General features: G+C 51.3%; 3 protein-coding genes across 6 annotated transcripts; 1 reads left to right on the top strand and 2 right to left on the bottom strand.

The window, feature by feature from the left end:
* Positions 1-15,739: 15,739 nt before the first annotated feature.
* Positions 15,740-21,632, top strand: SFRP5 (secreted frizzled related protein 5). Its single transcript, XM_047825370.1, has 3 exons — positions 15,740-16,262; positions 18,364-18,441; positions 20,152-21,632. Exons 1-3 carry the CDS (start codon positions 15,740-15,742, stop codon positions 20,496-20,498), a joined length of 948 nt encoding a protein of 315 aa, XP_047681326.1. The 3' UTR covers positions 20,499-21,632.
* ZFYVE27 (zinc finger FYVE-type containing 27) lies at positions 18,857-49,751 on the bottom strand. 2 transcript variants are annotated; one of them, XM_047825368.1, is made up of 12 exons: positions 49,554-49,751; positions 47,873-48,070; positions 43,583-43,653; positions 41,800-41,986; positions 38,623-38,718; positions 38,166-38,278; positions 37,293-37,432; positions 36,634-36,705; positions 34,697-34,841; positions 30,613-30,659; positions 30,224-30,305; positions 18,857-19,033 (listed from the first exon to the last, which is right to left on the bottom strand). In XM_047825368.1, the coding sequence occupies exons 2-12, from the start codon at positions 48,067-48,069 to the stop codon at positions 18,903-18,905; spliced, it is 1,281 nt and encodes a 426-aa protein (XP_047681324.1). In that variant the 5' UTR covers position 48,070; positions 49,554-49,751; the 3' UTR covers positions 18,857-18,902. The 2 variants fall into 2 exon arrangements, with proteins under 2 accessions (XP_047681324.1, XP_047681325.1); XM_047825369.1 differs by lacking the exon at positions 18,857-19,033 and adding an exon at positions 27,604-29,224 and having other exon boundaries at positions 49,554-49,750.
* An 11,068-nt stretch (positions 49,752-60,819) lies between these two features.
* On the bottom strand, positions 60,820-65,101 carry MARVELD1 (MARVEL domain containing 1). 3 transcript variants are annotated; one of them, XM_047826322.1, is made up of 2 exons: positions 63,048-65,101; positions 60,820-61,784 (listed from the first exon to the last, which is right to left on the bottom strand). In XM_047826322.1, exon 1 carries the CDS (start codon positions 65,088-65,090, stop codon positions 64,569-64,571), a length of 522 nt encoding a protein of 173 aa, XP_047682278.1. In that variant the 5' UTR covers positions 65,091-65,101; the 3' UTR covers positions 60,820-61,784; positions 63,048-64,568. The 3 variants fall into 3 exon arrangements, with proteins under 3 accessions (XP_047682278.1, XP_047682277.1, XP_047682279.1); XM_047826321.1 differs by having other exon boundaries at positions 60,820-61,419; XM_047826323.1 differs by having other exon boundaries at positions 60,820-61,419; positions 63,989-65,101.
* Between the last annotated feature and the right edge of the window lie 4,692 nt (positions 65,102-69,793).

Raw genomic sequence — 69,793 nt, 5'->3', positions numbered from 1 at the left:
CAAAGCCAAGGCTGACTGGGGTACGGCTGAAGCTGGGAAGGTGCCTGGGGTGGGGAACGGCCTGGTCCCAGGACCAGACAGCGCTACGGGCATCTCCTGGCTGGGTGACCTTGGGCAAATCACTTAACTTCTCTGAACCACTATATTCTCATCTGCAAAAGGAACCTAATTCCTGACTTAGAAAGCGGTTGTGGGGATTAGAGATCAAATGTGTCAAGTTCCCAGCACAGAGCACCTAGGCACAGAACACCTGTTCTCTTTTGTCGTTATTGTCATGTATGTGTCTGATACTCCCCCCTTCCCTTGAAGGCGTGCCAGGCTTAGTCACTTGCTGCTAATGAACAGGATCAAGTGGAAGAGATGCTGTGCGCTTCGGAGAGCAGGTAGTAAAAGGCGCATTCCCTCCATGCTTGCTTCTACTTCATTTGCTCCAGAGAAGCCAGCTGCCATGTTGTAAGGACACTCAGGCTGTCCACACGTCCAGCCCCAGCCAACACCTTGATCGTAACCTCATCAGAGATCCTGAGTCACGACTACCCATCCAAGCCACTGGTGAGTTCCTAACCCACAGAAGCCGTCTGTGGGGATTCATAAATGTTCGCCGTTCTAAGTGTGTTGTTTATTCGTTAAAAAGATACAAGCAATACACGCTAGAATCAGCATCCTTGGATAGCAATTGCTTTGGGGTCAAGCTGCCCCGGGCTCCTTCATAGCTGTGGTCACAGGAAACCTGCCCTGAAGAGGTTCCTAGCCGTGAACGAAAGAATGATAGCTCATATTTACCGAGCGCGTGCCATCTGCCAGGCCTGGAGCCAAGTACTTTCCATTTATCCTCCTAACAAAACCCCAAGAGGCAAATGCTATCACCCTCGTTGTACAGATGGGGAAACTGAGGTGCCAGAAGGTTGGGTAACCCACTTGAGATCGCACAGGGCAGGATTTGAATCAAACTCCAAGTGTTTAACCAGTATACTGTGTGGCCCCCCCGAAGGCCCATCCCCTGCTCCTGTCCCACCGCCCCCCTCCCCCAACCACTGCTCCCAGACACACGTGCTCTCTCCTGTGTGACTAACACAGGTTCTGGGACGAATCCCACCCAGCCTGCTGTCCCTTAGCCACGGCAGTGCTTCTGCCCTCTCCCCGCTATCAGGGGAACCCACCCCTCGCTCCGTGCTTGGTCACTGAGCATGCTCACGGCGAAAGAGCCCCCGCCACATCATCTCGTCCAGCGCCCCCTGCCCCTCCTCCAGACATAGAAACAGGCCCAGAGAGGTGCCGTGGCTTACCTAAGGAAACAGAGGCACTCGAGGAAGCAGTGAGCTGGAAGCCGGGTCTCCCAGCTCCTCTCAGTCCAGCCTGCACATAGGGGCTGCCTTTCCCAGTATCACCTACCCCAGTGCCCACTGTGCGCCCCGGCCACCCACCTGACACCTGGGGTTGGAACCACAGGCCAAACTTCCCAGCATCCTCCACTGCCCCGGCCCCTGAGGGAGCCAGGAGGAGGGGGCTTATCTCCACCTGTGAGGTGATGTTGTCTCACCCCACCCCCACCCTCCCTGCCAGGCTGCCTTGATTAATGGGCTGGTGCTATCTTATCTCCCAGCTGCAGCAGTTAGGGATTAATGGGTAGTGGCAGGGCCCCAGGAGGACAGATTCTGCCCCCCAGATCAACCTGAGAGGTCTGCAAGAGGGCGGGAAGCAGGAGGAGAGGGCACCAACGGGTCTGTTCTCCAGCTGCCATCTTGCTCTCCTACTTGAACTGGCTGAGTCACTGCAAAATGTGTAAAGCACTCAAAGCTGTGCCTAACACTTAATAGGAGTTCAATAAATGGTAACCATTATTCCATTCTCCTACTGTCAGCTCTTGGAGTCCTTGGACCTGTGCCTGCCCTGGGGCTGATCTGCCCCACTTTGCTAGTCAAAGTCTCCACCACTGAACAGCCCATGAGCGAACTTGGAAGTCATCCCCCACTCCAGCCTCAGGTGCCCCATCTATAAAATGGGCCTAGGTTTGGGGTTTGGGAACAGGGTTCTAGGTCTGATATTATTTTATTGAGTGACCTCAGAGTGGATTTAGGGATTTATTTATCCAGCTATAAGGCTTTAGAAAACCCCTTTACACTCAGCCTCAATTTCTTCATCTGTGAAAGCAATATTATAATCTCTGCATTGGCCTCCACACAACATTGCTGGGATGAAACTTCTGGAAAGCTGTTGGGACTATTCCATGTCATACTGGAATGTGGGCTTTGGGCTCCCAAAGGGGTTCAGATACCACACTCTGACCAAGGGGTTCAAGTTGACATATGTTGCTGCTCACAGAACCAATCCCCAAATCCAGGCTCTGCTCTCGAGGAGAAAGACCACCTGAGTCACAGACCCTCTCTGGCTAGGACTGAGGAGGAGGGACCAGATGCTCTGCTGTGCCCAGGGAAGTCTCAGGTTACTCCACTGCCTAGATGTGATTGCTAGTGGCACCCCCTTCACTCCCCAAGCTGTCCCCCCTTGGACAATCAGTTATGTGGTCCCTAGGCTGGAAGAATAAGGTTCTATCCTCCCAGAGGGACAGAGAGACTCCATCCAACCTTGAGCACATCTGAAGTCAGGCAGTTAACTCCACCAAGGCCATGCAGGGGTCTAGAGGCTCAGAGGACTCCCACCTACCTCTTCCCTGGCTGTCTCAAGAAACATATGGTCACTATGCAGGGGGGAGGAGGGATATGAGGATGAGGGAGGGGTGGGGGGGGAGGAGAGTGGAGTTTCAGATGAATAGATAGAATAAAGGGAAAATGAATGGAATGAGAAAGAGGGGAAAAAAACAGCTGGGTAAAAGCGGGGAGTGGACAAATAGAAGAAAGGAAGGATAGAAGGATGGAGGGACGAAGAGACACATGGATGGATAGATGGAGAGAGGGATGGATGGACAGATGGATGAGGGGTGGGATAAAGAGAGATGGATGTCAGAGTCTCACTGGTCCCCGTCCCCCATCGCTATGAAAGTACAGCAAACATGGAGCCCAGCAGAGGATTTCATTTCCAGAAGGACATACAGATGGACCCTCAGGGGCCCCAGAAACTCAGTCTTCCCTCCCCCACTGCAAAGACATTCTTAGGACCACTCCTTTCCCCTGAATGTCTGCCTCTTCCCATGCCCCTTCCCAAAGGGCAAAGGGCAGCACAGCCAAGGAAAGCTATCTACTATCAGCCCCATTTATCCCAGCCCTGTTTACTCTGGGTCTGCAATTAACAGAGTCTCTTTCCCAGATCAGTTCATAGTGGGGGGCCCAAAGAGGGCACTGGGAGCCCCGACAGGTCAGGCTACTCACGCACGAACAATGGGGAATTGATGGAGCCTACTCCCTAATCCTGTTCTGAGGTGTCCCATCAGCCACTCCTTCCTGACTCTCAAAGAGGCAGTTCTTAGCTCAGAAAAGCTGACATGGGATGGTGCTAGAAAGCCCTGCCTCAAGCTGTGCAGCTGCAGGTGGGGTCCTGGATCTGCCTTCATCTGGGCAGCTCCCAGGGTCAGGGTAAAAAGGCTGGACAGTCTCATGAAGATCATCGGCCTAGAAAGAGACCAGACCTGGGTTCATAGACCCATCTCTTCCCACTTAGCAGCTGTGTGACCTTGGGCAAGTGACTTAGTCACTCTGAGCCTCTGTCTTCCCCTCCCGGAAATGGGCATGATAGAAAGACAGAGCTCTATCAAGGGAGCTGCAAGGATGGAAAGAGTTAATGGAGCATGTCAGTCACTGGCCACAGCTTTGAGCTCCTTTAGGGAGCCTGGGGCACCCATCCCAGCCTGTGCATCCTCCCAGCTCCTTCTATGCTCCCCTGGGGTCCCTGCAGGTACCAGCAGACATTTGGAGGTTCTATCTCCTCCCTTGCCCAGAAGGATTCAAGAGGTTTCCTGGTTGTCCAGGGCAGTAGCCACCAGCCACATGTGGCTATTTAAATTTAGATGAACTAACATTAATGTTCCCCAGCCATTAGAAAGGACCGCAACACTGACGCATGATACAAGCTGAGCGCAAAAGGGCACGCACTGTATGATTTCATTTATGTGAAATGTCCAGAGTAGGCAAATCCACGGAGACAGAGAAAATGGAGAGTAGCGTGGTGGTTTCCAGGAGCTGCGGCAGGGGGAATGGGGAGAAACGGCCTAATGTGTGTACAGTGTCTCCTTTCGGAGAGACGAAAATGCTTCAGAACCCGAAGCGGCGGCTGCAGAATGCTGTGGATGGGCTGTGTGTGCCGCTGAATTGTTCACTTTAACAAAACGGCTGATTTCATGTTATGTGAATTTCATCGCACCAAAAATGTTAAATTAAATTAAAAACTCGGTTCCTCGGTAGCACTAGCCACATTTCAAGTGCCCAGCGGCCACATGTGGCTAGTGGCTACCGAACTGGAGAGCACAGATCCAGATCCAGAACATTTCCATCCAGGAAAAACTGCTGTTTTTTTAAACAATCTTGACCTTCAGGGAGTCAAATCAAGGTGATAACACCTCTTCACATCCCTTCTCTGATCCTGTCGCCAGGATGGCATTATTTCCATTAAGAGACGGGGCAACCCAGAGAGGGGCTGTGCGACCCCATGGCTGCACAGGAAGTGGCAGGCCAGGCACTTGCTCTGGGGTCTTCGGGCATCGGGTCTGGGATGCTCTCTGCCTCCCTCAGAGCTGGGCCCCGGAAGCAACAACTAAAGTGTCTGGCCGTCCGGCCGTCCTGCTCACACAGCAGCCTCAGCTTCCTCTCGATCTGCTTTCTCCCAAAGGGGCCCTGGCACCAGTTTCAAACGGGAAAGGGTGTGAAAGTGTGCAGTCTGGAAGATGAAGGGTGTTTGGTTCCTGTTTGCAAAAACTGTGGGGAAGAGGACTGACTTATTGCCAAGTGATTTGGAATTTTAACAAAAATTCCAGGAAGCCAGAGGCCGGGTAATGTGAGTGGAGGGAAAGAATGCACCTTTCCCTGACCCCAAGTTGCCTGGCCACAGAACTCGGTCAAGAGGGCAGACCTCTGTCTCTAGCGGACCCTGAGCTGTCTTCAGAGTCCCCCCGGGTGGGCTGGGGAGGGGCACATCTCAGGCTAAAAAGGCCTGAATGTTTTCCTGACCGTGGCACGGTCTGGACTCCTGGGGAGGCAGAAAGCTGGGAATGTAGGGAGAGTCAAGAGTTTTGTTCAATTCCAACTCCTCACTTTACTGCCTCAGTGACCTGGACTCAGTTTACTTACTCAGTTTACCTACTAACTTACTTACTTACTCAGTTTACTTCCCCTAACCTCTCTGCGCCTCAGTGTACTCATTGGCGAAATGGGGACTGATTGCTCATGTCTCCCTCAGTTGCTGCAAGGATGAAGCAAGATAAGAGACGTGACTCCCAGACACCCAGTAAAGACGAATTATCCCCACCAGGACCCCAGCTGTCCTCTACTACTGTTCCCATGAGGATCTCCCCTTAAGCACAAACCTCTGGAAAGTCGAAACCAAGTCGCTGCTGATAATAATACTAATAACAGCACCATGCCAGACTCACTGAAGGGTGATTATGAAATCCCAGACGGAGGGATAGGATGGCTGCCCCATCTGTATCAGAATGTATGTGGTGGAGTCCCATCCGTCTGGAAGATTCCCAGCTGTGTGACCTCAGGCAAGTTCCCCAGTCACCTTTGATTTCTCATCTGTAAACGACAGTGATAAGAACATCTGCCTCTTGGCATCATTGAGAGGTTTAAATGAGATGATAAAGCACTTAGCACAGCGCTGGCCGGCCGAGGAACCGTCTGCTGACGCTGTTATTAATCAGAGCATCAGAGCCCTGCGCTGCACGCTGGAGAAGGTAAGGTGGACAGGAACCCAACCCAAGTTCCTCCCCAGGCAGAGGAGGCAGGTTGTGTGAAGCTTCCAGATGGGAGAGTTTTCACATTTCCGCCTCAAGGGGGCCCATGAGCCTTGGAGCGAGGCTGCAACAAGCAGGGGGGGTGGGGGGATGGAAGAGGGGAGCAGGCACGGTCCCCTCTGAGCGTCCTCTTTGAGGCCAGCGTTTCTTATCATGGTCCCCAGGCCACTGCCTCAGAACCACCTGGGGTGGTCCAGTCGGTTTAGCGTCCAACTCTTGACTTCAGCTCAGGTCATGATCTCATGGTTCGTGGTTCACAAAGCCTGCGTGGGATTCTGTCTCCCTCTCTCTCTGCCCCTCCCTGCTTGCTCTCTATCTCTCTCTCAAAATAAATAAAAATAAACTTAAGAAAAAAAAAAAAAGGACCACCTGGGGTGATGTGTATTGAACTGAAATCTGTAGGTAACTCAGCAACAATCTGAACGTGTATTTTAACCAGCTTCCAAGGTGATTGCTTCCCACTGCAAATTTGGGAACCTCTCTCCTCTCCTGGCTGTGGGTATGCCCTGCGATGGCCCAAATAGGCCAGCCTAGTCCAGGTAGACCAAGGAAGCCAAGGACAATTTACAACCATAGGAAGTTAACCCCAAATCTCATTTGCCTGCCCACCGTACCTCTCTATCAATTAAACAAAATCAAACAAACCATGGTGCATATGCAGAGGTAAGGCATAATGACAGGCACAGTGCAGACACTGCCTGATCTTAGCAGATGTCCAATGGCTGAGAATAGATGCCCACCAATCAGTCAGAACACCCAGAGCAGCCAAATCGGGCCTAGCCTACAGCATGAGGCCCTGGAGAGAATTCACACTGGACAGGAGCCACTGTGGGGTCTGGGAATGCTCTGTGGGTAGGCTCTGGGCCCCGCCCCAGCCCTCATCTGTTTTATCTGCTGAGTTCCCACAAGCCACATCGTTTGAAAACAGAGTTGCCTTACTTTAAAAACACCAATGATGAAAAGCATTGATTTATGAGCACTTCTCAACAGGGTCTCTATCAGCCTTTGGGGCAGGACAACTCTTGGTCATGAAGGGCTGGGCTGGACACTGCAGGAGTTAGGCATCCCTGGCCCCTGCCCATTTAAATGCCCCGGGCATAATCAGCCCCGGGCTCCCTGATAACCAAACCCAGGCAGGGTGGGGCAGGTTCTCCACGCAGCTGAGTACTTTGAGCCTAATGCTCCCCAGCTTTATAGGTGAAACAATTGAGACCTGAGAAGTCAAGCAACCAGCCCAAGGCCACAGTGCAGCACACAAGTGGAGAACAGGAGAGCCACAAAACCTGGGCTGAGCCTCAGACCAAGCTAGTCAGGCCTCAGTTTTCCAGAAGTGGGCAGGAGGGAAGCAGGGGCCCTTTTTCAGAGAGCCTTGTACGAGCACCCACACCCTGAACCACCAGCTGGAAGCACTAGGACCAGGTAGCCTGAAGCTAAGCATTGAGCACAGAGGAGCCATTCTGAATCCAGGCAAAGAGGCTGGGACCACCTCAGTGGCCCTCAGGGCAAGCACCCAGCAGTTCCCAGGCCCAGGCCCCAGCTCCCTCCTAACAGAGGACAATCGCTCCATTGGCCAGGGTAGGGGATTGGAGATTCTCTGGCCCTGCTGGGCTCCTCCCCACCAACACCCTCTCCTTAATGAGGCCATTGTTTGCCCAGGGTGCCCCAACAGCTGGCCCCCACCCCTACCACTCCTGCCCTGGGTTTCCCCTCTGCCGTCCTGCCCTCCAGCACCTCCTGGGGGCTTCCTGACTTCCTCTCCTATACCCTGAGTACAAAGGCCCCTGGGGCCTCTCTGACCTACAGTTCCCCTTGCTTGGCCACTCACTTCCCTCACCCAGTCTCTGTTTTTTAAATTAATCAAAGATGCATGGACTGCCAATCTACTCCTGTTCAGCATGAGAAGGCCTTCCATCCTGAGAGCCTGTAATTCCAGCCCAAAGCAAAGCAATCCGCTGTTTTATTTACGGGCAAATGAGCCGTTCTGTGTTGATTTGGAGAAACGTGGAGAACAGTTTATGAACCTTCAGTAGTGCCTTCACAGACCCTGATGGTCAAGAACCACAGGAATAGTGAACAGCTTTCAACTGAAATGTTTTCTAAACCTGGGGTCCTGAGGGCCCGAAGAGCCATAGCTGGAACCGAGAGAGTGGGGGCCGTGCGCAGGCTCCCTCCCATGATTGCACAAACTCTGACCACTTGCACCCTGGCAGTTTTCAGCACCTTCAGGTACTTCTCATGTAATCTTACCACGCGTCTGCAGTAGAAAGTCCTTGTTTGCAGAGGGGGAAACTAAAGCACGGGTAGTTGTGTCTCACCCGAATCCCACAGTCCATAAATGGTAGAGGCAAAGCCTACTAATAGGTGCCTTTGACTCTGTGTCCAGTGCTCATTCTCCTTCCCACAAAGAGGAGGCTTTGGGGTACCTCTCTACATCCCAACCAAGAAGTCGCTGTAGTTGTGATTATAAACTATTCGTGAATTTTGTTCGTTGCCTGGCGGCCCCTCTAGATCTTGAGCTCCCCAAGGGCAGTGGCCTGGCCGAGCAGGGTCAAACCTACTGGCAGCCTCAGTTACCTGAGTCCCGTGGAAGTCTCGCTCTGGCCCTAGGGCCCTCCTCCTCTGCAAGACAGTTGGGGTCAGTGCTCAACAAGATGCAACTCCCCCCAGTCACTTCTCACATGCAGCCACAGAGGGAAGTCCAGGCTTCAAGTTTTGACTTCTTGGCTGTGTGATTGGAAGCAAGTTACTGAACCTCTCTGGGTCTCAGTTTTCTCATATTAATTGGGGGTAATAATACCTACCTCGCAGTGCATAATTAAATGAGATAATGTGTGGGAAAGCACAGAGCCTAATATCGGGCACCAAGATGCCCTAAACAAGTGTTCAGGAGAGGACAGGGGAAAAGGGAGGGAGGGAAGTCAACATGAGCGTAAGTGCTCGTCCATCACCCCCAATCCCTCAGCAAGCATGAAATACTTCTCAATTTACTCCACTCGTCCACAGTCACCCTATAGCCCTGCTGATCTTCCCTGAGCCACCCAAGAATTCTAACAGAGACCAAAACAGCTTAAAGGAAGCTGGCTCCAGCCTGAGCCCGGCTGGCTCCGAAGACTCCCTTCTTCAGCCACGTCCTCCCACCAAGTATTCATCCACCCGTTCAGTCATTCATTCATGCAACATTTACTGAGCACCTACTACATGACTGGCGGTGTACGAGGAACTAGAAAAATGGAGACGAACAAGATAAGCTCTTGCCCTTGTGCAGCACTCTGTCTCTGGGGATGCCAGAAATTGAGAAAATAAACCCAGTACTATGATGACCAGTGTGAGGAGGCCACCGGAGGAGGGAGGGCGGGGAGGGGGGGGTGGGGCTGGGGCGGCGGGGTTCAGGTTCTATGTGCAAGCCCAAGGAGGAGGCCTGGCCCACTAAAGTCTTGGGAAGAAGTTTATGCTAAAGGCAATTGGAGCAACTAAGGGTCCTGAGCATAAGGGAGAGGCCAGCAGGTTAGCAGTGTGAAATGGTCAGTTCTCTCCTGCAGCAAGGAAAACAACGGGACCAGAGGGCAGCCCTCAGCAGTGAGGGAAGACAAGCCAGGAGGAGGGAGAGCACAGGCGGATTTAAGAGAAATTGAGGAGCAAGGAGCCACATAATTTGGTGACAGCCTCTGAAGACCATTGTCATGTCAATGTTCAATAGTATTCGCTAGCAGCTATATAGACAGCTCTTCCGGTCTGCACTGCTGTGAGCAATTGTTAAATGAGTTCTAATCCTCTATGTACTCCAAAAAGGAATTATTGTTATTATCCTTACTTTACAGATGAGAAAGCTGAAGCCCAGAGAGGTTAAATAACCTGCCCAAGGTCAAGCAGCATTACTGAAATCAGAATCCAGTCTCATTCCAGAGTTCACGGTCTTAACCAGAACATCTGGCTGCCTCTCTAGCCAAGGTTACCCACTAGCCAGACCCTGGGGGTCCCAGGTGTGCTGGGAACCCAGGGAGAAAAGAAGAGCCTTCTCTCTGTCCCCAGCCCTGTCCTGAGAATATTAGCAAAGCCCACCTGCATGCTTTCTTTTGCATTTCAGGCATTCTTAGAGCCAGACATGCCCCAGGTCCAAGACGTGCTTGGTCTCTGCTTTTGTTCCCCCGAGGTCCAGGACAACCAGTGTGCCTGCCGGTGTCCAGGGTCATAGAAGGAAGGACTGCGACTTGTCTCCCTGGCCACTTGATTCAATGACAGCGGGCCCAGATCCAGCCCCTCTGCAACCAGGCCCCCACTGCTAGAAGGCACCCAGAGATCCCAGACAGGCCCTTCTGAACTGCTTCCCAGAGCATAGGTTGTGCAGCAGGAAGACTCTGCAGAGCTGGGACTCTGCAACAGATGTTGACTTTACAGTCAACAAAGCTAAATGATGGAAAGTAAAACAGTGTTATAGGTGTGGTAGGAAGAGCACTGGGCTGGGAGCCAGGAAGGCCAAGTTCTAGTTTCCTCTTCTAGGCAATGGGAGGGGAGGAGACGCTGGGGGACAACAACAATGGGTTCCTGCTAGCTGTGTCTCAACGCTTTGGGCATCCCAGCCCTCCTGGGAGGCAGGCAAGCCTGTGCCAGCAGGACCTCCTCACAGACCGGGACAGAAGAGGTCCTTGGCCTTGAGCCAAGGACACAGCCAGCCTCACCTCCATCATCATCTCAACTCTCTTCCTCTTCATTATCTCATTTGATCATCGAGATGGCCCCATGGAGAATGTAAAGCAGAGGTGATCCTCCCCATTTCCCAGATGAGGACACTGGGGGTCTCCCCAGATGAGACTCAGGGTGTGTGGGGGGAGGGGACTTCCTACTGAGTTGAAAACACACAACTGAATCTTCTGAATCCAAGCTTGGTGCACTCCCCACTGTCATGCACTGCCTCTCCCTGGGGGCCTTGTAAGAGACATGAGAGGGGCAGACCTCTCGCTCATGGCTCCATTATAGTACTGATCACAGAGCTACCAGATGCCAGGCACTATGCTGGGTGCTCCTCTCCTCCCTTCCCTCAGTATGTCTTCACTAACACCCAGGAAATAAACGTTCTCCACCTCATTCTACACGTGAAGAAATTAAGGTTCAAAGCTCAAGAGACGTATGCCCAAGGTCACACAGCTAGCAAGTGCTCAGAATTCACCACCAGTCAGTCTGACTCAAAGCCCAGATTCTTCCTGCCACACTACGTTGCCTTTGTGTGTCCACATTCTCCACATGGACAGGGACTGAGACTATTTCATGTATATGCCCAGCCCACAGCAGGCTCTAGTTAAATGTTGGTTCCTGGAATTATTATTCCCAAGACCAAAGCATTAAAAGGAATGAAGAAAGCTATCTCATACAGATGGAAATTATAATCCAACCAGAACATATAATTGTCATGAAACTTTATGCTCCTAACATAGCTTCAAAGTATATAAAGCAAAATTGATTAAAAAAAAAAAAAAAGGAAAACCCACAATCAAAGTAGATGTTATACACCTCTATCAGAAATGAATAGAATAGGAGTGCCCGGCTGGCTCAGTCAGTAGAGTATGCAACTCTTGAGCTCAGGGTTGTGGGTTCCAGTCCCACCCTGGGTGTAGGGATTATGAAAGAGAGAGAGGGAGGGAGGGAGAAAGGAAGGAAGAAGGAGGGAAAGGAAGGAAGGAAGGGAGGAAGGAAGGGAAGGAGGGAGAAAGGAAGGAAGGGAGGGAGGAAGGAAGGGAGGGAGGGAGGAAGGAAGGGAGGAAGGAGGGAAGGAGGAAGGAGAGAAAGGAAGGAAGGAAGGGAGGAAGGAAGGGAGGGAGGAAGGAAGGGAGGGAGGGAGGGGGGAAAGAAAGGAAGGAAGGAAGGGAGGGAGGGAGGAAGGATGGAAGGAAGGAAGGGAGGGGGGGAAGGAAGGGAGGAAGGAAGGGAGGGAGGAAGGAGGGAAGGGAGGGAGGGAGGAAGGAAGGGAGGGAGGGAGGGAGGAAGGGAGGAAGGAGGGAAGGAGGAAGGAGGGAAAGGAAGGAAGGAAGGGAGGAAGGAAGGGAGGGAGGGAGGGAGGGAGGGAGGGAGGAAGGGAGGGAGGAGGGAAGGAGGAAGGAGGGAAAGGAAAGAAGGAAGGGAGGGAGGGAAGAAGGAGGGAAGGAGGAAGGAAGGAAGGAAATATGTAAACTGGCAGTTCTTAAACTTTTTGGTCTTAGGAACCCTTTATACTCTTAAAAGTGATTGAGGTTTTTAGATTAATTAAAGACCTTTTGTTTATATGCTTTTATACCTACCAATATTTACACATTTAAAATTAAAACTGAGGGAAATTTTATTTATTATCCCATTTAAAATAACAAAAATAAACCTCTTATATGTTAACATAAATAACAAATTCTGTGGAAAATAATTATATTTCACAAAACAAAAAAAATAGTGAAAAGAGTGACATTGTCTTGATTTTTACAAATCTCTCTCATGTCTGGTTTAATAGATTTAGATTCTCATACCTCTTCTTGCATTCATTCTGTTGTTACGTGTTGTTTTGCTTGAAGCATATGAAGAAAATTTGGCCTCACATAGAAATGTAGCTGCAAAATAGAATATTTCAACAGCCTGTTCAGATATTGTACATATTCTTCTTTGATACTACTAAAAACCTGCCATGTGACAGTTCCTTAAATGTTGGTTGTAATGTAGAATCCGAATCCATATCAATAAACTTTTCTTACCCTGTTACCTTAAGATCCATTAGTCTATCTTGTTTAGAGTGAATCTCTGAATTGCATACAATTCTGACAGTTGTAGATTCCCTTAAAGGGACTTGGGGCCCCTCAGGAGAACTCTGACCACACTTGGAGAATCACTGAAGTAGGCAATAAAAAAGTAGAAAAACGTAGATTTGCTAACATAACTAACAAGTTTGATCTAACAGGCATCTATGTAGACCTTTGCTCACGACAAACCACAGATACGCTTTTTTTTTTTAACGAACGGTCCCTCAATCACTTCCGGGAAACGTGCACCTGGACAGACTGCAGAAGCTCCAAGATGGACAGATGCCCAGCACGCCAAGCGTTCCCCACAGCTGCCTAGGCCCTGGAACAGGCTCGTCAGGGAAACACATGACATCAGAGTGCAGCCTCCTCCCTGCCACAGAGCCAGGGTGACCCATTGACCTGGCTGGAGAGAGGGCTCTTCCTGACAGCCCCCACCTAGGCTTCATTCCTGCGAAGGCCTTCCCTCCTTAATCTCACATGTCAGGGAGTCTTGGGAGTCCCCAAGGCAGAGTTGTCGGGCAAAGACTGCCCATCTTCCCCTTCCAGGAGGCTCCCAGCTCGGCCCCTCTGCCCTTAGAAGCCCGTGAGCTGCTGGGTACAGACTCACCTGGCTCTTAGGCCTTGCACAGTTCTTACATAACCAGCAACAGGAACAGGCCGGGCACTGGGACTCCAAGAACAGCACAGGCGACCAGCTGCCCAGGGAGCCTGCACCTTGCACGACCACTTGGGAGGCGCCAACACTCCCTGCCAGTGCCCAGGACCACACCTCCCCGAAGTGCAGAAACCCTGCCAAGCCTGAATCAGGGATGAGAGCGAACTGGAGCACAGAGAACAGCATCACTGCTCAGAGCCCCAGACCAGAGCCAAGGCCAAGGAAGCTTTCAGAACACACATCACATTCTTACCCTAAAGTCATACATTTCTTAGAGATCTAACATTCCTAGGTGCCTATTATACGCTGGCATTATGCAGGGGGCTTTCTTTCCAGGCGTCATTTTGTTGGCCCCTCGCAATAAGTACTGAGAATGTTCCATTTACAAACAAGAAGATGGATGGTCAGAATGGCTAAGTCGTCGCCCAAGGTCACTCAGCAAAAGTGCGCTTGGACTTCAACCTGGCTCATTTTGTCTGCAAAGTCCTGGTTCTTGTACCATTACTACACTCTGCTGCCTGGGCCTGCAGGGAGAGGTTCTGTACCTTCTGGCTTTTCATCCACAGAACCTCTTCGTGCTGGGGGTTGGAAGAGGAAGAAAGGAGGGCAAAGGTCCTCTGCCTGTTTCACCTGAACCCAACTAGGTCATCCTGGACATCAAAAGCCATCATTTCCCACCCTGGGCTCTATCTGCTGAACTGCTTCTGTTTCTTCTGTCCTGCCTTTTGTCTTTTTTTCACAACTAGATTCAGATAAAGCATCCCATCTGTGGTGTGTACACCACACCCCAAGCCTTGCACATAGTAGGTGCTTCATGTGTGTCTGCTGAACATTAGGAAGAGTGGCCCCTCACCCCTCTCCACTACCACAGGAAGGACAGATCCATGGGAAGACAGGAGCCTTGGAAACATTCAGGAGGATGGGGGTAGGAGGTATAAGGGCAAGAGTGGAAGGGGCAAGCACAGACCCAAGCCCCAGACTTCCCCAAGCCTTCCTACGAGACACATTCCCAGGGGACCTCCCCACCAAAGACCGGGGAGGTCAGGTCTCAGGTCAGGCTCTCAAGAAGAAGCTTCCCCACCCCCAAGCCTCGGCCGTCCAAAGGCTCCTCCCACACGAAAGCCACTGGAAGGCAGGGGGCGAACATGGGGTTCCTGAATGCCTCCTCTCTGATGCCTCCCTGGATATCCTCAATTCCTTCCTCCTCCCACAGCCATTCCTGTCCTGGGTTGGAAATTACCTTTGGGCAGAGTACTTAAGCCCTGGCCTCTTTGGAGCCCAAGCCTGGATTCAAATTCTGGCTCCTTCACCTATTAGCTATGTGACTGAGGGCCAGTTACTTCACCCTAAGCACCCCATAGCCAGGAAGCCTGCAGACTCCGAATCCAGACTTCCTGGTTGTGCCCTGGCTCTGACTCTGGAACCAGACCACCAGGGTTCAAGTCCTGGCCCCTATCCTTACTTAACTTCTCTTTGCCTGGATACTTTTATCTGTAAAGTGGGGATAATAACTACCCACTCGCCTTATTATAGCATTGCTCTGAGAATTAAACAGGGTAACCTATGCGATGTGCTTAGAACAGACACAGTAAGGATCCAATAAGCATTAACTAGCAATGGAAATAGTAGGTGATAAAGCCGTGAAGTGCTGCGCCGTGTCTACGGCCCTGGGAGCTCCGTGAATGGCAGTTATGATTACCTGCGCCCCCACTAGGCTACGATGTCCCTGGAGGTGGGAAGTCCTGGGTCAGATCCATCTCTGCTTCCCCGGCAGCCAGCACAGTGCCGGGCACCAGGGGGAGTTCAGACAAATGCTCGAGATCGGACGGGTGAAGAACTGCCCTCCTGGAGCAGGAGGGTGTGGGCAGCCAGGAGCCTCCCGCCAGGAGAAGGGAGAACCGAGGTGTCAGGGAAGAGAAAACAGAGCGGAGGGGGAAAGGCCGAGACGGACAGATAAGCAAGTGAAGTGAGTGAGAAAAGGAACAGGAGAGGCTGTGGCGGAGGGAGATAAGGAGGAAGGATGGAGAACTCGACCTGCGACGTAATGCCCAGGGAGGCGAGGGACGTGAGGACGCCCCGGGAGCGGCGCGAGGCCGGCCCCGCGCTGAGGCCGGGGAGCCGGTGCGCGAGAGAGGGGAGCGCGAGCCGGCGCGGGGCGGGACGCACGGGAGCCGGCGGGAGGGGCCGAGGGGGCTCCACCTCGACTCCCCGCCGGGGCCGGGGGGCCGGGCGGCCGGAGATTGGCTGGGGCGCGCGGCGAGGCCGGGCCCGGAGCCCCGAGGTGGGAGGCGCCAGGATCACTCGGTGCGCCCGGGAGCCGAGCACTCGGGCCACCTCGGCGGCGGCTGCAGGGGAGCGGCAGGGCGGCGGGCGCGCGCCGGGGCAGCTGGGGGCGCCGCGCACCGAGAGGCCGGGGTGTGCGCAGCCATGCGGGCGGCGGCGGGGGGCGCGCGGGCGGCCGCGCTGGCGCTGCTGCTGGGGGCGCTTCACGGGGCGCCGGCGCGCGGCGAGGAGAACGACTACTACGGCTGGCAGGCCGAGCCCCTGCACGGGCGCTCGTACTCCAAGCCGCCGCAGTGCCTCGACATCCCCGCCGACCTGCCGCTCTGCCACACCGTGGGCTACAAGCGCATGCGGCTGCCCAACCTGCTGGAGCACGAGAGCCTGGCCGAGGTGAAGCAGCAGGCGAGCAGCTGGCTGCCGCTGCTGGCCAAGCGCTGCCACTCGGACACGCAGGTCTTCCTCTGCTCGCTCTTCGCGCCCGTCTGCCTCGACCGGCCCATCTACCCGTGCCGCTCGCTGTGCGAGGCCGTGCGCGCCGGCTGCGCGCCGCTCATGGAGGCCTACGGCTTCCCCTGGCCCGAGATGCTGCACTGCCACAAGTTCCCCCTGGACAACGACCTCTGCATCGCTGTGCAGTTCGGACACCTGCCTGCCACCGCGCCTCCAGGTAGCGCCGCCGCCGCCGCCACCCTTGCCCCCGCGCGCTCCTACAGCCCCGGGCGCCCGCGAGCTGGGCCCTTAGCCTCCCGCAGATGGCACCCCACCACACACACACACACGCACACACACACACACAGCGCCTTCGCTCAGCCCTGCGTACCCCGGGAACTGTCCCCCACAGCCTTCCAGCACCTCCCACACACTGCCAGACTAGTGCCTTCCCAGGCTCTGGACAAAGCTCGCGGGTTCTCCCCATTCCAACTCCGTTCCTGAAGACGCCCCTGGGGTCCCTGGCAGCGCCCACCTTCCTAAACCTCTGGAATCCCTGGGTAGCCCCAATGCTGTCCCCCCATCCTGGGGCATCCCCATAAAATGCCTTGTGGCCTAAGCCCAAGAATGCCCAGGGTCGCTAAACAATGCCCAAGCCCGTCCACCTCCTCCACAGCTCTGGACCCCAGGGCACCAAAACAAGCATCACTCCCATCCCGTGTTGGGACCTCGGGAGGGGAGAAGGGCGGAGGGAAGGGGTTTAGCGAAGACTGGGGTAAGCACACTCCTGGGCTATGGTTTCCACCCCCCAACACTCACACCCCCCATTTTTTGCACCTGGGAACCCCGAATTCTCCCACTCTCTTCCCCAATCCCCCAGGTTGGGAGGCCTTGGGGTAAAAGCTCAATGCAGGAAGAAAGAGCAGATTGCCAGCGTCTGCCACTGACAAGGAGCCCTTGGGAGAGCTGCTGAACTTGGAGCTTCGGTATTCCCATAAGTAATATAGGAAGCCAGCTCAGGTTCCAGAAACCCGTGAGATCCTACGTGCCACCTCCCAACCGCCCCCAGTCCCATTACCCCTAATCTCTCCCTGGCCTCAGCCTCCCTTCCCTGTGCGCCCCATGGCCCGCCCCAAACACCAAACTCCTTCCAAGCAGAGTAAGCCTGGGCTGGGCACCAGACCGGGGAATAAACAGCGGCATGAGCAGGAGAGCTGTGTCTGGGCAGTTTGTCAGGAGTCTAAGGAGCCCCTGATGCTGCAACTTCCCCAGGAGGCAGCACTGCTTTCCCCTTTTCTTGTCTGACCACCCTACCCACCCCCTCAGGGCTCGCCTCACCCACACAGCCCTTGGTCCTGCACCCCCACGTCCCCTCCTGAGAGGGGTCCTGTGACTGGGTGTGGAGAGTGTGGAGAGAAGGGAAATACCCTGTGCTGGGGTCAGGAAGCAGGGGAGAGACAGCCAGCTCAAGCAGAGACAGTGCAGTCCCTAACAGGGATCCTGGCATGATTCCTTTTTCTGGTTTCCTTGGAACCCCAATATTAACAGCCTGTAAGGCAGGGAAATCCCAGGCTCAGAACCCCACCTGGCCCCGCCCGCACAGTCCTGCCCTCTTTGAAGCCCACCTTCCCCTGTGATGGGGCACCTACCTGGAGGCAGAGACATGGGACAGAGGTCAGGTGCTGTGTGGTGGCCTGAGAACCAGAGGCGGCCCAAAGCGTGTGTGTGGCCAATAAAACAAAATATTTCATATAAAAATTAAGAGTTGTGGCTTCCCTGGAAAAATCAGAAGTTCTGGCCACGCTAAGCCACCCACCTTAGAGGGTAGTCCCCTCAGTTGACCACAGTCCCTGTCCTGGCAGTGTCACTTGTTCCCCACCTTCCTGGACCTGTGTTCCTAGAAAGCCCCTGCAGATTACCCCCACTGCAGCACTAGCCTGGGAGCCTCAAATCCTGAGTCCTACACTCACTTCTCAATAGTTTTGCAGAGTGGGTAGCCACTCTGGACCTCAGTTTTCTTTTCTTGAATAGTAATACTTCATAGTCTGAGGATTAAATGAAACAAAGTTTAGAAGACAGCCCACGTCATGGTTGCAGTTGCCAGGGCCATGGAGCAGTGGTGCCCACTGGGACAGTTTTGTCCCCATGCAACCTTATCTCTTTTGAACCTCACAACCCCCAGTGACCATCGGTACCGTCATTCCAGTTCCTGATGACAGAGTGGAGCCTTGGCAGGGGGAGGTGGCTCTTCAGTCATTAGCCTGGGCTCTAAGTGGTTTATTGAACTCTGATCCCTTCATGAGCCTCCCTCGCCTCCACCCCTGCTTCTCTCTTCACAGTGACCAAGATCTGTGCCCAGTGTGAAATGGAGCACAGTGCCGATGGCCTCATGGAACAGATGTGTTCCAGCGACTTCGGTGAGTGTGGAGCCCACATGGCCACTGCCCCAGTGCCTCTCCTTGACACACACACACACACACACACACACACACACACACACACACGTCCACAACCATCACACTGAATACTAACAGTTTCTGCATCATGGATTCCTCTTAGAATCTGATCAGGGCCATGAACCCTCTCCCCAGGGAAATGCAGCTCTTTTTGCAGGTTATCTCAGGGGCTTCAGAAGCCCCTCAAGGCCATGGTCCATGGGCCCAGAAACCATCCCTGGCCAGGGCTCCTCCAGTCCTCCCTTGGCACTGGCCCACAGAGGGGCCTCCAGGGCTGGATTCCCTTTAGGAGAAGCAGGCTAAGCCCAGAGATGGATGGGGGCACCCAGGGGAGAGATGGGCCCCAGGGTGGAAGTACAGCACCCTCGTCCCTGGGCACCTCAGCCTGGTACCCGATGCACCGCTGGCCAGGCAAGCTGCAGTCACTTGTCCCACGGCTTCGTCCTGGGGCCTCTCCACTCCTGGGACAGTGAGCCAAGTCTAGTCAGGCCCACACGACCCAGCATGTGGCCTTTGCCAAGTTGACTCCTGTTTTGTGTCTTAGCCTCCCTGTCTGTAAAAAAGAGATAGCAATGAAATCCTTACTTCAGCAAGTCTTTTATGTTGTTAGTCTGTTTGTAAAGAGATTACTATTATTGCAAGGTATGTGTGTATCCGAGAGAGGGAAAGAGAGGGGGTAAGGGGAGAAAGAGAGAGATAGAAAGGTTTTATAAGTTTCCTTCCCTGGGTGGACAGAATCATTCTCTGGCATCTCCCTGGCTGCTCACAGAGATGGGGGATCCAGATGTCTGTAGAAGGGGGAGACTAGCCCAAGTGACCCCCATGTTCCAGACTCCCAGTCCCCAACTGTATGAAACTCTCTGCAGCCACCCTGAATGTCCTGATCACCCCGATCACTCAGGCCTTCAACCACCTCCCCCACGCTCACCCCTACATTCACACTCCAGACACACCACAGAAATACTCTCATACATAAAATACACAGCACCACACATCACACTCTGAACCCATTCTACAGTCACACAGATTACAGTGGTGTGTTTGCACCAGCAAGAGCTGGTTGTGCATGCTTCCCAACCTAGTGCTCTGTGATGCGGTGGGCCATGGTGGAGGGATTTACCCCATGGGAACCAGCACATGCTACAGAGCGGGCCCCCTCCCTAGGGCCAGCTGTCAAACATTTATCAGCCCATCATTGCTCCAAACACACACACACACACACACACACACACACACACACACAGAGCCAGAAATTGCATTTCAAAGCACCCCCAGAGATCATGAAGTCCAGCCTCCCTCCGTCACAAGGACCCCACCCCCCACCAAACCTCCCCTTCCAGTTGGGCAGCTCCACCTGAGGTATTTCCTGGGGACCCCGACACCCTACTCCACTCCCCACCAGGAGCTGTCCACCCTGCACTTGGTGTCATGGAAAGGCAGGGGCTCTGGGGTTAACCTCATTCCCCCCCCCATACCTCAAGGCTGAAACATGATAGTGCCAGTGAAAGTCCAGCACATGATAGGAACTTCAAAAATGTACCCATATAAGCCCACCTTCCCAAGCCCCAGGCTTGGAACTTCAGGCTTGAGCACCAACTGTGGGGCCACCAGCAGCCGGAGCAAACCTGCCCATTCTCACACGGTCCCTCTGTCTACCCACCCCACACACAGTGGTTAAAATGCGCATCAAGGAGATCAAGATAGAGAATGGGGACCGGAAGCTGATTGGAGCCCAGAAAAAAAAGAAGCTGCTCAAGCCAGGCCCACTGAAGCGCAAGGACACCAAGAGACTGGTCCTGCACATGAAGAATGGTGCCAGCTGCCCCTGTCCACAGCTGGACAGCCTGGCCGGCAGCTTCCTGGTCATGGGCCGCAAGGTGGACGGACAGCTGCTGCTGATGGCCGTCTACCGCTGGGACAAGAAGAATAAGGAGATGAAATTCGCAGTCAAGTTCATGTTCTCCTACCCCTGTTCCCTCTACTACCCCTTCTTCTATGGGGCTGCTGAACCCCACTGAAGGACGCTCCTCCCTGCCCCATCCAGCCAGCTGTGCCTTGCTCTCTGTCCCCACCCCTGGGGCATTCTCTCTCTTCCTGCCCATCTGGCCTCACCTCTATTCCCAGGCTGACCCAGCCCTGACAGAGAGCGGTTCCATGCAGAGCAGAGCTCTTACCAGCACAGGCCCTAAGGAATGGGCATGGAACCCAAGCTGTCCTTGACTGAGGGGTTCTGGGGACTTCTCTTAGGAGCAGAGCTTTCTCATTTGAAAGCTCAGGGTTTCAGAAAGTAGGTGGTGGGAGGAGAGAGCAAGGGAAGCATGGAGGGGGTCTGAGCAGCCTCACGAGGTGGTTTCCAGAACAGACCATGCTGTCAGCTCCACTCTGTTGGTGGGGAGGCCTCGCCTCGGAAAGTCTCACTATTAGGCTGAGCTACTTGGGGGCCAGTCCCCCACCCCCACTGCTCCCTCGTGTCATCATAGTCCCCCCAAAGGAGGGGCATTAGGGTCGTAGCACCTTCCAGCTACAGTTCCCCACCTTCCCCATCTCTTCCCCTCTCTCTTCCTGCTAGACTGGAGAAGCCCAGCCCAGACCCCCTCCCACAGGCTGCTTTTTGGGATTCATCCCTCAGCCTCCGCATGTCCCTTTTACCCTGATGATGAGTAAATTATTGCTACGCAGCAAGGCCATAGGTACTAGATTAGTTGCAGGCAAGGTTTGGTTTTTAATTTTTTTTTTAAGTTTTTAATTAAATCAAAGAAAAATAAGTTGGTTTTGACTAGGTTATTTCTTTGTCAGCTGGTCCCCAGAGGTGGAGAGAGGGAGGGTCAGAAGGGACTTTTAGGAAGAGGCCCTTGTCATAACCCATGGCCTGTCCACACAGGCATACTTGGAACGCCTAACAGCAATGCCCATGTTCTTGTAAGATCCCTTGAGAGCACCCTTCTCATCCCCATCACTAAGTGAGGGATGGAGATTGCCCTCCTTTTGTTCCTGAAGAGGGAGATGCCAAGATCCCCAGCCTTCTCCCATGGTCAGAAGGCTCTCACAATCCTGCCACATCTCCCTGACAATGTCTGCCCTCAGATCCCAAGAAGGTTGGAGCACAGGAAACTACTCTGAAGAGCCAGGGGTCTAAACATGTCTCTCCTACCCCTTCAGCACTCAGACCCCCTGCTCCCCACCACCCCCCCCCCCCCACACACACACACACACTGGGCACTGATCCTGAACTGTAGGGATAATGGTATAGACTTGTGCTACAGGGACCAGAGAATCTGTAGCCCCTAGGAGCTGGTTAGAAATACAAGCTGGGGGGGGGGGGGGGGCACCCCAGGCCTGCTGTATCAGAATCTGTATTTTCACACATAAACCTTCAAATCTAGAGAGCTTTTGCAAAACACTGGGCCCCACTCTATGCAATTAAATCTGGATCTCTGGAGGGTGCTCGGAAATCTGAATCTCTAGATGCTCTCCGGGGTGGGATGCCGCCTGTGTTGAAAACCTTGATCTAGATAAGCCAGCCGCTGAGGCAGGAGGGTGAGGGGCTGAGGTTACCTCAGGCTTGGAGCTTCTTGGTCCTGCGTGCGGGAAGGAAGTGGCTATAATAACCGAGGGGCTTCTTCAGCGACTTCAGAGCACACGCGGGCCGCTACCGTGAACTGAATGGGGCAGGGAGGGGAGAAGGCTTAAAATGGAGGCAACGGGCTCCTGCTACTCAGGGAAGGGGTGGTGTGAGGAAATCCCAGGGGTTTGTCAGGAATGCCGAGCGACGAGGCAGAGGTACCCAGGGCAGGGGGGCTGGGGACACCCCAGAGCAGCTTTTCTCACCAGCGACAGTACGTACAGCTGCCAAGTCCAGTCCAGGCTCCCCGCTCCTCCAAGACAATGGGGCGCGTCCTGTGAGGAGGACCTTGGCTTCCAGGGCTCTCAGAGAAGCAGGCTGCCACAGAGAAGTGAGGCAGGCCAAAGGGCCCACATTCTGCTGTGGGGCCAGGGGAAGCTAACAGGTGGTCTGACAGCCTGCCCGTAAATCACCTCCCCGGGCAGTCAGGTGGCCTCACCACAGGTCAGGAGCAGCAGAGGCCTGCTTGTTTGTCCTCAGCTCCGAGGAAGCCGCTGCCGCCCACCCTCACCCAGAGCCCTCCAGCTCCCTGAATCTGCCCCTTGTCTCCCAAACTCCTACCCCGACCAAATATTTACGGACACTTCTATGGTCAACCAGGACCAGGGATTATTTTTCCACTGAACACACAGGACTCAAAGCGACTTCTGGCTAGAGCACAATAGCGACCTCTGTCAGGTGCTGGCAGCCAGTGAGAGGCGGCGGGCGGGGAGAGGCTCACTTAGCCCATCCTGGGAAGCCCCAGTAAAGCACTCCTCCCCCGCCCCCCACACAGGGGTCAAGCCCTGCTCTCTGCTCTGCTCCCGACATCTGCTGTGGGACCCTCCCGGCAGTCTCTCCCCTGGGACAAAGAAGAATCCTTCCAAAGACCGGGCAAAGCCCCACGCGGCCTGAGCCCACCCTTCATTTCCTTCAGTCACAACATGCTCCCTCCTGGCCGGCCTGGAGACAGACAGCTGGTGCTGCCCGGCGAGCATCTGGGCTGTGTGTCGGTGAACGGCTGCCTCTGACAGAAACCCCAAGAAACAGTGGGGCTGCTCCACACGAGAGGTCTAGAGACGGGCTGGTGGGAGGTCCATGTCCCTGGCTCATTCTGTCTTCCTGCCCTGCGAGGGGTGGCTTCTGTTCTCGTGGTCGCCTCCTCCTCCCCACTTCTCGACCACATTCCAGGCAGCAGGGCAGGGAAGGGCTTCAAGCAAAAGCAGCCTGTCAGCTGCCCCTGGCCCTTTTGATCAGGAAAACAGTACTTTCCCAAGTCCCACCTGGTAGATTTCCACTACGTAGCTCCTCGGCCAGAATGGAGTCACGTGGCCATCCCTAGCTGCAAGGGAGCAGAGGAAGTCAAGTGTTTCAGTCGGGTGCAAACTCAGAGTTCTGATAAAGAACGGGAAGGATTTGGGGCAGGCTGCTAGACACTCAGGATCAGGTGAAAAGAGGTAGGAGAGCCCAGTTCTGGGTTCCAATCCTGTGACTTAGATACCATGTGACATTGGGAACACCGTAAAATGGAGTAATAATGTCTACTTCACAGGGTGGCTGAAAAAATAGGGAAATATATGAAAAGCTCCTGGAGCCAGTGCCTGGCATTTGGAAAATGTTCATTAAATGATAATTAATATTTTTTATTAACCAAAGGCCTTGACCTAGCTAGCACAGTGCCTACACATAATAGGTGCTCAGTACATTCCTGATTGGTTAACTAAGAAACGCTACTGGCAGAAAGGCAGGGAAAAGACGGGAACATCTTACCTACCCGGAGTTGTTACTTTCAGGAGGACAGAACCTACACTTGGGAGTTTGCTTCAGAAAATACACACCCAGGTGCGATGTAAGCCAATGGAGGGGAGAAGACATAATACTAGCAATCAAAAAGTGTCAAGCCCATGCTGGGTGGCAGGCACTACCCCAGGCACTTTGGTATTATAATTTAATCCTGCCAACAGCCCTTGGAAGTAGGTACTATTATTATCCCCATTTTAATGATGAGGCTGAGGTTCAAAGAAGTTAATTAACTTACTGAAGGACACACAGCTTGTACATAGTGGTGGCACTAGGATTTGACCCCATGCTCTTAACCACTATACTACTGGGGGCGAAGCCCAGCGGGGGTGGGGTACAATGCCTCTGCTGCCCTGCCTTACAGGAAGATTTCTGGGAGCCCTGCTCAGATCCCCCTCCAGGGGCCATGACAGCGGCAGAGAAGCCTGCCTCAGACGGCAGCTTTTCTCCTGACTCCTAAAGCAGCCCACCCCCAACCCCTCCTCCCCTCTCAGCCCCATCAGCATCCAGCCTCTTGAGCCCCACAAAGGAAGCTCACAACCCACAACTGTTTAGTCGGCTGTAATCCTGGCTAAAGTTCACTCCTTGGCAAATCCAACGTGGGGGGTGGTTGCTGCTGGAATGTGTGTGGCTGGGACCCACTGTCCCAGCCCAGACAGCAGGCTCTGCTGGGGCCCTGAAGAAAGCAGGCGGCCAGGGGAATCCGGAATCCCCAGCCCCCAGCTGTGCTACAGAATGGAATGTGCTGCTCTGGGGTGTTGAAACAGACCCAACCAAGGGGGAGTGGTGCTGGCAGTTGCGGGGAGCTCCCGCCACAAGGCTGCCTCTGTTCCCCTGGAGGCTGAGCCCACTTTGCTAGGGCTAGGGATGGGCAGGCCCCTCCAGTTAGCTCAGGGGTGGCTCAGAAGATCCTGGAGCTAGTGGGGGCAAGGCAGAACAGAGGGGAGGGTGAGAACCAGGACTGTTACGTTCACCCAAAGTTTCTCTGATGAGGCATCTGCAAGCACCTGTGGCACGATCCACACCCTGGCTCCATGGCTTACTAGCTACGTGACCTTGTGCAGGTTACTTGACCTCTCCAGGCCTCCGTTTTACTCATCAGTTAAATGGAGTTAATAATCGAGCCTAGCTTCTAGGATTGTCATGAGGTTTAAGTAACAGTCGTGTTCAGCACATTGCCTGGTACGGTGCTCTACAAACGTAGGTGTTCTCGTGATCTCAGAGCCAGCTGTAGGGGAGATGCTAGAACCACGGCCTCTCAAAAGGGGTGCCTAGAAGGTTCCATGGAGATAAGGGCATGAAAATGGAACTTCGTTTGGCTTCAGCTCTGAGGGCCAGGTGATAAATGACTACAAATTCTGAAGACCCCAGAAACCAGGACCAGTTCAAAGTCTGCCAGGGCTCACGGGAGACTGCTCCCCACCCCCACCAAACCACAAAAAGATGACAGAACCCTCAACTCAAGCCAGGCTGTGGGAGGTATCTGTCTGTCCCAGGTCTGTCCCAACGGGCACCAGAGCCAGAGCAGAACCTGGCTATTGTCCCTCCCGATGGGTGCCTGAGAACAAACTGGGGACATCTTTTAAACCAGGCATCCAGGAGCACCTGGGTGGTTCAGTCAGTTGCGCATCTGACTTTGGCTCAGGTCACAATCTTGTGGTTCATGAGTCTGAGTCCCACATCAGGCTGTCAGCGTGGAGCCCGCTATGGATCCTCTGTCCCCCCCTCTCTCTCTGTTCCTCCCCTGCTCACGCTCTCTCAAAAATAAACATTAAAAATAAATAAATAAAAATAATAATAAACCAGGCATCCAATTCTCTGATGGCCAGTCCGTCCTCCAAGCCACCTCACATTCGGTCCTCTCCATGCCGTGGACCCCCGCCAGCTGGAAGACACAGTCCAATCCTGGTAAATCCCTCCATGGCTCCATCTTCCCAGCGGTACCTGCCCTTGAAAGTTGTCTATCCCTGGCTTCCCTTCTGTGAAGATCCAGACCCCGGATGGTGAAACCCACGTTTCCCAAGCCCCGGTATCCCATGTCCCAGACGCTACTCATGCTACAGACTATTTCATCAACGTTAGGCATTGTTTTCCTTTTCCCAAAATATTGACTCTGCTTTTTCAAACTACACGCTGGCCTGATTCTTTCCTGAATAATAATCTAAGATTATTCTCTGATTAAAAAAAATAAATAAATAAAACACCACTGTTCTAAGCCATCCAGGCCATCTAGAACAGAGTTATCTTCACTGTAAGATTGCCAGGATGGTAGTAACAGACTGGTGTTTATGGAGCATTCAGCCTGTGCCCGGCACCATGCTCCATGCCTTGCTCCATGCTCACTGACTCCTCACGGCAGCCCTAAAAGGTAGAGGTCACTATCATGACCATTTTACAAAGGAAAGCAGCACAGAAAGAAAGGCCTAGAGGCAATGCCCCTGTGGCAACTCACTCCAGCATGGCCGCCGCCGATGGGAGAGCAGGGCCAGGTGTGGGGCCGGCCATAGCAGTGCCTGCTCCTTACTGCCACCAGACTGTCCCTGGGTAACACAGGCTGCTCTTGCTCTGAGAAAGGCCCTTCTGGTTCCATCCTCTAATGCTGTGGGGAACACGTATCTTCAAATGGATGTGGTATCGCTCCCAGACGGGCTGGTCTGGATGATCTCTGAACAGGCTGCCAACTGAGCTACTACCCACGACACACGCCATCCACGAGAGCATAGGCACAGCACCAGTAGTCTCTCCCCTGGGCCTGCACGATCACTGCTGTCCCCTTTGGTTCCAAGGCCCTATTTTCCGCTCCTCCAACATCTTTACTGTTCCTATGGACCACCAGGCTGCTGAGGCCACTCTGATGCTTTTTAAAGTGAACACGGTCTTCTGTAAAAATTGCCAGGAAGGGGTCCTGGCTGCTTCCCTGCCTCTCAAGGCCCCTCAGAGCTGCCAGGGCTCTCCCATACGGAATTTCCTGAGTTAGAAGAATCGCCACAGACCAAGGCCTCTGTGAGCTGCATATGCAGGGGGCCGTGACAATGTGGCTGCAACCTAACCTCAACTCTGAGGCAGGGTCTCTCCTCCCCTGTTCTCTGCCCCAGGCCTCCGTCTGGAAGACCCAGCTCAAACTCAGCTCTGGTCTGCAAAGTGCCAGGTGAAACCTTTCACTACCACTACCTAACTTCCCTGGGCCTCAATGTCCTTACCTATAAAATGGGGGAACAGTGCCTACCTCACAGGGCCATCCTAAGGATAAAGAGAATAATGTGTGTAAAGCACTTACCACTGAGACTGGCACCCAGTAAACACCCGACAAACCCTGCTTTCAGAGAACTGCTAATCCGTCCCATCTCACAGCCAATCCTCTTTCGGCCGCCCCCAGCCTGAGGGCCAATCCTTTTCTGCTTTCTAAGAGGGATTAGCTGAAATCTTTCCATTCTAAAGCCTGCATTGCTTAGTGCTGGCCAAGCCCTGGTCCTAACCCCAACCCCTCATAATTTGGTCACAAGACGGAGCCTCAAGTCAATCCGACACACATGTGCTGAGCCCCACCTGCACAAGGCACGGCTTTCCTCCCCTGCCCCGGCAAACACCCAGACTTCAGCGTCCACACCCCCTCCAGCCCTGTCCTGCAGGCACAGCTCAAGCCTGCAGACTCCGCCACTGCAGGGGGAGTCTGGCTCTCCAGCCTCAGGAGGAGGGTTAGTGCAAGGACCAGGACAAAAACATAAGAAGCTTGAGGCCTTTTTATTGACATTTCTCCATACACACAGAGATCCTTTCCGTTCCTCTCCAGTGTAAATGAAGCACAGGGTACTTCACTCTCATCTGTTAACAAAGGAGCCCGAGGAAGGGGGTATACCAAGGCCTGCCCACTTCCCCAGGGACTTGCACCTCCCCGGCCTGGAGCAGGCCCGACTGCCGGCCCTAGTTACACTGGTTGGCCTGGCAAGAAAGCTGGCCTCAGATGGCCTCTGTCTCCCCAGCCCGTCTCCTTGGATCCCTGCTTGCCTCCCATGGGTCCTGGGTCCCCGGCAGCCCGTGGCTCCGGGGAAGCATCCTAGAACAGAAGCACCCCACTCTTCTTCATTCCATTCCTTGTGCCACCTGCTCCCAGGAACCATGCAATAAATAAATAAATACTTCAAAAAGGCAGGGCAGCTCCAAGGGAGGGAAATGGTGCCTGAGCCTGCTCAAGGCTTAGGGAGAGACACTGACGGCCTAAAAGTCCAGAGTGAACAGAAAACTGTTGGAGAGGATGGGGACCTCAAGTGGCCTTAACCCGTGAGACTGTCCTGCTGGGGAACAGTGCCAGAGTCTAGGACCCAGCCCAGAGAGATCCTACACTTCCCAGGCCCCCAAGGGTCAAGGGCTTCAGGACCTCTGCTCTGCTTGCCTATCTCACACTCCACGGGACAAGGGGCCAGGGAGAGAAATGCAGCTCTGTGCCAGAGGAGGGATGCCCAAGGCTCCGAGCAAAAGAAACAAGAGTGATCTGAATGCCTGGCATCTACCCAATGGAGCTGTCACCAGGGTAATATGTGGCCTGAGATTCTGCTAGTGAAGGTTTCTGCAAGGTAAGGCTGAGGCCCTTTGAGCTGCTGGGGATCCCTATGTTTTTTCCCACTTAATACTAAAGAACTCTGACAGGCCCTCCTAGACACATCCTCCTCTGGGAGAACATGGAAATTTCAACCCTGTTTCTAGAAGGACTTTCGGTCTGGTTAGCCCTGGCCATACCCTCTGGTGGAGAAACAAGGAGATGCTGATGCCTGAAGGAACGTTCGCATAGCAGAGTGGGGTCACGGCACGTCCAGGCCCTTCTGCAGGCTCTCAGAGGCCAAGGGCTTGGACCAGCAACCAGCAGAGGAAGAATCTCTTTTCCCAGTCTCTGATCTCTGGTCTCCTAGAACTGTCAGGTGTGGAGAGATGCCCTGATGCTCAGAGACCCTACAGAGACCAGGCCTAGCTCACTCCTGCCCTCTAGTTTATATTCCCTGCCCAGCTCTGAGTCCACTGATCAGTCCAGAGCGGAGGAGGGCACACATGCCAGGCCCTCCAGGGGCTCCTCTTCCCTCTGGGTTTCGAGAACGGCCGCTTACTAGCCCTCCGCAGGAGTGGGGAACAGCTCCAGAATCCGGCTGGAGACAGCGAGGACAGGAAGGGGACGCCTACCTAGCGTTCAGGCCACATTTGCCCAGCACACACCACATGCGGCTAGGGAGGGTGAGGCCTGCTGCTGGCCCCAGGGACCGACGCCCACTTTGGACCCCAGCCCCTCTTCTCACTTGCTCAAGGTCTGGTTACACGAGGCACACACAAACACAGTCTCTCTCTGGGCTTCGGGGGCTGAAAAGGAGGAAGAACTTGGTGAGACACTTCCTCATGCCCCTTGGTTACGGCCCCAATACTACAACCACCTCCCCAACCCCCAAAGCCCCACAAGAGCTGCCCACCAGCCAGCCCACATCTTCACTAACCCAGCTCACTAGCCTGCCCTCAGACTTCTCTTTCCATGGGGACAGGGGACTGTAGGAGTGACCGTACCAACAGCAGGCCTCTCCCAGGTGCTCTACATTAGAAATTATTTTGGCACCAACAAAACCCCATTGAAAATATTTTTTAAATACAACACCAAAAGTTCATTTTCCAAAATGTTTTAACAGCGGTTATCTCTAGGAAATAAAATTACAGGATTATTTTTTTCTTCCTTCTTCTTCTGTATCATAATCTCCAAATCTTCTAGAATAACCATGTTACTTGCATGACCAGAAAGAAAACCAAAAAACCTCGATTTGTGATTATAACATATTTCAGGCAGTATGAAAAATATGCTCCCAATTTTTTTAGAAGATGCATATGCATTTATCCTACATGCACATTGGTGCTCTCCCTTTATCTGTATCTTTTGTTTACAATGAGTATGTACAGCTTCTATAAAAGGAAAAGAAATTATTTTTGTTGTTGTTGTTAAGTGTTACCAAGGTAATGAGAACAAGAATAAAATTTAGGACGGTGGCTTCCTCTGGGGAAGGCAGGATGGTACCAGGGAGGCTCGGTAGTGTTGCTAATGCTCTCTTTTTTTAACTTCAGTGAAGCAGCCATAGGTATTTAGATTACACCTTATAATTCAGATATGTTAAATAGGTTCCTTTGCATGCATCAAATACTTCAGTGTTTTGTGTGTTAAAGAATGGAAAATGTTTCTACGGGCCAGATAGGATCCCGAGTTCCCCTGCCTTCTCACTGAGCCCCTACTCCCTTCCCACACTGCAGCACCCCTTGGAGGAAGCGGGAACCCGCCAAGCCCTACCAACAGCCTGACCCCCGGCCACTTGCATCACTCACCTGTGGCCCCCATGGAGGACTTAGGCACCTTGAAGGAGCAGCACCGGGAGCAGAAGCTGTTTCCACAGTTACTGCAGCTTCGCTGCAGAGAAAAGCCAAGGTCAGTATCAGATGCGTCCCCCACGCCCAGAGCCCACCTCCTTTCCACCAGGTGATCCCACCCAAGGAACCAGAGACTACCGTGGGACTAGGGAGGTGCCCAAGTGGGGCAGGACAAAGCAAACACAACATCCAACGGGAGGGCTGGTGAAGGCGTGGGCAGGGGGGCAGGGAAGCCCTGCTCATTTGAGCAAACCTCGGACCCCAGGACCAGTGTGGCCCAGCGACTCCCCACTACTCCCCTGCATCTCATCCCAAGCCCCTGAAAACACACCGTCAACGAGACTTACCCTCTTCTTCAGCACTGAGAAGGTGGCCGAGCAGCCCGTACAGTTCCCTGACAAACAGAGGTAGCAGCTCAGCCCTGACCCAACCCAGGCCTCAACTCTCACCTGCCCCTGGCTCTTCTAAACAGGCCCACTCAGGACACCAGCCCAGCCCAGACACCGTGCTAGGAGCGGTGCGCAAGGGAGCAAAGTCCAGATCTGCAGACAGAAGGGAGGACTCAAGCTGACAGTCCCTGGGAGTCCATGTCTCCAGACCATACACAGCTGCCGGTCCACAGGCCTTCCCAGGACTTAAAGGCTCCACCTGTAGGTCCAGCCAAAACCGAAGAACATCCAGCAGAATCTGCTCCCTGGAAATCACACCAAGCCGGGGAGGACCTGACAACAGGCATCCTTCAGAGAAGGCAGCTCCAAAGAGCGCAAACCAAACCTGCCTGACACAACCCCTTCCCAAGTGTCTCCTTACAAATACTCCTTGCAAATACTCTGCCCACAGGTAAATTCAGAAACATCTCCTAAAACCCAACTCCTGCTTCCTGCCATCTAAAGATTCCAGGAGAGGACCTCAGAACCAGGCATCTTCCAAGAAGTCACGCAGGGCAGAGGCACAGACACTATGAGAGGTGGGCAGGAGGGAGCACGACAGAGCTGCGAGACAGACCCACCTAAACCACCACACAGGATGACAATTTGCGACCACGACCATGGTGGCAGAGGAGCAACAGCAGCTTAGCAAACGCACAGGAGGAGGGGAGGGGGTGTAAGAAGAGATGAGAGGGAGGAGGGAACCGAAAGTTTTTTCAGAGGCCGCTGCGCTCACCACCCACTCATGCTTCCAGGAAAGTTAAGGATGGAAAAGGTGGACCAAGGCAAAGGCAGTCTGCTGAAGAGGGGGCCTGCAAGTGAATGATGAGAACCAAAAGGGAGGCGACCTGAGGAGGAGGAAAGGCCACACTGGCTTCTCCAAGCTCCAGAAACAAAAGCAAACCCTGAAGAGAACAAAGAAGATTCCAAGGGCTGCCCCCAGGATCACAGACTGTGGTTTGAGGCAGAAATCTCCGTGCAGGCCCGGGGCACTGACCCAGGGGAGAAAGGCACGAGGGTGCTCCCGGAAGGGGCTACAGAGCCCAGCAGGAGGCTGGGTTGAGTCCTGGAAAAACTTGGAAGCAGATAATAAGGCTACTGGAGTAAGTGTCTACAACTTGGGGCCCAGAGGCCTCCTGTGATCTGGCCAGAGCAATTGGCAGCTTCACGAAGCACTGCTGAGCCTCTCGAACCACCTGTATGACCAGGTACAGGAACCCAGGCCTCATCTTCATCCAAAGGCCCAAAGCTGTATTGACAGCTACCCGCGGTCCCTTCCTCTGTTCTGCCAGAACCCTGCGCAGCTCTTGCTAAAGGACACTCCCTGTGTTCAAGGAGGGCCCAAGCTAGAGCAAGGAGAAACCTGAGGCCAAGGTGTATGAGGTGAATGCCACTGCTGCCAGTCGGCTCATGGCCCAGCAGAGGAAAGGACATGGAAAGGCATAGCAGGTGCCGCTGCCTTGATGCCAAACAAAGAATCGGGCCACGCTAAGACTTTGGTCCCCACACCAAGAATGTGGGCAAAGCAACCCATCCGTGCTCCTCCTCGGCAAGGGGAGCAGGGGCGTGGGCATGGGGCAGGGGACCGGAGCCACTCAAAGACTGACACTCACACCCACGTCCAGGATGGAGTGCCAAGGCCAAGCCACCCAGGGCTGCCATGTGGTCCCCCAAGTAGCCGTGCACAAGCCTGGGCCAAGGAGGGCTTAGGGTGCTGACACCGGCTCAAGACAGGTGTATGGAGGAAGCACCCCTGTTCTCTTCCAGCATCTACCAACTTTCCCTGCCCTCATTCTCAGCAAAGGGCCTGACTCACCATGTGATGATGCCATGGGAGCAGGCAGAGCCGGGAGGAGCCCAGGACTGCATGGGCCCTGCAACGGTAATGGTCACAGAGCCTCTGGGACAGAGGGGGGCCACAGAGAAGCTCCTGAGCAGCCTGTCCTCATTTTCCCCAGGCACCCCCATCATCCACTGGCATCTGGACCAGAGTGGCCCTGAAAGTGGCTCACCCCATGCTGGCCTGCAGGAGCCAGACCCAGAAGCGGAGCTGCTACGGCTGACCTCATGGCAAAGACCCTGAGAGCATCTCAAGGAAGGGACAGAGAGCAGTTTCGAAAAATGTACAATTAAGAGGGGAAAAAGAAGCATTTTCTGCCCTTGCCATCTTCATGCGAACCTAAAAGGCCTTCACCCATCCCAGCAGGGATTATCTGAACTGAAAATCAAATACTGAAATGGGACAGACGTAAAACGAGAGGACTTCGGACACTACGGCAAAAGGAGGAAGATGAGTTAGAAAAACAAGAACACAGGGGCGCCTGGGTGGCTCAGTCGGTAAAGCGTCCGACTTCGGCTCAGGTCATGATCTCACAGTTTGTGGGTTCGAGCCCCGCATCGGGCTCTGTGCTGACAGCTCAGAGCCTGGAGCCGGTTTCAGATTCTGTGTCTCCCTCTCTCTCTGCCCCTCCCCGACTTGCGCTGTGTCTCCCTCTGTCTCAAAAATAAATAAACATTAAGAAAAAAAATTTTTTAAAAAAAGAAAGAAAAACAAGAACACAGGAGCCAGAGCAGATGGCTTGGATTTGAGTCACAGCTCGACCATTTACTGGCTGAGAACATGGGCCGAATCACTCTTCTCACCCAAGGTTACTCACCTGCAAATGAGAACACCTAAGGCCCTTTACTTAAAATTCAGATACAAATGAATCACGTGCTACAGCAAGAGTACTAATTCTTCTGTAACGTCACTTGGGACTTCTGGAACCCAGGCTGCTTCTAAGCCCTAAGAACTGCCTGTCCCTATCACATCTCCCATCGGAACTAAATGAGACCATGTACATGCAAGTGCGCTGAACACAGAGCTCCAGAGAAGCCGGTGATCATCATGAATAAAATGGAACTTGAAATGACTGAGGGACACTCACACAGCTGAAAGACACAGCATGTGGAGGACCTCTAATCCTGAAAAACAACTGCGCTGGGTGCTACAAGGGCAGGAAGGGAGGTCCCCGGATGCTCTGGGTCAAATTCCTCAAAACAAATCCCAGGGGCTTCTCCCAGGGTGCAGGCCGTAGAACTCACTCCCACCAGAACACACAGTATAGCCACCCCACCCTCTTCCCTGTCAGCTGACACTAGGTACAAGTAAGGCTCTTCCTCAATCATAGCACTCAAGTCACCCGCGCTCTTCAGCCAGAACTCTATGTGGCTCATTAATCGCTGTTCTGGCCTGAGTCAGGTTTCCCACAGAGCTAACAGTCAAGTCCACCCTTCTCCAAAGCTGCCATCCTTGACCCACACCCGCCTCCCAGTAAAGTAAGCACTTGGCTGAGGAGAAGGGACCTCAAGGTTCTATCACAGGCAGAGGAAGATACAAAAGTATCTTTGCTTCAACTTGTTTCAACTTGGATAGGAAAGATCCAGACAAGCTCCTCGGCACCTGCGGAATGGACCAAGCCCTCTCATACTAACAGCACCCCTTATTAAGCATTTACCATGACCCAGCCAGCATTGTGCTAACACTTAATAAGCATCATCTCATTAGAGACCTATAAGAGTCCTGTGGGCTAAGAACTATTCTTACTGCCCTTTTACAGAAGGGGAAACCGAGGCACGGAGAGATTAAGTAATTTGCTCAAAGACACCCAGCAGAGCTGGAATTTATACCAGGCAATCAGACTCCACATTCTATTCTCAATCATTAGGCTCCACTGTCTTCTGAGGCTCTGTCTCAGGGTTACATCTCTATAGTCCTGGAGCGGCATTTCTCAAACTGAGTGCCTCAACTTCCCACAAGCTAATACTCAGTAAGGACAGAGGGACACGAAGGAACCTACACTTGCTCCCTTGGCAGTCCTACTGTGTGTCTGCTACCTTCCCAGGGGCCTGGGGACATAGCTTCACTCCTTGCTCTGGTCACAAACCAGAACCCACAATTCCAAGACTCTGGCCCTGTGGCCACAGTGCCCACGGTGCCCCCGTCCCTCAGCCCCGGCCATACCAAAGTTGTTGGTAGGGTAGCGTTTGCGGAGCCGCTCCGTGAGCCGGGACACCTTGCTGCGCAGCACCTCGTTCTTGCTCAGGAACCCGTTGTCCTGCAGAACCAGCTCATCTTCTGCTGGGCACGGGGCACCCTCATCATCCTCCTGCGGGAACAGCTCCTTCCAGTCCTGCCCACCTCGCGGCGGGGCTCCGGGACCCACGTGCAGAGGCACCCAGCACAGCAGACCCCAGGAGGCATGGTGATGGCTGGCTCAGTCGCCCTCCCCCCTGCCCAGCCCCTGCCCAGCTCACCAAGGCTCCAACTTACCAGCACCACCAAGTGGGTCTCCTGCCTCCCGAGGTGCAGGGGAGAAGGAGAGAAAAGAGAGAGATAGCAAGAAGAAGGAAGCTGCTGGGAGGGGGCCCCCAGGCAAAAGGAAACACAGAAGTGCCACTCTTGAGTTCTGTCTGAGCACGTCTCAAAGGGTGACCCATTCACAGAGGCCCCCAGAGAAGGATCCCAGGACTGGGAGCAGCAGTATACTACTGTTTTTCAAATTGGGTGAAATTAAGTGGATTGTTATTTTAACAGAGCAGAAATTTATAATGTATTTTCAGAAAACTTGCTTCATTTAAGCTTTACATATTTTACAGACATAAGTGTGAATTAGACTAAGATATAAAATGTGTTCACTACTGTGGGTTATGAACAAAAACACTTGAAAGTCCTGGCTGTATATATCCTCCACCACCACCACCACCACCCCCACCAAGATGCACAGTCTGCAATCACGTATTAACGTCTTGGAGAAATCTTTCAGTGGCTGAAAATTTAACTGCCTACGTGGACGGGACTAAAACGAGAGAGGTGAGCTAGGGCAAATCACAGGCCCAGGGGCAACTCACAAAACCCCATTTCTTATACCTCAATTTCCCACTTACAAAGGAACATAGAAATGACTTTCTGCTATACAGAAATACAATAGCACAGCTGTGACAATAAACAGTAACCACCATAAGGACTCAGTGACTGGGGACAAGGGGAGTGGGGGCAGTGATGGGGACTAGGTGATTTTTCTAAAGGGGACAGTCACTCCTCAGCTACACTGACCACTGAAGACTCAGGGCTACCAGAGTTTCTGATTTTTCAGAAGACACTGAAAATCCAGACTTTTCATTAAGATCTCCTCCCCATTTGTAAATTTTTTAAGTCTTGCATGCCAAATAAAACACTTCTGTGAACTACCAGTTTGAACCACTGTCTTAAAATGAGGAAGACTCGGGGTGCCTGGGTGGCTCAGTCGGTTTGGTGTCCAGCTTTGGCTCAGGTCATGATCTCACGGTTCATGGGTTCAAGCCCCACATCAGGCCTGACAGCTTGGAGCTTGGAGCCTGGAGCCTGGAGCCTGCTTCGGATTCTGTGTCTCCCTCTTTCTCTGCCCCTTGCCTGCTCACACTCTGTCTCTGTCTCTCTCAAAAATAAAACATTTAAAAAAATTAAAATCAGAAAGACTCTTTGACCTATTACTTGACCTGCAACCACTTTCTCCAGCTTCCCCTTCCTGCCTCCAAGAGATATCTTTCTAATCTCATTCTGCATAAGGGCAGGTAGAGGCCCAGGGCAATGCCCTCCCTCGAATCTGCCTTCCCCACATCAAAGGCACCAAGCCCAGAGTCCCCAGTCTAGGTGGGAAGTGACACACACACCCCCTCCCCACTACAGAGTGTTTCCCAGAGGCTTCCCTGCCCTGGGCACCCTGAGAGATGTAGGTCAGCTACAGTATGAGTGGAGGTTCACAGGTACCCTTTCGTGCAGTATGTTCTAGCTCAGAACCAGTGCTGGCTGCTGATCTGGATAGAAGAAAACTGAAAAATCCTACATTTGGGACACAAAAAGCCAGGTGGCTCCCGGACCATCTGCCTGGTGGGTAGGGGGTGTAGGGAAGGACCACCCACCTCAATCGCATCTTTAAACTCCTCATCAGGCTCAGCTTCCTCGGCCTCCTCCACACTTCCGGGTGTGAGGTCCTGGGAAAAGAGAGGATTACAGAAGGGGAGGGACACGGCCCTGCCCACTTAGGCAGAGGCCACCAGCAGCAGAGCCAGCACCCAGGTTCCCCAAAACATCTGTCCCTGCCCAGAAGAGGTGGCACACCTGCAAGAAAGAAGTCATGAGAAGGAGTGCACCCTCTGACCTCCAAGGACAGGAGGATGGGCCCAACACCACAGGTGGCCCTACGGTGGCTGCAGAGCACAGTGACCGACAGCATGGGTTCTAGAACCACAGGGCCTGGTCTGAGTCCTGGCCGCACTGTGTGCAGGCAACTACTCTGTGCCCCGGCCACCTCCTCTGCAGAAAAGGATCCTCTCATTCTCAGAGACAACCTACACCTCCAAGGGTTGACACCTACAGCAGGGTAAGCAGTCAACAAAGCGCCCAGTTGCTACTACGGTTACTATTATTATTATTATTAAACACTTCAGAGGAAATGAGGCCGGGGAAGCAGCGGGAACCAGAACAAGGCCAGGAGCTGTGCAGTATAAATAAGCTGGGAATGGGAAGGCCCCACAACCTGCCCACAGCAGGCTCTGCCCTGACAGTGGGGGGTGCTCACCTCCGTGGGTGTGGGCGCAGGCGTGCAGTCCGGCAGGGCACACTTTCCCCCAGCATCTGGCAGCGGGGGGCTCTCAAAGACACTGTCTTCCTGCTTGGGGTTCATCCGCCGCTGCAGACATGCCCTGTACTCAGATACCACTACTCAGGGCAAGAACGGGGGGGAGGCAGAAACAGGATGGAATGAGCGGTGCCCTGGGGGACCCCCTTCTGCAGGTGGCTGGCCTGTTCCACCAGCGGCCCACTCTCCACAGCAAGAAAGTCCCCTTCCTAACTCTGAACAAGTCACCCAACCTAAGCTTCGTAAACAAAACAGAGATACTACCACCCACCCCATGTGATTGCAACACAGAGATTAAATGTAGTAAGTGCTTGACGAATTACAGCTTCTGTAATTAATTACTCAACCACAGGGAGGAGGAAAAATACAGCAATCACCCAAACATATGCATAGGTCCAGACTTCTGTGACTGAGGGCCTCTCCAGACTGCCTGACTGCTTTAGAAGCAAGACAGCCGACAAGAACTCTGGGACCACAGAGTACTGGCAGCATCTCAGGAGGCGGATGGCAGCACTGGGAAAACATCCCTCCCTCACCTCCTAGAAGCCACCACATCATGTAAACAGGGATTCACCTGCTTTGGGAAGGGAGAGGGACCCTACAGCAGCAGCTTTGCCTGTTTCCCTGTATCCCACCTGACATCTGAGAGATGCACATTCGGGGACCCTCTGAGAAACTACCCTGGCATGGTGCTGCCCCCTTGTGGATGGCACAGCAAACAGACGGTTAGCTGTAGAGACTTGGTAAACGGGGGAAGCCTAAGCTAGCCCTCAGAGCCTGGGCCCCAACTCTGTCAAGCTGTCCAGGGCTTACCTCGGAAGAACTCCACATTCCCCAGAAAGAGCGTGCTGTTTAAAAGGGCAAGGACCCAGCACAGGGGCAGCAGGTACAGCATGCAAACTGTGCCCAGAAGAGCCCCATAGAACCTGCATGGACAGAGAGGAACCACAGGGTCAGAAATTCTTAAGATCAGAAGGAAACCAATTTGGAGCACACCCACATGGCAATAGGCACGCTTAATAATAAACCAACGAGATCTGCCCGTCAAACAAGTGGGTGAGAGATTACACGGAGGGACATGTTTCTGCTACTATGATTATTTGTACCACCCCAAAAGTGTCTAAACAAAAGCAGTACATTCCAGCTCACAGGTTTATGTGCAGGTTTACACACAAGAGTCTCAGAGGCTCTCTGCCCCTGAGCTAGGCGAGCAGGGACTCCAGCGGCAAATCCCAGCAGAACAGCAGTGGGGGGAACAAGGGCCACTCACTGCGAGGACGCGGCAGGGTTCTCCCAGTGCAGCACGCGGTAGGCAGCTTCGCAGGTACGGCACAGGCGGCTCAGGAAGGCCTCCAGCTGGATCAGGCTGCGGGCACACAGGGCTTCTGTGAGCCGCACGCCCCGGGGCCGGCCGGAGCTCAGGGCCACAGAGCCCAGGACTTCACAGAGACGGCTAGCTAGGCACAGCTGGTCTCTTCAAACCCACGAGAGGGGCCAGAGAGCTCAGGAGAAACTGCATACATTTCAGTCCCCTTTTCAGGACCCCTCCTGAGGTGTGAACAGGACACAGGTTCCTGCCTGGGTCTCTTCCAGGCTGTTGATGTTGGGCTACTTGACGTTCCCAGGGCTGAAGTTTCCTCATTCATAAAATGAGGAGCAGGGTACCCACCCCCCAACACACTGCAGCTACGGGATAAATGGCAGGATGGATATCAGTGTGTCTCCACCTGGGCTGTGAGGCAGACTCACTTGGGAGGGTTTTTTTAATGGCTGCACCCCCAGAAGCAATGAACGCACGCTGCACCCAGATCTTGGTTTCTGAAGGGCTCTGGGGAGAAATGGCTGATTCTAGAGTGGGGGTAGCACAAGCGTGAGATAAATCTGAACATCACATGTACTCAAAAATAATGGGGACATACTGAAAGGACACAAGAGCCATTTCAAAAGAGCTCCTACTGCCAAACCTAGGACAGTCTGAGATCAAAATAATGACAGTAATGGATTATAACCCATTAAATAAAACTAAGAATCTTGAGTTCATATTGGTAAAAGGAAGAGCTCTTTCTTACAGCGGAATACCAGCTAACAATGACAATTAGAAAATCACCTTTGTAACTATCACAGTAATAAACTGATCAAGGCAAGACCCAGCAATGGCCGCCGTCTGATAGAGAAACCTTAACCAACTGATCAAAGTTAGTATCTCCCATAACAAGACAGACTGACATCACGTACCTCCTGACAGGATACACTGACAACAACACACACACTGTTTGTGGCATTCCCGCCGAAAATGTATAACCTTAATCTAATTACAAAGAAACAAACAGACCCCAATTAAGGGATATTCTACAAAATAATAATCTTGTTTTTACTTAAAAACGTCAAGGTGTGGGGTGCCTGGGTGGCTCAGTCGGTTGAGCATCCAACTTCATTCAGCTCAGGTCATGATCTCACCGTTCGTGGGTTCGGGCTCTGTGCTGACAGCTCAGAGCCTGGAGCCTGCTTCCGATTCTGTGTCTCCCTCTCTCTCTGCTCCTCTCCCACTCACACTCTGTCTCTCTCTCTCGAAAATAAACAAACATAAAAAAAATATACCAGGGTGCCTGGGTGGCTCAGTCAGTTAAGCATCTGACTTCAGCTCAGGTCATGATCTCACGGTTCATGGGTTCAAGCCCCGCATCAGCCTCCGTGCTGACAGCTCGGAGCCTGGAGCCTGCTTCGGATTCTGTGTCTCCCTCCATCTTTGCCCCTCCCCCACTTGAGCTCTATCTCTCAAAAAGAAATAAATGTCAAAAAAAGTTTTCTTTTCATTTAAAAATGTCACGGTCATAGGGCACCTGGGTGGCTCAACCGGCTAAGCATCTGACTCTTGATTTCAGCTCAGGTCATGATCTCACAGTTTGTGAGTACGAGCCCTGCATTGGGCTCTGCACTCAATGTGGAGCCTGCTTGGGATTCTCTCTCTCTCTCCTGCTCTCTCTCTCTCTCTCTCTCTCAAAAATAAACAAACTTAAAAATTAAAAAAAAGGGGCGCCTGGGTGGCGCAGTCGGTTAAGCGTCCGACTTCAGCCAGGTCACGATCTCGCAGTCCGGGAGTTCGAGCCCCGCGTCGCGCTCTGGGCTGATGGCTCAGAGCCTGGAGCCTGTTTCCGATTCTGTGTCTCCCTCTCTCTCTGCCCCTCCCCCGTTCATGCTCTGTCTCTCTCTGTCCCAAAAATAAATAAACGTTGAAAAAAAAAAATTTAAAAATTTAAAAAAAAAAAAAGTCAAGGTCATGAGAAACAAAGACTAAGGAACTACTGCAGGATACAGGAGACTAAGAAGACATAAAAACTAAATGTAATGTATGACTCAGGACTGGATCCTGGATCAGGGTAAATTCATATAAAAGACCTTATTAGCACAACTGGTAAAATCTGATTATGAACTGTGTATTAGATAATTGCACTAATGCTGTTAGCCACGTAAAATTTCCTAATTTTGATTATAGGATTATGGATATCTAAGAGAATGTCTTTGCTCTTAGGAAAGAAGCATTTGGGGTAAACAGGCATGATGTTTGCAACTTACTTTCAAATGGTTCAGGAAGAAAAAAAATAATGTGCAAGGATACGGCAACAGACGAAGCCAATGTCGCAAACTGTTAATAATTGTTTTATCTGGGTAAAGGGCATAGGGGAGTTCTTTGTATTATTCTTGCAACTCCCATTTAAGTTTAAAGTCATTTCAAAATAAAAAGGTTTTTTGTTGTGTTTTTTTGTTTTGTTTTGTTTTTTTTAAAAACCACAGATACCCAGACCCACTCCAGATAACTGACTCAGGCCAGGCCCAGGCTCCGTCTGTTTGTAACTCTTGTCTGCAGCTTTGCAGATGCTATGGTTACTGTTATTCACCAGTCGTAAGGTGCTTCTTCAAAAGTACCAGCTCTGTCACATTTAGGAAGCCTCTCAACAGCACAGTGATGGTGACTGGTATTTACTGAACACTTCCTGGGTACCAGACACTCATTTACTCTCCACACCCACCTATGAGGTAAGTCTATTACTATCCCATTTAACGGATGAAGAACCCGAGGCACAGGGAGGCTGGGCAGCTTGCCCGACGTCACACAGCAAGTAAAGGGAAGAGCTGGCATTTGAACCCTGGCTCCTGTGCGCACATGCTTAGTCAAGACCCTAAATTGGGTCTCTGGTGGAAAGAACACAAACTGTTGTGAAATCAGCTAGATCTGGATTCTCGCCCCACCATGGTCCCCTTTTAGCTGTGTGCGCCTCTTTCCTCAACCATAAATGGAAGATAATAATAGCAGCTACCTCCCAGAACTGGTGGAAAGACGAAAGGAAATAACATCTGTGGTTTGCCTAACACAATGCCCGGCACAGAGCAAGTACTCAGTGCGGCGGTCGTGACTGCCTCCCACCTCCCCGGCCCCTTTCATACTCACAAGCTCTTCACCTCAGCCACAGCCTCGGGGCGAGACAGGCGAACTCTCTGGAGGTCCTCCTGCCTCACGCTGTGATACTTCCTCCGCATCAACTCAGACTCAGGCAGCCGTGCCCGGCAGACCTCCTGAAGGTAGCCCAGGAGGGCGGGCACTGAAATCATCAGGGCACCCACCGAGTACCACGCACCTATGGGATCGACGATACTGCAGGTGAACGGGTAGCGAGGACCGGCAGCCTCTGCCCACCAGATGCCCACGTGTTAGCTCCCTCACCTCCTCCAGGGCTCCGTCCAGAAGGCCTTCCCTGATCACCTCGCATGACACAGTATCTGGCCTGCTCCCTCTCCAGCCCTTTAACTCAGCTTTAGTCTTCCTCATAGAATTCCTATCGCCCTCCAATAGGATTCCTATAGCCACACAACTGACGATATGTATAGTTGTCTCCTTCACAATATAGGCTCTTGAGGGCTGGGACTTCATTTGCTTGGTCACTATAGCCCCAGACCCATTTTTTTTTTTTTAATATTAAAAAACTCATGCTAGCACACAGTAGGTGGTTCGTGCCTGGAGTCTGGCTGCTGGAGCACCCCGTGACTGACGTGCTGACCTCTGGGCCACTGGGACAGATTAGAAGTCTTTCTTTTGGCTTTTGGAATACCACAGACCAGACCACTGTGGACTAAGAAAAGGGAATGCTGAGAGAAAATCCAAAAAAGAAACTTGGCCCATGCAGTACGGTACCCCCAAAGCAAGCTAACACAGCACTGAGCACAGAGTAAATGCTTGTTAAGTATCTGTCATATGATTTACTTTGGAAATATGTTAAGAAAAATCTTAACAGCCTGAGAAGGATATCTGAGTTTAGAACAGGCAAAGAGTCCTACTAAGAAACAAAAAACGAGGTCTTCTGTGAACTGGGTTTATTTTTAACCCATCAAATCCATATCTCCATAGGAAACAAAGGAGAAACTTGAGAAATGCAAGTTCGAAAGAAAAGTGAAAATGTGAATAACGGTCCCAGCTCCTCAGAACATTCTGTCCCAGGCCCTTCACACATTCACCCTAGGGATTCAGCTTTTTCTGCAGCCATCTGCCAGTTCCAAACAGGAAAACGGCTGGGTCCTGGTGTATCTCGTCACAAAAGGTCCCCAGGAGACATCACTACCCAAGACCCCTAGAGCCACCCACCTGTCCACCCGTCTCCCTCAAAGGCTCCACACCACAGACCCCTCATTGCTGGTGACTTCCCAGCAGCCCCCCTCCAGGCTCACTTGCTGAGCCAGAGAAAATCCAGAGATATGGCAAAAATCTCTACAAAAATCTATTCACCTTCCTGGTACCCTGACCCCATGTCATGCCCCAGTGACCCCAGAATCAGCTTGAAAGTCAAAATGGAAAAAGGTCAATCTGCCAGCATTCAGTCAAGAAGGAAACAAAAAAAATAATAATAGCTATCATACATCGGCTGCTTACTCTGTGTCAGACACTGTGCTAAACGTTATACATAGACTGTCTCACTCTGCACAACCACCCTCGGAGGAAAGCACCCTCCTGTTAGAGATGAGGAAAATTAGGCCTTAACAAACAGATTCAAGAACTTGCCCAAAGTCATCCAAACCACCCAGCCAGGATTCTAGCCCAGAGTGTCTCTCCAGAGCCAGTTTTCTGACATCAAGCAGACATGAAAGGAAGCCACCTCCAGGGCAAGACAGGCAGCCACTTCTTGAAATTCTTTCCCACATTCATTCACAAAAACCCCCTGGCCCCTGGAAGCAATTCTTACCTTCATTCAAAGTGAGGAACAAGATGTTGAGGCCCAGGCAGGTCAGCAAGGAACACAAAGGTGTCTGCCACCTACAACACAAGAAAGGCCTGGTCACCAAAGACGGCCACTCCTCCAGTGGGAAGGGGAGATGGCTACCACGGGTGGGTCATCAAAACCAGGAGCAAGAGGAGGGGGCCTGGAGCTCACAGTGTCAAGGAGAAATGAAAAGTGGGTCCCTCATGTGGACAGGTGCCTGGGGGAGGAGTTAAGGTCACACATTAGGCCCTGCGATGAGAAAAGGTATCCTGGCAGAACTAGAATACCTATGGAACTTTCTCCCAGAAGAAGAATTTATAAAATATCCATTGAGAGACCCAGTTAATACTATTTAACCTGTGTTTTATAAGGTTCTGGTCCCTTTAAGAGGTGACAATGACAAACTTTCTTCTTTAAAATTTTCCCTTAGAAAAATACATGAACCATATATTCACTGTGCAAAATTCATCTAATACAGAAATCAAGAGGACAAAACATGAAGGATTTCTGTGACCCCAGTTGTGACTTTCTTATTTCTCAAATTTTGTGAATTTATTTTAACATACGTTAATTCAAAAGGAGAAAAAATAGGGGTGTGCCTGGGTGGCTCAGTTAGTTAAGGGTCCAACTCTTGATTTCGACCCAAGTCATGATCTCACGGCCGTGAGACGGAGCGCTGGGTCAGGCTCCACACTGGACACTGAGCCTGCTTAAGATTCTCTCTCTCCCTGTGCCTCTCTCTGGCTTGCACGAGAGTGCGTGCTTGCCCTCTCTCAAAAAAATAAAAATAAGTCAGGGCGCCCGGGTGGCTCAGTTGATGAAGTGTCTGACTCTTGGTCTCAGTCAGGTCATGATCTCATTGTCATGAGCTCCCTGCTGGGCATGGCACCTACTTAAGATTCCCTCTCCCCCTCTGCGCCTCCCCGACTCGAGTGAGGTCGCATGCTCTCCCTCTCTCGAGACATAAAAATAAAAAATAAATAAATAAGGAGAAAGAATGATGTTTCGTTTTAATCTATCAAAACCGAACTTGAAACCAGCACACAGCATCCTTTCAGCAGCCACGCCCTAAGTGAACCGGCAGCGCTGGGGGCCCACGCAGGCCCAGCCCACCACCACCACCAAAGTGCAGCGCACAAGCCCCCAAGGAGGAAAGAAAGAAGACCAGAGGCTCGAGCTGACAAAGACCAGCAAAGGCTGCTGGCTCCGCCCCTCATAAAGGACATTTAACAGGGAAAAAGGAGCAGAGATGTGGCAGTGAAGCCCGACACCCATATTTGAAAGAGCCAGTATAGCATTTCTAAGGTCAGCCATCAGAGGAAGAGTCAAAGAAAAATAAACAGGTAAGTTGCTGGTAAGCAACATATTCAGAACTCCAATGTATCTTCTTTCGCTGTGATTGAGGTATTTCAGTTGCTAAATGAGATTCATTAACTTATGTGCTGTTTTTACTTTGAGTAAGGGAATAAAATGACCTTTCTCGACCTTTCTCTAAAAATTCAGCATACTCCCTCTATACCATCCTAATTAGGCCTCAGAACCATCCAGCGGCAGGTACCAGCGTAAAAGCAAATTAAAAATCAGGTCTAAGGCCGATCTCATTTCAGAAATAAAAACATCATACAGTCACTAAAGTCACTTTCATTGTAAAGCCTCTCCCATTCTGTCTCATATCTTCACTGACACTTTGGTCATAGAGACCCACCCACTAGAGTAGCTGATCCCAGAAGAGGAGTCTTTTAAAAATCTAACGCAGCTCTAGGCTTCAGACGTAACAGACAAAGCTGAAGATTAGGTCCCTCTTGAAAGTCAAATCCTCTTTACTAAGAAAAGAACAATCAAAAGCACAAATTAATCTGACAGCCATTTTCACAGACCAGTGCTCTGTCTTCCCCTGGCACAGAAGACAAGCTCCTGGGGGCTTTTTAGACCAAATGCTGCTCCCCTCCCCCCCATCCAGCTTTAATCAATTCCATCACATCCTCAGATTTCTAATTTCATAAAATGGAAAAACCCTAACACGAGTTCCAAGAAGCAGGATATAGTTACTTTTGCACTTTGCCACAAAAGGGTAAAACACATACACATACACACGCATGCTTGCATGTGTGCACAGAAAACACCAGGGCCCACCCCCTGCCCTAAGGAAGACTAAAATTCATTTCAGCTGGACAATCGTGGTGGGATTATAAAACAAGCCCCTAGTCCATTCTCCCCTATCTCTCGTGACAAGAGTACATCGATCTAATAGAGAACATTCCTCTGGAACACAAACTAGCTCATCTCTAGGGTTAATGCCATAAATTAAGGGGGTTCTGGGGTGAACAAGAAAAATTTAGGGGGCCTTGTTCAGAGAGTTAAAAACAAACCTTGCAGGGTGCCTGGGTGGCACAGTCAGTTAACTATCTGACATTTGGTTCTGGCACAGGTCATGACTGCAGGGTTGTGAGAGCGAGCCCCACATCAGACTCTGTGCTGAGCGTGGAGCCTGCTTGCATTCTCATTCTCTCTCTCTCTCTCTCTCTCTCTCTCTCTCTCTCTTTCCCTCTGCCCCCTCCCCCAACAAGTATGTTCTCTCGCTCTCTAAAATTAAAAAGCAAACCTCCCCCACTACTTCCAGATTGAGGTAAGAATGAATACTCAACGGCACTCTTAGAGATTAACCCAACTGCACTAACCCTGCCTCCTACCTGTCTCTCTCAGGCATCTTAGAGGGTTGGAGATCTGTATGAGAATCTGATGAAAATTAGAAGCTTCTTCCTTAGAAATACACATATGTGCACAAAGATATATATATAGTTTCAAGAGATTCAGTGACCCCATAAAGTCCCACTCAGGCCCCAGGTTATGAACGTCTGCTGTGTAGGACAACAACCAGATGTGATGTGGCTCCCAATATTAGCAATACATAACCTTTGGGGTTTCACTTGAATCTGATCCAGCCTTTAAATCTAACTTCCAATTTGCACCATGAGGAAGCAACCAGACAAATCTAAGTAGGAAATTCTCCAGAACAGTCAGCTCAGTCTCCAGCAAGTCAGTATCATGAAAAAGAAACCATTTTAGATTGAAAGAGACTTAAGGGACACAATAACCACATAGAATGCACAGTCCTGGATTGGAATCTGATTTGGCCAAAACATGACATTCCTGCAACAACTGAGGAAATCTGAACGTGAACTGAATATAAAATGATATCAGGGAATTCCTGTTAACTTTGTTAGGTGTGGTGTTACTTTTTCTTATTAAAAAAAAAATGTCCGAAGGCACCTGGGTGGCTCAGTGGGTCGAGCATCCAACTTCGGCTCAGGTCATGATCTCACAGTTCATGAGTTCGAGCCCCACATTGGGCTCTATGCTGACAGCTCAGAGCCTGGAGCGTGCTTCAGATTCTGTGTCTCCCTCTCTCTGCCTCTTTCCAGTTTGCACTCTCTCTCTCTCAAAAATACACAAACGTGAAAAAAGATTTTTTCTAATGTCCAGGAGGCACCGGGGTGGCTCAGTCAGATGAGCATCTGACATCAGCTCAGGACATGATCTTGCGGTTTGTGGGTTGGAGCCCCCATGTCAGGCTCACTGCGGTAAGCACCGCTGATCCTCTGTCTCCCTCCCCCTGGGCCCCTCCCTCGCTTGCACTCTCGCTCTGAAAAATAAATAAAACATTTTTTTAAATGTCCTTATTACTTAGAAATAAACTGACATATTTATGAAGTGAAATAGTACATATCTGTAATTAAAATTCTTTAAGATAAGAAAGTGAGTTGAAAAGGGAAAAAATAAAATTATAGAGAATGAAAATCAAAGCAAAATAAGAACAAAAAATTTTGAGATCCATAATCCCAAAAGATTATTGAAAAAAAAGGTTAGTGAAAACGGTACCTGCTAATTCATAGGTATTTACATTTAACTTCTGTTCAAAATTATATTCTAATTCTAATATTAATTATGCTGATACTGAGAAAGGAAAAAAAAAAAAAACCCGCTTTAAAGATTTAGAAGGCCCGATGTTAAAGGCTAGTTAGCAGTCCTGAGGTATGATCTTACTGAACCACAAAGAAACTCTGGTGAAAGGCCATATGGTTTCCAGGGCCTGCCTGTCCAGGGGTGGGCCTGGAATAAGCCCGGGGAACCAATGGACCTCCCAGAACTGCTCTTCACTAGGGCAGAAAGGACAGCCCGGCCACTGCCTAAATGGCTAGCACAACTATGGAGCAGGAAAGCAGAAGGCCCAGATGGTCAGAGCAATCAGAGCAACTCTACAAAGTCTATTACCTGAGCAAGTATCGGACACCGTCACCTGCATCCTTTAGGGGTTCCAGGTAGATCTCCAGCCTCTTGTAGGACAGAACCAAGTTGAAAAGATCAAACGCCGGGGACTTGGTAGGGGCAGGTGGAGACTCCAGGGGAGCCTCAGGCATCACGCTGGGGCTTACCTCTGGCCCACTCCCCTCACGCTCTGATGTCTGCATCCTGTAACCATAATAATTCCTGACATTTGCATTGCACTTCCAATCCCAACACACTATCTCATGTGGTGCATGAGGTTTATTACAGAATAAACCTGTAAAGTAGCAAGGGTTACAGATGGAATACCCGTTTCACAGAGAGGAAACACCATTCAGCAGGGTGAACCGAATTACCCAGATATAAAACCCGGCTCATCTGACTCTCCATCTAATGTCTTTTCCCCCACAGATCCATCAAGAGTATAAACCATAGGGGCGCCTGGGTGGCGCAGTCGGTTAAGCGTCCGACTTCAGCCAGGTCAGGATCTCGCGGTCCGTGAGTTCGAGCCCCGCGTCGGGCTCTGGGCTGATGGCTCAGAGCCTGGAGCCTGTTTCCGATTCTGTGTCTCCCTCTCTCTCTGCCCCTCTCCCATTCATGCTCTGTCTCTCTCTGTCCCAAAAATAAATAAACATTGAAAAAAAAATTTTTTTTTTAAAAAAGAGTATAAACCATAAAGACCAAGAACACATGGTTGCTGGGAAGAGGCAGTCTGTTGTCTAAAAAGAAATGATGACCTGGAATATTTTTCACCCACTCTTTACCTGGTTAACTCCTACTCATACTTCAGGTATTGGCTGAAACATTGCAACACCGTCAGTCTGGAATGGGCGCCCATCCCCAGTGATCCTAAAGGATCATGAACTTGCCCTAACAGTATTTATCACACCAAAGTAAAACTCCCTGCTTTCTTGCCGGTCTACACTTCTTAACTTTAGTAGTAGTTCCACCAAGTCAAAAACTATGTCTTCCATTTACCACTACTTCTGCACATAGTGGACGGTTAATTTATGATCAGTGAATTAGTGAATGAACTGAATGAGTGAATGAACTGCCCATCCTCCAGGACTCCAGTGCTTTCTCCTGCCCTGTCACATCTTCTAACCCTTTCTTCTCCCTTCTGTTCCCAACCACTTCCTGTACCATTCCTGCCCATTACCCTCCCTTTTCCCTTGAACCCGGAGAGGCAGTCACCTCCTTCCATAAGGCCCCGTTCCCATCTCCCCTCTCCGATGGGGAGAACCGCAGGAACTCTTACCCTCTTTCCTAATTTCAAAGTCCTACCCCAAATGCTAAGCAGAAAACAAGTGATCAAAACCTCGGAGCACAGCAACATAAGCCAGTTCCACGCAGGGGACTGCGACCTGAAGGGGGTGGGGATGTGACAAAGAGGACACTGGGAGCCCGAGATGCCCGCGGAAGGAGATCGGATAAAAGGACCCGGGGTGGGCGCGGTAAGAGCCCGTGTGGGCGGGGAGCCGGTCAGCGCAGGCAGAGGCCTGGACTACCACCACCGCAGCCCAGGGAATCTGATGGGGCCTTTCGGCCCAGACCAGGGAAGGCCACGCCCAAAGCCGCTGGGCCGCAGGTGACGGCCCCTGCGGCGTCCAGGAGCCCAACTCCGTGCCCTTGGCAGAGACGAGGGGATGGGGAGGGGGTGGCACCTCACCTGCCCGGTCGCTGGGTTGGTAGAGGAGGGGCGGGGACGGTCAGGGAGCACTGGAAGGGCCACTGGGCCCAGGAGCGTTTCCTCAGGCCCGCCCCACCCCGACGACAAGCCTCTTCCAAGGGCCTCAGAAGTCGCAAATTGGGGAGTCTCCTCCGCCTACCCCGCCGCCGCCGCTTCCGGGACGCGAATTGCTCAGCGGCGGCGTGCCCGTGACGTCATCGCGCCCGCCCCGCCTCCGGCCCCTGCTGCTGCGTTTAGCTCCGCCCACTCTAGCACAGGTGAGCGCCCACCTCAGCCCTGTGCCTGCGCGTCTTTCCTCCCTCAGCCTCGCCCACGCTCAGCTGGGTCCCTGAGTGATCAGGATGCGCAAAATACCGCAGATCGGTGGGAGCACGTGCTTCAGGGTCACGCATCTCGCCACTCTGGTACAAATCGAACCGATTCGTATAAGCAGGAGTCAAATGTCTGTACCCCTTCCTTGATTGCCCCAACTGGAAACTATCACTTTCCCTTCCGAACAGCTAGACTGTGAACAGATTCGAAATCACCGCCCGGACCACACTATTTCAGAAATCCTCTCCCTTCTCAGAGGAGGCTTTGTGTCTAGGTCAGGCTTGTCGGCTGCACTCTGCCTCTGCTCCTTTAGGGTGAGTCCAGGGGAAGTATAGAAAGATTTTTTTTTTCTTTAATATCTTAACTACCTGAAATTTCACCATCAGTAATTTACTCCGAAGGTAAATTTTAGTGTCTTTGCAGCTCCTCCTTGAGTGGGCCTGGATCACTGGTCTCACACTGGCTGTGGCTAGTAGTATAATTGGTTCTCTCTTCTGGCAGCTCTGCAATTGAGAGATATTATTTAAGAACTAGGCATTATTCCGGGGGAACACTGGAGGATACAAGAAGGCTCTAAAGGCCAGAAAGGGACAACAGTCATGGCCAATATCGATGAACAAAGACTTCCCTTGGTAATTAGAGACTGGTCAGCTGGATTCTGCTTTTGAGAATCTACCTCTGAATTTAGTATAATGAAGTTCTCCCAGTTCCTTGTTTCCCTTCTCCAACATTCTGAGTCTTCATTCTTTGCTCCAAATCCTAGTGCCACTGATAAGTGAAAGAGACTGAAGGAGAACAAACTAGTAAAAGAAGATAAGTAAAAACTTGACATTTTCCAGATGTTAGTCTTTGCATCTCTAAGCCACAGTGTGTATGACCCACATGATTGACTCATAAACCTCACTGTGGCCCTTGGAGAAATACTAGTGGGAAATGCTGGGTAGAACAAGCTGGAAAATAGGAGTGGGGAGAGAAGAGAATGTCTAAGCAGCTTACCTCCACCAGATGGCTCCCTCACCCACTCTTACATAAACCTTGGGGTTTCAGAGCTGCCTTTGAATTTGGGAGTTTCTGTCTGTGGCCTTTCCTGCCACCATTTCCACCGCACGCCAGATTTTGTCATGCTTTGAGCGTTACTCGTTATTTCATTCTGTGTAACAAATTATTTCGAAACTTACTGGTTTAAAACAATAATAAATATATATTTTCTCACACTGGTGTTTGGCTTTTGGGTGATTTTGGTCAGGAAATGGAGAGTGGCTTCGTGGGCGGTTTTGGCTCCAGCTTTCGTGAGACTGCAGTCGGATGTTGGACAGGGCTGCTATCATCTGAAGGCTTGATGAGGCTGGGGGACTGGCTTCCACAGTGGCTTCCTTGCACTGCTGACAAGTTGATGCTGGCATTCTTATGCTGATAGGCTGGGAAGAGGTTTCAGTTCCCCAGGGCTTGGCACTCTCCAGAAGGCCTCTTGAGCGTCCTCTGGCATGGTGGCTGACTTCCTCCAGAGCAAGAGATCCAAGAGGGAGCCACAAGATCTATGATACATCCTCAGAAGGACACACGGTCATTTTCACAACATCCTACTGGTTTTACAGGTCAGAACTATTCAATGTCCCAATGTATAATGGGAGGCTTATACAAGAGCATGACTGCCAGGAGGTAGTCATTGGGGCCATCCTGGAGGCCATATTGGAGGCTAGCTGCTGCTATGTGCTGCTCTGTGGGCTTAGAATATCCTTCTTCCTCCACCTGACCTCCTCCTGCAGACCTTTGAACATCCAGCTTGAATATCAAGTCCTTTGTGAAGCTTTCCCCAAATAATTTCTCATTTCCTCCTCTGTGTTTACACAGAACTCTGATCCATCCCCTATTAAGCACCTATCACTTTGCATTTCAACCTGTGTCTATAATCCCCCCCCCCCTTTGTTCGGGAGAGCAGAGAAACTGAAACTTAAAATCCTGGCAGCCCCAGTTTCTGCCAAGTATAGAGCTTTGGCACAGTAAGTATTCAATGTATGCTTATTTTTAAATAAATGAATAAAACAGAGAAAATAGCAAGCGTTGGTGAGGATGTGGAGAAAACTGGACCCTTTGTGCACCATTGTTGGGAATGTAAATAGTGCAGCCTCTATGGGAAACGACGTGTCATATCCTCAAAAAATTAAATGATCCAGCAATGGCACTTCTGAGTATATACCCAGGAGAACTGAAAGTAGGATCTCGAAGAGATATTTATGCGCCCATGTTTATAGCAGCGTTATTCCCAATAACCAGGAATGTAGAAGTAACCCAAGTGTCCATTAATGAATGCACAGATAAAATATGCAGGGATAAACAAATTATATATATATATATATATATATATATATATATATACACACACACACACAATAAACGATTATTCAGCCTTGAAAAAGTAGGAAAATTCTGACACATGCTACAACATGAATGAACCTTGAGGACATGAATGCTAAGTGAAATAAGCCAGCCACAAAACAACAAGTCTGTACAATTCCACTTACACAAGGTCCCTAAAGTAGTCAAATTCATAGAGACAGAAAGTAGAATACAAATGCCAGGGGCTGGAGGGAGGGGAGAATGGGGTGTTATTGTTTAATGGAAATCGACTGTCAATTTTGCAAGATGAGAAGTGTTTGGAGATGGCTGCACAAACAATGTGAACATACTTTAATACTGCTGAACTGAACACTTAAAATATGGTTAAGATGGTACATTTTATATGTATCTGGCCACAATTAAAATTCCTTAATCTTTATTTATTTATTTATTTATGTTGAGAGAGACAGTGTGCAGGCAGGGTAGGGACAGAGAGAAGGAGATGGAGAATCCCAGGCAGGGCCCACACGCTCCGCCTGACATGAGGCTTGATCCCACGCCCGTTGAGATCATGACCTGAGCCAAAATCAAAAGTCGGACACTTAATGGACTGAGCCAGCCAGGCCCCCACAATTAAAAACCTTTAAATGAAAGATTGATGTGTAAATAAAGTGGAATATATCCATTCAATGAAATATTAAATCAGCTGCAAAAAGAAATGAAGTATTCATACGAGCTACAAGGATGTACTTTGAAAACGGTATGCTGCATGAAAGAAACTGACACAAAGGCCACGTGTTGTTTGAATCTATTTACATGAAATGTTCACAACAGACAAACCTATGGAGACAGAAAGTATATTAGCGGTTGCCAGGCACTGGGGGCGAGAGGGAGGGGCAGGACCTGGGAGTGACTTCTAACAGTTACAGGGTTTCTTCTTGGAATGATGGAAATGTTCTGGAATTGGAGAGTGGTGGTGGTTGCACAACGTTGTGAGTATACTAAAACCCCTGAATTGTACACTTTAAAAATGAGACTTTTTATGTTATGTCGTGTGAAATCTTGTGTTATATGAATTATATTTCAATTAAAAAGTGAGTGAAATGAAATACTTGACTGGTATGTATTTTTAGGTTGTCTTTAATATTTGCATTTTCTCTAGTATTTACACTTAATATTTGAGTATAGTTTTTGATTAATAGCTCATCGCCATTGCTCTGAAAAGAGTTCAGTAAATACATCTTTATGTTCTTGTACCTGGGAAAGAAGTACCCATGAGTAATGAGTTTTCCAGCTGTGAGACAGTGAGTTGTCAGACAAACACAGCAAGGAAATGAATGTCTGCAGTTACATTCTTACTCAGTAGCTCTTGGCAGCCATGAAAACAGCCATTCATCAAACACAAGCAAAAAAAAGCTTCACAGAGCAAAGCAGTGAAAAACCTCAGCAATAAAACTTTGTGGCCTCCTGTGAAGGAGACAGTTAACTGTCCACTAAAAAGTCTCTTTCGCCACTTCATGGTATAGAGTTGCAGCTGAGCAGCCGAGGCCCAGCCAGGAACTACATTTCCCAGCCCCCCTGCTGCGTATAGATTGGGTCACATGACTCACCAAAGGCTGTGAATAGAAGCATTGAGTGTCGCTTCTAGACCAAGGCATTTAAAAGTCAGAAACCTACTCCTTCCTCTCTTCTCCCAAATGCCAGCTCAACGCAGAGGGAATGGCCAGGCCACATAGTGGAAGGAGACTGAGTCCTGAATCATCGCAGTGGGAAGGCTCCCACTGACCTGGGATACCCACAATGGACAGTTAGGTGAGGAAGAGATTTGTACGTGAATAACAAAGAGATTTTTATTAAATTAAGCTACTGAATTGTTGGGAGATATTTATTACAGCAGTTAAACATCAATATTCATTTATTCCACTGAATGGCTATTTATTATGTGCCTTTCATGGGGAATATAGAAATGAATAGCCTGGAATTCTTCCCTCAAAAAGTTCTAATTCTACAGTCACCTGGCTGGCTTGAATTCGTAGAGCACACAACTCTTGATCTCAAGGTTGTAAGTTCAAGCCCCATATTAGGCGTAGACATTACTTTAAAGAAAAAAAGTTCTAATTACAAATTGGAGAATTAGATGGGAGACTACTTGAGTAAATATGCTACCAGTGGACTGCAGTAGGTAACCCACCAAAAACCCTGAATAGACCATTAACCATTACAGAAATTGAAAGAATTAACAGGGGCACCTGGGTGGCTCAGTTGGTTCAGTGCCCAACTTGGGCTCAGGTCCTGATCTCACGGTTTGTGGGTTCGAGCCCCACATCGGGCTCTGTGCTGACAGTTCAGAGCCTGGAGCCTGCTTTGGATTCTGTGTCTTCCTCTCTCTCTGCCCCTCCACTGCTCTCTCTCTCTCTCTCTCTCTCTCTTTCTCTCTCTCTCTCAAAAATAAACATTAAAACATTTTTTTAAAAAAAGAAAAAAATTAACAAATAAACTTCCTTAATGGCATCAGGCCCAGATTATTTTGTAGACAATTTTTATCAAGCCCATAAATAAAATGATATAGTTAAACTATTCCAAACAGAACAAGATGGAAACCTTCTCAATTTATTTGTGAGTCCAGAATTACCATCACTGATACAAGTGCCAGATAATAGTGCAAACACACAAACAGTATCACCTGAACATAGCCAATTTAAAAACAATAAAAGTACACCTACCACGCGACTGACCCTTCCACCGCTAACTATTTATACAAGAGAAATGAAGTCATATGTCCACACAAAGCTTGGTACCTGAACATTCACAGCAGCTTTCCTTGCAATAACCAAAATTTGAAGCAACACAAATGTCCATCAACAGGAGGATGGATAAACAAATTATAATATATTCATACAATGGAATGATACTCAGCAATAGGAATGAATGAACTATTATTACCATAGTACCATGAATGAATCTCAAAATTATTGTGTTTAAAGGAGCCAAATACCTCCCCTTCCGCCCAGAAAAAAAAAAAAAAAGCATATACCATACATATATATTATGTTTATATAAACTAATCTATAGTCACATAAAGTAGATCAGTGGTTGCTTGGGGGTAGGGGAGATGGGACGGAATTATCAAGGGGCACAAGGGAGCTTTCGGGCATTATGGATATGTTTAATGTCAGGGCGCCTGGCTGGCTTAGTGGGTGGAACATGGGACTCTTGGTCTCAGGGTTGTGAGTTTTAGCCCCATGATGGGTGTAGAGATTACTTTAATAAAAAAAAAACAAAAAAACAAACACACACACACACACACACACACACAAACAGTGGATATATTTACTGTCTTAATTGTGGTGATGATTTCATGAGTGTATACGTATGTCAAAAATTATCAAAGTGTACATTTAAACTATGGGCAGTTTAATGTGCATCAAGTATATCCTAATAAACCTGTTTAAAAAAAAGAAATATCTAGGCAAACACTTCACCCTTCTGAGCATCATCTACATAATGCAGTTATTTTATTTTTTTTTTTTTAGAGAAAGGAGGGCAAGTGAGTGAGGGGCAGACAAGGGTAAGAGAGAGAGAGAAGTGGGGCTCATGTGACGCGGGGCTCACGTGAAGCGGGGCTCAAGCTCACTCGATGTGGGGCTGGAACTCGTCAACCGTGAGATCATGACCTGAGCCGAAGTCAGATGCTTAACTGATGGAGCCACCCAGGCGCCCCTACAAAATGCAGTTATTATCTGAACTGTTTATCTGTTCATATAAGGATGGGATGAAATAATGATGTAAAAATATTTTGCAAACTGTGAATACAAGAATACAGGGACGTTGTGTAATCTTTATTACTACTAATGCCTTTATCGACAATAGTATTGTCATTACTATCATGGTCACTACAAAAACACTCCATCACCTAGGCCTTCTGGCACCTTATTTTTAAGTAATCTCTACATCCAACAAGGAGCTTGAACTTAACAACCCCAAAATCAAGAGTCACATGCTCTACCAACCGAGCCAGCGCCCCAGGAGTTCATCATTTTTTTTTTAATTTTTTTTTTCAACGTTTATTTATTTTTGGGACAGAGAGAGACAGAGCATGAACGGGGGAGGGGCAGAGAGAGAGGGAGACACAGAATCGGAAACAGGCTCCAGGCTCTGAGCCATCAGCCCAGAGCCTGACGCGGGGCTCGAACTCACGGACCGCGAGATCGTGACCTGGCTGAAGTCGGACGCCCAACCGACTGCGCCACCCAGGCGCCCCAGGAGTTCATCATTTTAACTGAAAAGAAAAAACAAACCCTGCAGGTTCCTAGGGATGGCTGGGAGGAGAAGGTGACAAGCCAATAAATACAGCAAAGTTTACAGTTTACCAGGGAAGTGAGGAAAGACATGTTGTGAAATGCCCAGATACGAAATAGCTAGGGAAGCCAACCATTTAGAAACACCCACCGCCCCCCGCGCCTGGACAAAGTTTGATTTGACTGCAAACACATGAAGGAGCCTGCAAACATAATGAGGGGAGTCTGTGAACATCTCACTGCTGGCACTGAGAATCCATGGTCAGCTCATCTCTCTCTAGATAGACTAGAACTTAAAGAAACTAGATGAGAATAGGGAGTCCTCCTTCCAGGCCAAAAGGAGGCAGAAGGGGATACGGCTTGGAGCACAAAGCAGGCTCCCAGGACTGGAAAAAGCAATAAATAAAAAGGAAAGCAAAGAAGGCCCTCGGATCCTCGGGAAAAGAAGAAGGTCCCGACCTTCACACAGATAACTAATCTTTAACACTTCTGTGCTGTCTTTCAAGAAAATTCAAATCTGAACGCAAGAAAGAACAGTAGAGGGATCAATCCATGGCTGGTGAGATTGTCATTTCTCAGGTGGGGAGAGAGCCAGGGTGGAGTCGGGGAGAAGGGAACTAACATTTGTGAGCACTTACTGTGGCTCAGGCTCAGCATTTTATAAGCATTATATCCGAAGCCCTCCTCCCCTCTCCAGGTCAACATTACATAGCTGAGAGCTGACCTGCAGCGATCAGTCACCAGGCGCTCTGATCTGGGCGCATCGTCTCAGTGAGCCCTTCCCACAGACCGGTGAGGTAGCCACTCGCGTTAACTCCATGTAGGAAGTGATGAAAGTGACATGAAGAGTTTTAGTAAAAGGCCTAGGAGCAGACAATAAGAGATTGGCCTCACTTCTGACATCACAGGATGAGCTCACCTAAAAATCAGAGCCAGTCATATTAACTGCCCAGGGGAACACAGGAGACAGCACAGAGCACAGAACAAGATTTCGAAAGGCAGAGGGTTCTGTATCCACGTTTGGGATCAGGTCAGGTGGCCATACGTACCGCATGAGGCCTCAAGAGGAAGGGGGGGGGCTGAGTGCAGGGGCAGTCTTAGTCCTTCTTACATCAGGCAGACAGAGAGACTGTCTCCGGGAATCCGGAGCGTGGTTTCAGCATAGGGAGCTGATTAAACCTAACTTCATCGTCCACTGAGAAGAGAGTAACTGACATAATTTGGATTTGTAACGATATAACTTTCTTCACAGGCTTTCCTGCCTGCCTTAGCTCAAAATATAACTATACAAACTCCAGCGTAGCTCTAGATAGGGTCTTTGGATGGCAGGAAGAAACAGTTTTTCTGCTGGGAAATCCTCTGAAACAGCATGGCATGGTAGCACAGACTTGAATTTGAATCTTGTTACTATCACTTAACTCAAGTGACCTGGGGAAATCAGCTTACCCTTCTGAGCCTATCTCCACGTCTAGCAAATGGAGGTATTTAATACTTCTTGGGCTTGTGAGGTTGCTAAGAGATGTTATATGAGGTATTCATTCTCCTTGTTCTTGGTTCATTGCAGCCACTTTGGCAAGTTAGCTCCCTTTCTCCCCTCTTGCCAACCTTGACCAAGAAGTACTTTATGCAGTGCCTGGGAGGCTCAGTCGTTAAGCATCTGACTCTTGATCTCATAGTTTGTGAGTTCGAGCCCCGAACTGGGCTCTGCTTGGGATTCTCTCCTTTTCTCTCTCTGCCCTTTCCCCGTTTGAGCTCTCTCCATTTCTCCAAATAAATAAATTAATAAACTTAAAAGAAGATGGAGGAGGAGGAAAAGGAAAAGGAGAAGAAGAGGAAGAAGAAGCACTTTACAAAGTGGGGCATCAGAGCGCCCCATCAGGACTCCTGGAGATGGCAGCAAGCACACCCTGCATTCAGCCTGGGGGAGATACAGATAAGAGCCTGCAGAGGAACTGACTCTGGAAGCTTGCCCTAATCTCAGTGTTGAGGAAGGACCATCACAGCCTTGGTGCCTGTGGCATCCCAAATAGCCATCCAGTTCAAAAGGAATGGGGTTGTGGGACGGGGCAGCAAAATGGAACCTAGATGAGGAACCTAACCGGGATTTCGTGTGGGTGTTCCACACCTTCCTGCTGGCTCTGCCAGGTGCCCTCCTCTGGGTTCTGGCCACCTCCCCAACATACCTCTCCCTTGCCTTACAGGGCCCAGAGAGCCTCAGGCCCTCCCCACTTCTTTTCAGCTGTCCCCTCACCCTGGTCCCTGTTGTTCCTCTCCCCCAAGACTGGCTATGAAGTGGAATGCAGCCACCCCCGTGGTCCTTCTGCTCCTTGCTACTCTTGGCCCTGTTGAGGTACAGAGAGCACAGACCTGGAGAGTCCCATCCCCTCCTAAGCCTCCATTCACTCATCTGTAAAAGAGGACCCACCCCCTTTTAAGGGTTTTACTAAGATCTCTACAGGAAGCAGCCAAGGGAGTGACAAAGTTAACCAATGTGAGAAATTTACAAAGATTCCAGAAAGTACAAAAAAATTCTTGGCAGTCCCTGACTATTTGCATGGGCATTTAGAAAGGGTTAGAATTATATTATCATTAATTTTAAAGAGCAAGTTGTAGAAGAGTCTAATGTATATATGTATACGCGTGTGTGCACACAGATCCATAGAAGTTTCATTAGTTATAAAAATTAAAGAAGGGGAATTAATAGTTAGCAATGGTTTATCTCTAGGGTTTGAGATTAGGATGATTGAATGGCTTCTCTTTTTACTTTGTATCCTTCTGTATAGTTTAATTTTTTTAATGGGTATATATTGGTACTTTATTTTACAAGTAACTACTGTAACAAATAAAACAATAAAAATGTAAATCAATGGTGCTAACCAGACCTTTCTCTCTCACACCCCTGCTCTTCCCTTTTATCCCTGAAAATGTAGGTTTATTAGCTTTCCTTTTTCACCACTGACCACTCCACCCCCATCCTTAGAAAAACAGGAAAAGTAATAGACATAAATGAGCAAATCCCTGGGGTTCCCCAGACTCAAATGGGCTCAATTATGTCCCTGAAGAGCAGTGTCTTATTTCAAAGTGCCCTCCCCCCACCCCCCCATGAGCAGGAAATGTCAGGTTAGACCATTCCTGAACACCTGGTCTCCAAGAATGAAAACCAAACTCCACCTAAACTTCAGAGATGCCAGAGGACAAAAAGGACTTACCAGCTGCCAAGGGTAGTGAGAGAACATCTACCTCCTAGTCCCAGTCCTACCGCTGTCAGCTGTGTGACCATGGATAAGGCCCTTCTTCTGAGGCTCTATTTCCCCATTAACTGGGGTTGACAATGCCAACCATTAAGACTGTTGACTAGACCAAACAAGGTCACGCAAGGAGAAGCATAATTTTTTTGTTTTTTTACAGCTTCTTTATTTTTGAGAGAGAGACAGGGCATGAGCAGGGGAGGAGCCTAGAGAGCAAGACACAGAATCTGAAGCAGGCTCCAGGCTCTGAGCTGTCGGCACAGAGCCCAACGCATGGCTCGAACCCATGAACCGTATGACCTGCGCCAAAGTCGGATGCTCAGCTCAACCCTGGAAATCCAAACCATGAAGGGTGTGTGAACACACCCAACGTCAGATCCCTGCCTGGAGCTGTTCTAAGTGAGTTTTGCAATCTGCCAGTATTATACTATGTTCTGGCTGCAGACTTCAGGTTCAGGGCACAGGAAGGAGCAGCTGGCAAGGAAGCCTGCTAACTCCTCTTTCCTGCCCTTTCCAAAACATCTCTTCACCGGGGCGTGGCTGGAACCCAGAGGAAAGCAGGTAGGGTGTGTCCAGGAGGCAATGCCAGAGCACCGGAGCCTGAGCCCGAGAGACCCCGCTCAGCTCTGTGACATGAGGCAAGCTGCCACTCCACCCTAGGGTTCATTCCCCTTTCTGCAAAATACCGGAGTCGGATAAGAACAGGACTCTGTGGCTCCATAACCACAGTCATTCTGTGCCTGCCAGTTGGGCAGTGGAGCTTCCGACAACAGAGGGACCATTGAGAGCCAGGATAGGAGCCTCTGGAATTCCCACCAGCTTTTGTCAGGGGCAGACACAGGCAGTTTTCTTCCCTTTGGTCCCTGTGTCCTGCCCTAAGTGTGCTGAAAAGCCATGAACTCATGTTTCTTTTCCTCCCAGAAGGAAATCGGAAGCTGGGGAGGCAGACAAAAGGACAGTGCGGCATAATGAGAAGATGGAGGGAGGCCGGGAGCACCCAGTACACGGAGTTACTGCAGGAGGCCAGGAGGGAAGACACGTACACCAAGATCAGACAAACCAAACTTTATTCAGAAAAGCAAATTAGTCATCACAACTAAACTATTAAATGAGGCACATTGGTCCCCTCTCGCCACCGGCCCTCACCCCACCCACTCCCACCCTCTCTATTGGCCTTTGTAGAACACTAGAAAATTCCTTTCCTGGGTCCGCAAGCGGTCCTAGACTTTTGGACTGGTAGGAGCCCACAGTGGTCTCGGGCTGGACTGAATCCTGGAGTCTAATGAGGGAGGCCAATGAGACTGCCTCCAGTATTCAAAAATTCTGGGCCAGGTCAGGTAGCCCTTTCCACCGTACAGGGTCTCAAGGGTAAGGAGGGGGTGGGGGTGGGGGAGGGGGCCGTTTTACAGGTCCTTCTCACATCTCGAGAGGCAGCTGGAGGCCAAGCAGGAAGGCACATCTAGAAGAGCCAGTGAGCTCTGGAATGTTTCAGGCACATCTGGATGGATAAGGTAGCATGAAGGAAGGCCAAGGAGATGTCTACTCCTGAGTAAGGTCGCCTGGCCACAGACAGAGCACCGTGAGCAGGGGGGCTAAGAAGAGATCCTCGGGGGGCTGGTTCTGAGCTGAATACGCAGCTTAAATGGTGATCTGAAAAAAGAGAAAAAAAAAAAAAAAAGCTGGAGCCAAAACCCACTGTTTAGAGCACAGAGGTGCACGGCTCAGTTCCAGGTGTCTGGAATCTCGTGCCCAAGTAAGTCAGCACAAGGAGAATCAGGATTTCTCTTGTGTTACAGTAAAACGATCTTCACTCATCCCGGATCTCCCACTGGATAGTGTTGGCGGAAAGCTGCTGGGCAGAGGTCGTCGTTGGCTCTCCCCACTCCGCAGCCCTCTGCTGGCCCAGGCCAGAAAGGCGCCCCCCCCCCCCGCCCAGGGAAGCAAGCCCGGGGGGAGAGGTCGCATGACCGCATGACCGGCTACGGGAACCTCCACGGCCTCAGCAACGTGGAAACCTGCAACAGAAGAACCGAAGTCACTGGGCGTCCCACGCACCTCCAAGTACCCCGGCAAAGCCCAACCCCAGGCTCTGGCTGGCACCAGTGGTGCGAGCTGAAGGAACCGGTGCCCCTCCCGGAGTAAGGCAGCAGGACTCCAGCCTAAATGAGACAGCGAAGGGCTCGGTGTTCCAGGATTTCCCGAAGGGCAGAAGATAACAGTAACAACAACAACCACAAAAATAACCACAATTTTCACGGGGACAGACTTTCAGTTTTGCAAGATGAAAACCGTTCTAAAGATGGATTGTGGGTGACAGCTGCACAACAATGTGAAAATGCTTAATGCCTCCCAATTGTACCCTTTAAAATGGTTGAATGGTCAATTTTATGCTATGTATATTTATACTTCACCCCAACTTTTTTTAAAGTAACCATATTAACAGCATCTAACACGTATTGACTCCCTACTGTACACAGTCCAGCCCGGTCCTGAAGAGACCAAACTGCCAGAGTCCAGATCCGAGCTCCCCAGTCACAACTGGGAGACTCTGGGCAAGATACTTAACCTCTCTGTGCCTCACCTCCCTCCTAGGCAACATGGGAGCACCAGAACTCACCTCAGTATGGTTGTTCAGAGAACAAAACACATGGCACGTGCCTCAGGCAGTGCCAGGCACAAAGGAGCCCTGGATAGATGCCGTGACCCTCCACACTCCCATCCAGATCTTCACAAATGCAACAGCAAAGCCTCACACCTCTCTGCCTAGGCTTTTTTTTTTTTTTTTTAATTTTTTTTTTAATTTTTTTTTTCAACGTTTATTTATTTTTGGGACAGAGAGAGACAGAGCATGAACAGGGGAGGGGCAGAGAGAGAGGGAGACACAGAATCAGAAACAGGCTCCAGGCTCTGAGCCATCAGCCCAGAGCCTGACGCGGGGCTCGAACTCACGGACCACGAGATCGTGACCTGGCTGAAGTCGGACGCTTAACCAACTGCGCCACCCAGGCGCCCCTCTGCCTAGGCTTTAAAAACACACTCACGAAAACACACTCTGGCCATCCCTATTCTAGTTTCTAATCCAGACGTGGCTGAACTTTTTCAAAGAGCAGATCTTTGAAGGATTTAGCATAAAGGCTGAATTAGCACAACTCTTAGGACACTGTAGCCACCTGCCCAACTTGTTCTGAATAAAAACCTCTTAACTTTCAGAAAAGGCAGCTCTGTGTGTTTCATTCCAAGGCCTATCACCCCTCCAGAAAAATCAAGAAGCACCTTACCTTACGGAGGCTGGGCCAGCTGTTCACCCCAGCTTGGGAGTTTTCTTCTCTTTGGTGACTGTGCCCCACTCCCGCCAGTTGGTCACAGTCAATGCCAGCATCTCTTACAGGTAATGCTCCAATTGACTTGGAAACCACCTGGATGACTTTGGCTTCATTTTGCAAACAATGTAGAGGAATGTTCAGATCCACCAGTTCCCAGGTCTCTCAGGGGCCTGGCAGGGACAGCCATCTTCTCCCTCACTGGGTCAGGCCCTCCCTCAGCTACAGAAATTCCCTGGTAAATAAAAGGAGCACCCCAGATCTTCAATCATACTGTAGCCAGTGGGTTGTATCCCTTAGGAATGAATGACAGCCAGGCCTGCACAGGGATGCTTGGAAGCCTTAGGTGGCAAAAACTAATTGGTCCAGGTCCAGAGGCAGTTAACACTGTAAACTAAATTACTTGGGCTTCTTTTACAGCCGGACTTCTCAGAACCTATGCTAACGAGCCTCGTGAATCTCCAAGAGGAGATAGCACCTTTGAGAAACCCATTTGGCAGTGAAGCCCCCTTTTAGAGGATAGCTCCTGAGCCAGGGCTCCTGGGAACACCCACTGCTCTAATGTAAACTGCTGGACTGGGAGTCTGGAAACAGGGTTCTAATGGGAGTCCGCAACTGGGTTCCAATCTTATTCCGGCTTTCCCAAGAGCAAGGGGTGAGGCTCATCCTGACATTCCTTACGGTCCTGTGGGATCCCTAAGGCAAAAAGAAACTGGGAGGGGGGGGGGGGGGGAGTAGAAGCCCCTGAGAGGAAGGCTGGTAAGGTGAGGCCTGGGAAAGTCGTGTGCATTTGGGCCTGGCCTCCAAGAACCGCGAGGACAAAGGCTGAGCAGGCAGAGGGAGAGAAGACTCCAAAGGTGCAAAGGTGCAGCCCGCGGGCCTTTCCAATCCATCCTCACCTCTGCAGACAGGCCCCACCCCAACGTCACAGCACAGACTGCGCTGGATGCTCACACAATCCCAAACGAAAACGAAAACTCTTCGCTCGTCCCAGGACCCGTGGAGGCCTGTCCCCAGCTCCGCCCGCGGCTGCGAGCCTGCCCTTCACGGCACTCGAGGCTGGAAGAGGGGCCAGGGAACGGGGGTGCTCTTCCGACCGCGGGGTGGGGAAGGAGGGGGCAGTGGCGCAGCCAAACGCTCGTTCCAATTGGGAGCCTCCCCCGGATCTACGCGGCGCCTGTACACGTCTCGCTCTCGGCAGGGAAGGGAACGAGGAAGCGCGAGGTTTCGCTTCGGGCGGCCAGGCTGAGCGTGGGGGCCACCTCCTCGGACGTGGCCTTGCCCGGGTCCCTGGAAACGAACGGCGTGGGCGGCGGCGCTGCCGTCGGGCGGGAACTGAGGGCCAGGGCGCCTGGGCGCGGGCGGCGGCGGGAGCGCGGGGCAACGGGTGGGTGCCGGGGCGCACGGGCGCGGGGCGGCGGCGGCAGGAAGGACGGGGGCGTCGGTGTCGGGAGGGTCCCCGCCCCGCGGCGCGGCGGCTCACGCCACCTCCTGCTCCCCCTGGTAGCGGCGGCAGCAGCCGTAGAGCGCCGAGAGCAGGTAGAGGCCGAGGCAGAGGCCGCCGCAGACGGCGGCCGCCAGGAAGGCGTGGTAGGCGCAGGCCATCTGGTAATCTTTGAGGTTGCAGTAGCTGTGGCTCTGCGTCTGGGAGATCATGATGCCCGTCGCGGCGCCGTAGAGCGCGGCCGCCAGCAGGTCGTGCGCCACGTTGACCACGAGCCAGCGCGAGCCCAGCACGGGCACCAGCTCGTGCTTGCCCAGCAGCGTGAGGAAGTAGAGGCCCAGGGTCAGCAGCCAGAAGAGCACCGACACGAAGAGCGCGAAGTGCACGGGGCCCTGGTACCGGCTCGTGGCGATGGTGATCCAGAAGGCGGCGCCGGCCAGCAGCTGGAGCAGCCGCAGCACGCCCAGCGGGCCGCGCAGGAAGGCCCGCTGCAGGCGCACCGCCCCGCGGACCGCGCGCGCCTGGGGCGGCGGCTGGCGCGGGGGCGGCGGGAGCATGGCCCCCCGGCGCGGTGGCGGCGGCGGCGGCGCCCCGAGCAGCGGAATGGCGGCGCCCGGCTCGCGGGGGCGGCCCGGCCGACGTGCCCGCTGCGCCCGCGGCGGCCTCCGCGCGTCCTTCCGAGACCTCCCGGCGCTTCCTCTCGCCTTCTCCCCACCCTTCCTCCCCTCTCTCCTCCCCACAGTCCTCCTCTCTTTCTGTCTCCCTCTCTCCACCCCTCCTACCCGCCCTTCCCCTTCCCCTCCCCGTCTCCACCCCCGCTCGCTCCTCCAGGCTTCCAGCCACCTCTTTTTGGGCCTCGCTCACCACCCCGGCCCCCCTTTTCTGCCGGCGCCAGACTCCCAGCTCGGATTCCTTCCTCCCCGGGGCGCGGCGGAGGGCACTCGCACCCCCCAGCCGACCGCGGGCCTTCCGCTCTGGCAGCCCCGGCCAAGTTTGGCACATCTGGGGCCGCCCTGCCTGCCCGGCCTCCCCTGCTCCGGTCCAGCTTCGGAGGGGAAAGCTGTCTTCTGGACCGTTCTCTCAGCCTCTCGCTGGGCCCCTTTCTTTCTACTTTCTCTTGCCCTAGCGCCCACCCGGGCCCCCTGGTCTTTTCCTGGCGCTGGAGGAGAGCAGTGCTGGTGTTGAGCTGACATCCATTCTCACGTGGACGTCTGGAATATGCTACCAGGGTCCACCTCGGACTTCTCCTGGGCTCTCAGACATCAGAGAAAGGGACCGGCACCCACCAGAGGCCCCACTGCCCCTCCCACACACCACAAAACCAAGTCCTGTCGGTCCATCCGACTTTCCAAACCTCCTTGCCGTCCAGGGTTGCCCAGATTAAAAATGTGCTACCCAACATGGCCGGGACACGGACCCTGGAGTAAGAGACAGCAAGGCCCGTGTGCTTAACTGCTAGGCAAAACGGCCGGTGGTGGAAGCTGATGATGCTTCACACCGTCCTTTACCTGTACGCCCATTTAAGCGTCAAGACAGCCTCAGAGATACACACGGTTATTTTCCTGGTTTTACCGAGGAGGAGAAATGAGAGCTAGAGGGGCTAAGACAAGAAGCTGGTAATTGCAGCTGGTCTCTCTTCTCTCTCCATCCCATCCAACCTTTGTGCACTGTGTGACATCTTTCTAAAGCACAGTCCCGTTGTTCCCCTGCTTCCTCCACTGACCACAGGATAGAGTTCTATCTCTTCTGGGGGCAGATTTCACAAAACGGCTCCAACTGACTTTCACTTTCCTTGTTTTCCACTTTCTTCTCTTACCCACGCTCCCACCCAGCATGCCAACCCCACCAAACCTCTTAAGTTCACCCGAATAAGCTCAGAATGCCCTTCATCCCCAGGCCCGCACTTGGCTGGCAAACTCCTACTTATCCTTCCTCCCTTTGATCCAGCCTCCCACACTGTTGATTCCCGGCTCGTCACACTGGGTGCATCCATTAGTTCTGCAGTACTTCAAGTCTGGTACGTTGCAACTGATGGCTGTCACCTCTGTCTGCCTTTGCCTGGCATGTAGGAGGCTCAGTAAATGTCAGCAGAACGGATGACTGAGTGGTAGCGATGAGGGAGTGTGGGGCAAGCTGAGGGCAAAGTACAGGCTAAAACAGCCCCCACCCCGCCCCCCGCCAGGTGGGATGTGCGTGGTATTCCTCGGACACTCCTGGCTGCCCAAGAACAGGGGAAAGGAAAGAGAGCAAATGGCTGACGGACAGAGGTCACGGTCATGCAGGACAGGAGTCTCCTTCAGTTTACGGAAAACTTAGTAAACTGCAAGAAAAAGCTAATCTTATCCGTAGCCTTATCTCCAGACCTGTAGCGTCCGTTTCCTGGAGCCCTAATATCACCCTCATCAAGATGTAAGGGGGTTGAAGTGCTTCCCACTTAAGTGATGTGGGAAACAAAGGCAAATGAAAAATTCCCTTACTGTCGACAGCCCATTGGTAAGTCCTTGAAACAGGCAGAGTGACCCTCCTGTAGGAGCTCAGCTGCCTTGATGGTGACGCTTTGCTAGGGGCAAAGGGCAATCTTGGCCTAACATTATCCCAACCTCCAGGATCCTGTAAGTCTTCTTTAACATATAAAAATTCCTTTGGAAACTTCCTTTATCTCAACTCTGCCAAGGTATGTGCTGGCAATCGTAGTATTATGATTATGACCCCGATATACGTCTGAAGGCTGTCATGACTGAGGTTTTACTAAACAGTAATAAATGGTGTTTCCCTAACAACAGCTAGCCCCTCGAGGTCCTGGAAATCCTGCTTCCAACATTCCTTAGAGATTTACGCTGTCCCTGCCCCCCTCCCAACCTGAGAGTGTGTAATCAGTTACCCATCACAACCCCAGTGCAGCTCTTCCTGCCCACAGGTCCTGTCCCTGTGCTTTAATGAAATCACCTTTTTTTGCACCAAAGATGTCTTTAAGAATTCTTTCTTGGGGCGCCTGGGTGGCTGGGTCGGCTAAGCATCCGACTGGGGCTCAGGTCATGATATCGGGGTTTGTGAGTTCGGGCTCCGTGTCGGGCTCTGTGCTGACAGCTCAGAGCCTGGAGCCTGCTTCAGATTCTGTGTCTCTCTTTCTCTCTGCCTCTCCCTTGCTCATTCTCTCTCTCTCTCTCTCTCTCTCTCTCTCTCTCTCTCTCAAAAATAATAAACATGAAAAAAATTTTAAACAAAATAATTCTTTCTTGGCCATAGGCTACAGACCCCCATCATCACCCCCAAAACCCATCATTTGGTGCCCTTAACAGGGGGCTTCGAGTCTTTTCATCTGGACTCTGAGCCAGTGCAAACCTGGTGAGTACTTTCTCTTTTCTTCCTTTACTCTCATTTCAGGGGTTTTTGAGAAGTATGGCCTTGGTGGGACACTTCTATGTGGATTGCTCAGGCTGCAATCCGGTCCCCCGTGGCAACTCTACAGGGAGGAGAAAGCCTGCCATCTGGCTGGAAGTTAGTACTCCGGCCAGAATGGTAATAAGACCCAGAAACTTGATGCCCTCTCTTTATTCCTGTCCTCATACAAAGTTGTCTGTCTTGGGCATGGGACCGCCACCTAAGTGATTAGCGTGGCTGATCTTAAGACTCCCGTGTGAGGTTTCCTCCTCATTGGTGTAACGTGATCCCCTCCACATCTCTTCAGTTGTGGGAACCGCAAAGAAACAGAGGGCCCTCTTACCTTGGGGACAACGCACACTTCAGTCCCCCGGCTGACCCTACCTCCAGAACTAGTCCCTCATCTCCTGGTCATGGGACGTGTCCACTGGCCCCCTGGCTTGGTGAGCCGGTCTGTCTCCCAGCAGCCTGTCACTTTTGGTGGGAGAAAGTTTATGTGGTTTCTCAGGGGCTAATGCCCCTCCCTGCCAACACAGCCCCGCCTCCAGGGACTTGAGAAAGCTCCGAATGCATATCTTAAGTGAATAAAAGGGGAAGTAAACATCGTATCTGTGTGAGATGACATAGTATAGAGGCTTAGGTGCAAACCCTGGAGGCAGACTGCCTGGCTATGCATCACTGCTCCACCACTCCCTCGTGCTGGGCCGGGGGTGGGGGGATGGGGGGGTACTTAACTGCTTTGTGCCTCAGTTTCCTCATCTTGAAATCCTTTCAGCCATGGACGTCAAAACCTGTTAGACACTGGGCACCATTTTAGGGTCTAGGGATACATAATATATATGCAATCATTGTTAATTGAATGCCTACTATACTGTAGGCACAGTTTTTTTTTAAATTTTATTTTAACATTTATTTTTGAGAGAGAGAGACAGAGTGCAAGCAGGGGAGGGGCAGTGAGAGAGAGAGACACAGAATCTGAAGCAGGCTCCAGGCTCCGAGCTGTCAGCACAGAGCCCGACTCGGGGCTGGAATCACGAATCACGAGATGGTGGCCTGAGCCGGTTAAGTGTCCGGTTGAGTCGGACACTTAACCGACTGAGCCACCAAGGAACCCCTCTAGGCACTTTTTTTTTTTTTTAAGTAAGCTCTACACCCAGTGTGGGGCTTGAGCTCACTGACCCCAAGATCAAGAGTCACATGCGATACCAACTGAGCCAGCCCGGTGCTCCTATATACTCTGATTTGCTGGTGGGGAACCCAGGATTCAGAGGGTTAAGGGAGGTGAACATGTTCAAGGAGCTGACGGAGCAGCCCAGGCGTGGCTGGCTCCAGGTCCATATTCAAAGTGCTTATATATACTTTCCCGTATTTTATTCTCAGCTGTTATTACAGGGATCCAGAAAAGTTATGTAACTTGCTCAGAGAAACAGAACTAGCGAGTATCAATGTGAAGACTGAAAACTAGGTCTTCTGGTGCCTATTCTGGGGCTTTCCTCTCAGCATCCCTCAGCAGCTCCTGGAGGGACAGTCTCAATGTTCTCAGGGTACCAGTCTTGAGAAAGGCTGGAGCGAGGACGGGCAGTTGGCGGCCGAATCTGGGTGCGGGGCTGATGACGAAGTTGTGCCGCACAAACTATCTCCTTGAGCAGGGGACCTAACCGAATAAACAGAGTGAGAGAAGAGAGTCCTTCCTCTTCTAAAAAAAGGCATCTGGAGATTTAAGGGTGGAGCGCCACCTGGTGGGCACAAACCTTCAGCCTCACAGCTAAGTCCAGCTCCTTACAAGGAAGCCAGTGGTGGCTTTGGGAAGATATTTTTAGCCTCTGGAATCCTGAAGACATTCCAAGGGCAGTCCGGGAGACTCTGCAAAAGCGTAAGC

The sequence above is a fragment of the Prionailurus viverrinus genome, chromosome D2 (genome assembly GCF_022837055.1).
Source record: "Prionailurus viverrinus isolate Anna chromosome D2, UM_Priviv_1.0, whole genome shotgun sequence".
Lineage (NCBI taxonomy): Eukaryota > Metazoa > Chordata > Mammalia > Carnivora > Felidae > Prionailurus > Prionailurus viverrinus.
The sequence above is the reverse complement of the archived record's forward strand: the minus strand, read 5'-3'. Positions and strand labels throughout refer to the sequence as shown.

Excerpts from the sequence above, each read along its gene's own strand:
- SFRP5 (XM_047825370.1), top strand. The coding sequence starts at position 15,740 with ATGCGGGCGGCGGCGGGGGGCGCGCGGGCGGCCGCGCTGGCGCTGCTG. Across the intron at positions 16,263-18,363 it reads GCCTGCCACCGCGCCTCCAG|TGACCAAGATCTGTGCCCAG; the intron begins GTAGCGCCGCCG and ends CTCTCTTCACAG. Across the intron at positions 18,442-20,151 it reads GATGTGTTCCAGCGACTTCG|TGGTTAAAATGCGCATCAAG; the intron begins GTGAGTGTGGAG and ends CCCCACACACAG.
- ZFYVE27 (XM_047825368.1), bottom strand. The coding sequence starts at position 48,069 with ATGCAGACATCAGAGCGTGAGGGGAGTGGGCCAGAGGTAAGCCCCAGC. Across the intron at positions 43,654-47,872 it reads GGTGTCCGATACTTGCTCAG|GTGGCAGACACCTTTGTGTT; the intron begins GTAATAGACTTT and ends CTTGTGTTGTAG. Across the intron at positions 36,706-37,292 it reads CTGCGCCCACACCCACGGAG|GACCTCACACCCGGAAGTGT; the intron begins GTGAGCACCCCC and ends CTCTTTTCCCAG.
- MARVELD1 (XM_047826322.1), bottom strand. The coding sequence starts at position 65,090 with ATGCTCCCGCCGCCCCCGCGCCAGCCGCCGCCCCAGGCGCGCGCGGTC.